This window comes from Piliocolobus tephrosceles, chromosome 20, assembly GCF_002776525.5.
Source record: "Piliocolobus tephrosceles isolate RC106 chromosome 20, ASM277652v3, whole genome shotgun sequence".
In the NCBI taxonomy this organism is placed as follows: Eukaryota; Metazoa; Chordata; class Mammalia; order Primates; family Cercopithecidae; genus Piliocolobus; species Piliocolobus tephrosceles.
Window position 1 is genome coordinate 6,047,596 of NC_045453.1, and position 60,948 is coordinate 6,108,543.

The 60,948-nt window shown below is 48.6% G+C and overlaps 1 protein-coding gene and 1 pseudogene across 2 annotated transcripts in view; both read left to right on the forward strand.

The window, feature by feature from the left end:
- Positions 1-5,695, forward strand: part of LOC111548247 — a 10,841-nt pseudogene extending 5,146 nt beyond the window's left edge. The window contains exon 2 of the transcript XR_002733334.1: positions 3,845-5,695. The product of XR_002733334.1 is annotated as a DNA-directed RNA polymerase II subunit RPB4 pseudogene (transcript). The remainder of the gene's footprint in view (positions 1-3,844) is intronic.
- Positions 5,696-32,426: 26,731 nt separating this feature from the next.
- BPIFB1 (BPI fold containing family B member 1) lies at positions 32,427-59,254 on the forward strand. The gene is made up of 16 exons (XM_026455249.2): positions 32,427-32,522; positions 34,974-35,129; positions 37,684-37,825; positions 38,813-38,920; positions 39,879-40,028; positions 40,844-40,925; positions 46,907-46,970; positions 49,099-49,184; positions 50,464-50,643; positions 51,599-51,652; positions 52,153-52,311; positions 53,199-53,266; positions 54,407-54,452; positions 55,587-55,650; positions 56,496-56,572; positions 59,092-59,254. The coding sequence occupies exons 2-16, from the start codon at positions 35,015-35,017 to the stop codon at positions 59,149-59,151; spliced, it is 1,455 nt and encodes a 484-aa protein (XP_026311034.1). The 5' UTR covers positions 32,427-32,522; positions 34,974-35,014; the 3' UTR covers positions 59,152-59,254.
- The last annotated feature ends 1,694 nt before the right edge of the window (positions 59,255-60,948 follow it).

Here is a 60,948-nt window from a genome sequence, read left to right on the forward strand (position 1 = left end):
GCTGCAGTCCGGTGGATCCCATTTGCCTTTAGTTTTGCAGAGCCATCAGTAAACCAGGTCATACTGTCAGTAGGCACATCTTTGAATCCTGGGTCCCAGTTAGCCACAGGAGAGTTCAGAGCATCCCCCTGTGGGTTGCTTGTTGCTTCTGGGAAGCTGGCTATTTGTTCATGGGGTCTGCTGGTCCTAGTTGACTTGGATGTACCATTCCCAGTTAATGATTGAACTCTGTTGAGCTTGTCCGGTTTTATTGGTGGGATTTGTAAGTACCCAAGTACAGGTCACAGCATCACAGGTGGCACTCCTGCCATAAAATGCTCAGTCTCCTCTAGTGAGTGCCCAATAGCAAGCAAGGAGTTGCCCTTCAAAAGGGGTGTATCTGGTGGCCACCACAGGCAAGTCATGTGTCCAATAGCCAAGAGGCTGGTGCACCCCAGTGGCAGTTTCCCGCTGCCACAGATTCCAATCAGCATGCTTGGCAGTCATGGACACATGCAGTCTCATTGAGCTAGCAGGCGCCAAAGGTCCCAAAGGCAGTACCTGAGCCATGGCTTGTTGAACTGCTTCCAAGTCCTGCTGCTGCAAGGGGGCCCATTCAAAATTGGTGGTTTTGTGGGTCACCTTGACTAAGAAGGCCAAAAGAACACCCAGATAGGGCATATGCTGTCTCCTGTACACAAATAGGCCTATCAGCTATTGGACCTCCTATTTATTAGTGGGTGTCACCAGGGCCAACAATTGTACTGGGGATACTTTTTTGGCTTCCTATACAAGTGACCCCTGAGAAATACATCTATTGTGCTGAGTCCTGGACTGTATCTGGATTTATAGTACAGCCAACACCAACTATTGTATCAACGGTCTGTTTTTCAGTAGGCCCTACTATCAGGATGCCATTTATGCAATGGATGACTAAATCTTCTATGAGGACTTGGGCTTGTTGAGCGTCAAGCACCACCCACCGGTGCATATCGCAGGGGAACTGAGGTATCCCTGCGGAAGAATACTGAAGGTATTATGCAGGCAGTTCCTTGTGAATGCAAATTGATCACAAGGGGATTGAGTAAAAGTACTAACCAAGTTAATAACAGCATGCTAATCTCCAGTAAGGGTTCCCACTCTCTCAGTGACAGTGATGACATCTGACATCTCATGGGCCCAGGGCAAAGCCCAACATTCAGCCTGCATTCTGTCTACCATCAGCCACCATACCCTGGAGGCTTTTCGGTCAGCCAGACTGAGCTGTTACATTGACAGGGCAGTTTGTAACATTCCTGCAGGAGCACATCCCAAATTCAGAGTAGTATCCTGTTCACCACTTGGTATGCAGTACTGTATTTGTGGAATAACCTACTGAGGCTTGGGTAATTTAGGTGGCAGGCAGGAGTGGGCACACCTCACTGTTATGGCTCAAATTCTCAGCTGTGAGGGGGAATACCCTCTCAGACAGTGGTGATGTTCTGTGCTACAAGCAGCCAAAATATCAATGCCTGTAATGCACTCAGCACAAGGAACCGTGGTCACCAGCACTTAAAGTGGCTCAAAGAGCCTCACTCGCAAGCACATAAGTACCACAAGCGGATAAGCACCATGGATCACCATGTTAACCCTCAAACCATCCAATGACATCAGTTTAATTTTTCCCCTAAGGAAATCCAGAAATATTGTCACATGGGCACTAGTATCCAGGAGCCCCAGAAAAGTCTGAATCTCTTTCTTTTCCCATTTATCTTGACAGGGGTATAAGATCACTGGTCTCCAGTGGGAAGCCAGGGGCCTTGGCCCCATTCCTAACTGTGCCATTCAGCCTGAAACATTTGAGTCTGCAATATTCCTTTATCAAACAAACGCACTATCCAGGCCATATGAGACTTTCTGGCTTTTGTCCACATTTTCTCTTTTATTGTCTGATGTCCCCTTCAGAGAATGACCTCATTCCAATCGTCTAGTTTTCAGCAATGCCTTCTGCTGTTCAGCACTTTTTGGAAACAGGCCTTACTTGAGGCCTGCAAGCAACCTGGACCAGGCAGGATTCCCTGCACAGGGCCCCCCATTCTCCCCAGACATCATCTGTGGCCCCTGGGACACCATGGGAGTTGACATTATGTTCCATTTATCCCTGTGCAGCCAGCACCTCAGTCAGTCCATAACCCCTCAGAGGAGCTGGTACCAGCCTTGGGCAATGGGTCTGACAAGCCCTTGCCTTTCCACCATGGTCTATTTCTTTGGCAACCCTGCACACTGTCAAACTGTGAAGCTGAACATCCTGCACCAGTGACCAGTCCCAGGGGAGAGGAACACCTTGCATGGTTACCAACCCCAGGAGAGGGCTCCAAGCACTTCTGCCCATTTCATCTTGTTATGGGAGTCACCAAGGAAAACACAACACTTCACTTATGTAGAGAAGGGACAAAGCAAAATCAGCTTCAATCGTATGCATGTGTCCCCCACGCCAGCCAGCAGATCCCCCCAACAGCCAATGCAAGGCAATTGGCTATGGACAGCCTTCCCATGCCACGGATGGACTCTGACTCCTCTCCTGCGGAGTTGGAAATACCAAAAGCTGGGGGCGTATCTGAGGGCCATTGACATACACACTTAAGCAGAACAAACGGGCACACACTGAGCCTAAAACAGGGAAATAGATTCCCATGCAGGGCCTGGAACAGGCCACACGAGCCCTTTATCTCTTGGTAAGGAAGTGTTCCAAGCCCAAGACACATTCTTTTTTTTTCCTTTGTGCTTTTTTGTTTTATTATACTTTATGTTCTAGGGTACATGTGCACAACGTGCAGGTTTGTTACATGTGTATACATGTGCCATGTTGGTGTGCTGCACCCATTAACTCATCATTTACATTTATTACATTTATATCTCCTGATGATATCCCTCCCCCACCCACCCCACAACAGGCCCCAGTGTGTGATGTTCCCCTTCCTGTGTCCAAGTGTTCTCATTGTTCAATTCCCACCTATGAGTGAGAACATGCCGTGTTTGGTTTTCTGTTCTTGCAATAGTTTGCTGAGAATGATGTGTCCTTACTAAGGACATGAACTCATCCTTTTTTATGGCTGTGTAGTATTCCATGGTGTATGTGTGCCACATTTTCTTAATCCAATCTGTCATTGGTGGACATTTGGGTTGGTTCCAAGTCTTTACTATTGTGAATAGTGCTGCAATAAACATACGTGTGCATATGCCAAGACCCATTCTTATATAGGCTGAGTGGGGGTCGAAAGTCTGCATGCATGAGACTGGCTTTCCCAACACAATCATTAGCTGACCACTAAGGCAACTAAGCAGACACTACAGTAGCCACACATGACAAAGAATACAGACTTTACAGAATTAGTTCACAAAAATCAAGAAACGAGCTACTACAAGAACAAGTAACAGCCAAAAACTGTGGAGAGGAGGTGGAATCCAATTTCTGAAACTGCCTTGTTATATTATTTTAAATACCAGTGTTCAACAACAACAAAAAAATGAGATATGAAAAGAAACAAGGAAGTATGACTTCCCGAGAAGTATGACACCCAAAGATACCTCTGAAGAATCTCAGATATTGAACTTACTAGAAAAAGACTTTAAATCAGCAATTTAAAATATGTTCAAAGAACATATGTCTAAGAAACCATGCCTTAGAACTAAAGGAAAATATCAGAATGAAGTCTCACAAATAGAGAATATCAGTAAAATTACAGAAATTGTTTTAAAGAACCAAATAAAAAAACTGAAGTTTAGAAGCATAATAACAAATAAAAAATTCAATAATGGGGCTAACCAGCAGATTTTAGCAGGCTGAATAAACAGTCAGAAAACTTGTTTTAATTTTTTATTTTAGGACTCAGCGACGGCAGCAGGTGGCAGCGATCCGCGGGCTGGCAACGTAGAGGAGGACGCCTCACAGCTCATCTTTCCTAAAGAGTTTGAAACAGCTGAGACACTTCTAAATTCAGAAGTTCATATGCTTCTGGAACGTCGAAAGCAGAAGAATGAGAGTGCAGAGGATGAACAGGAACTCTCAGAAGTCTTCATGGAAACGTTAAACTACACAGCCCGTTTCAGTCGTTTCAAAAACAGAGAGACCATTGCCCGTGTTCGTAGCTTGCTACTCCCGAAGAAACTTCACAAGTTGGAGTTGGCCTGTGTGGCCAACCTTTGCCCAGAGACTGCTGAGGAGTCCAAGGCTCTAATCCCAAGCTTGGAGGGACGGTTTGAAGATGAGGAGCTGCAGCAGATTCTTGATGATATCCAGACAAAGCGCAGCTTTCAGTATTAATCTCCAAACATCGCTGCTGCTCGGAGAAATCGCGTCCCCAGGGGTAACACCTTCCCAGGCTCTGGGGCTGACTTGCATGGAAATGCTGTTGCGGAGGACAGTTGAGAATTCCTTTGGAGAAAACAGCCCAGCTTGGCGTGGCATTAGGTTGCTGTTTCAAATAACTCATAGGCCCAGGACATGGAATCTTGGAGCAGCCTTGTGCAGTGGCTGCCAGTGGCTTCCTGAACGTGCCTCTGGAAAGTGTGAGATGGGGCCACACTATTGACTACCTCATTCATGGTTTTTGGCCTCCACATCATCTTTTTTCTTAATATTTCATGTTTTAATTTCAGTGCATTTATACTTTTTGAAACTAGACCAGAATATAGTAGACTTTATAGAGAAAGACCAGTTTCACCTAGATGCTAAAGGAAGAATTAAACCACTGTTATTGTTTGAAATGCTTTTTTTTTCTTTTCTTTTCTTTTAAATGGAGATAGGGTCTTAACTCTTACCCAGGCTGGAGGAGTGTAGTCATACAGTCATGGCTCACTGAGCCTGGACCCCCCTGCCTCAGCCTCCCAAATAACTGGGGCCAAAGGTGTGCACCACCACTCTCAGCTAATTTTTAAAATTTTTTATAGAGATGGGGTGTTACTGTGCTGCCTAGACTGGTCTTAAACTCCTAGGCTCAAGTGATCCCCCTGCCTTGGCCTCCCAAACTGGTGCGATTACAGGCATGAGCCACCACACCTGGCCTGAAATTCTGAAGGGATGAGAGTGTCAACAGAGCACGTTGGCATCATTGTGGCTAACCTGGGAGGCGGAAGAAGCATGCCATGGCCATGGGCAGTGTTGACAAGTATTGTGGAACTCATAGTCCCTTGAGGTAGATGGCTACTTTGCCTTTCTTCTTGAACTGTCTTGCAGAATGTGGATGTGGGGTGAGTGGTCTTGAAGGGCTCATTTAGTCACCCTCAAATTAAGATTTTTACTTCATCTTTCTTGGGCCTACACCTCCAAGATAAGAAGCAGTGGTCATGCCAAAGAGGCTCGCAAGTAGGTGTGCGCTGTTCACTGCAGCCTATTTGTTGCATGAACTGTGGTCGTTGTGTGCCCAATGACAAGGCTATTAAGAAGTTCATCATTTGAAATGTAGAGGCCACAGCAGTCAGCGATGGTTCTGAAGTGAGCATCCTTGAAGCCTGTGTACTTCCCAGGCTGGATGTGAAGCTACATTACTGTGTGAGTTGTGCCACTCACAGCACGGTAGTCAGGAATCGAGCTCATGAAGCCCACAAGGACCGAACACCTCCACCCCAGTGTAGACCTGCAGGTACTGCCCCATGCCCCCACCAAAGCCCATATAAGGAGTGGAGTTGTTAAGGACTGAAGAAAAACTATTCTCTGGAGAAAAATAAAATTGCAATTAAAATTTTTTTAAAAAATTTTATTTTAATTTTTGTGGGTACATAGTAGGTACTATATATCTACATATAGTATATATAGTATATACATATATATACTCTACACACACATATATATTTATATGTATATATATGGTACATGAAATGGTTTTTCTTTTTTTTTTTTTTTTTTTTTTTTTTTTTGATATGGAGTCTCTCTCTGTCACCCACGTTGGAGTGCAGTGGTACAATCTCAGTTCACTGCAACCTCCAAGTCCCAGGTTCAAGCAAGTCTCCTGCTTCAGCCTCCCTAGTAGCTGGGACTACAGGTATGCGCCATCACACCTGACTAATTTTTTGCATTTTTAGTAGAGACAAAGTTTCACCATGTTGGCCAGGCTGGTCTCAAACAGCTGACCTCAGGTGATCCACGCACCTCAGCCTCCCAAAGTACTGGGATTACAGGCATGAGTCACCAACCCCAGCCATGGAATGTTTTAATACAGGCATGCAATGCTTAGTAACCACATCATGTAAAATGGAGTATCCATCCCCTCAGGGATTTATCCTTTGTGTTACAAGCAATCTAATTATACCTTTTTAGTTATTTTTAAATGTACAATTAAATTATTATTGACTATAGTCAACCTGTTGTGCTATCAAATGCTGGGTCTTATTCGTTCTTTCTAACTATTTTTTGGTCCTCATTAACCATCCCCACCTGCCCCCATCCTTGCACTACCCTTCCCAGTCTCTGGTAACCATCCTGCTGCTCTCTATGTCCATGAGTTTAATTGTTTTGATTTTTAGATCCCACAAATCAGTGAGAATACACAATGTTTGTCTTTCTGTGCCTGGCTTACTTCACTTGGCATAATGACCTTTAGTTTCATCCATGTTGTTGCAAATGACAGGATCTCATCTTTTTTATGGATGAATAGTATTCCATTGTGAATAAGTACCATTGTGAATAATATCCATTCATCTGTTGATGGACACTTAGGTTGCTTCTAAATTTTGGCTATTATGAACAGTGCTGTAACAAATTTGAGAGTGCAGATGTCTCTCCAATATCCCGAGAATAAGAAAACTTGAAGGTTAGTCAATTGGGGTCATACAGTCTGAGGAACAGAAATTAAAAATTATAACGAAGACAATAAAAACAGAGTGTCAAAAGACTGTGGCCACAATAAGCATGCTAACATACACATTATAGGAATTCCAGAAGAAGAGGAGATAGAGATGGGGATGAAGAGAGAACATTTGGGAAAAAAAAAAAATTACTGGGCCAGATATGGTGACTCATACCTGTAATCCCAGCACTTTGGGAGGCTAAGTGGGTGGATCACGTGAGGTCAGTAGTTCAAGACCAGTCTGGCCAACATGGTGAAACCTTGCCTCTACTAAAAAAATAGCCAGGCATGGTGGTGCACACCCATAGTCCCAGCTACTAGGGAGGGTGAGGCATAAGAATAACTTGAACCCAGGAGGCAGCAGTTGCAGTGAGCCAAGATCACACCACTGTATTCCAGCCTGAGTGACACAGCAAGACTCTGTCTCCAAACAAAAGGAAAGAAATAAAGAAAGAGTGGCTGAAATTTCCCCAAATTTTATGAAAAACATTAATCTACATATCCAAGAAGTTCAATAAAACCCAAGTAGGATAAACTCAAAGAGATCTACATTTAGACACATAATAATCAAACTGTCAAGAGACAAGGACAGAAAGAATCTTAAAAGCAGCAAGAGAGAAGTGACTTGTCAAGTACATTAAAGCCTCAATAAGATTGACAGTTGATTTCTTTTTGGAAACAATGGTGGTAAGAAGGCAGTTAAATAACATTCAAAGTTCCAAAAGAAAAAAAGACTGTCAACAAAGAATTATGTATCCATAAAAACTAATATTCAAAAATGAAGGAAAAATTAAGGGATTCCTACATCAACAAAAACTGAGAGAATCTGACACTAGTAAACATGACTTAAAGGAAGTCCTTCAGGCTGAAATGAAAGAGTATTAGCCAACAATTTAAATCTTAAGGAAGAAGTAAAGAACATCAGTACCAGTAACTAGATAGTTAAACATATATGACAGTATAAATGCATTTTTGTTTGTAACTCTTTTTGTTCATCTGACTAAAAGACAACTATATAAAGCAATACTTAGATGTGTTGATGAGCACAGAAATGTATAAATATGTAATTTGTATGGCAATACCAGCATAAAGAAAAGGGGTAACAGAGCTATATAGGAACACAATTCCTATATACTATTAAAATTAAATTCACATTAATTGAAATAGACTGTTCTATGTTAGTTATAATTCCTAGGGCAACTACTGAGAAAATAACTAAAAATATATGGTGAAAGAAATGACAAGAGAATTAAAATGGTGCACTAGAAAATATCTATTTAGATAACAAGAAGTAATAATTGAGGCATAGAGGTACATATAAGACATAAAACATATAAAAAAACAAATAGCAAAATGCCATGAGTAAATCCTATTCTTTTCTATCAGTAATTTAATTAAATGTAAATGGATTAAACACGCCAATTGAAACCAGAGATTGGCAGAATGGATTTTAAAAACACAATTCAGTTATTTTCTTTCTACAAGAGACACATTTTAGTGTCAAAGATAAAAACAAATTGAAAGTAAAAGAATGAAAAAAATGTATGCCATGCAAACAGTAACCAAAAGAAAGCTGGAGTGGCTATACTAACATCAGATAAAATAGACTTTAAGATGAACACTGTTACGTGATACAAATAACATTTATAATGATAAAGAGGTCAATCCCTCAAGAAGACGTAACAAGTATAAATATGTATGCAACTAACAAGAGGGCCCCAAAATACATGAAATCAAAATTGTCAAAATTGAAGGAACAAATTAAAAATTCAACAAAAATAGCAAGAAACTTAAACACACAATTTTCAATAATAGATAGAACAACTAGACAGAAAATCAGCAGGAAGTAGGTGATTTGAACAGCACTACAGACCACCTAGAGCTAACAGACATCTATAGAACACTTTTTCCAACAATAGCAGAAAGTACATTCTTGCCAAGTACACATGGAGCATTTTCCTATCAGAAGAGAACATATGTTAGACCATAAAACAAGTTTCAATACCTCTAAAAAGATGGGAATCATACAAAGTATGTTATCTGATCACAATGGAATGAAATTAAAAATTAATAACAAAAGGAAAATTGGTAAATTTACAAATATGTGGAGATTAAAAACACTGTTGGCTGAGCCAGATTTAAAGATGGGCTGGATACAATGTGACTATCAGTTTCAGACTTCTGTAATAGAAAGCATCCTAGCTGGGTTGCTAAGCATGAAATGAAATTCTTGGTCAGGTGCAGTGGCTCGTGCCTACAATCCTAGCACTTTGTGAGACCAAGGCAGGGGTTACCTGCAAAAGAAGCAAAACCAGGTTGGCCCCATGTTTTTTTCCTACAGCATATTAGAAGACAACAGAGTTCTCAATGGAGATGGGGAGAAGCCTGAGAGTAAATGATTCAGATCAATAGTGTTTTCATATTGCTTACGAAAGTAATAAACAGGAATAAGCTATCAAGCTAAGGGTTTAAGGGATCAAAAATTATCCTATAGATCTGTCCATTTTTAAAAAGCAAGCAATTGAGAAATGAATCTAACTTAACTTGTGATTGGAAGAGACACAGAACAAAAACAACCAGTGATAGTTTTAGGAACCAGTTAAAAACTAAAATATTTTAAAACTCCCTAAATTTGGGACACTACTACATGCCTATTAGGATGACCAAAAAACAAACAAACAAACCTGACAGTACTGAATGATGGTGAAAATTCAGAGCAAATGAAACTCTCATACATTGCTGGTGGGAATGAAAAACAGTATGGCCCCCCTGAAAGACAGTATGGTAGTTTCTTAAAATGTTAAGCAGATGAAAGATGGACATACCAGTGTCTCCCCTTGGAGGCTGTGGAAAGTGAGTCATGGACTCAGGTCATGGGGCAGCAGCTCCACTATCACCTCACCCACCTCACTATCACCTCACCCAGGTTTCCAAGGGTCAACCCAGGACCCAGCTCCACAGATCACAGGCCCTGCATGGCACTGCAGCCACCACAGGCCTCTGCCCAGTAACCATGGATCCCACAGCCACAGCAAAAACCAAAGAACACCCCAGCCTTCCACCTGGAACCCAGATCTCAACTGGAAGCCTGGATTAGTCTGTTTTATGGTCAGTTAGAAAGGAAAATTTAGGCCAGGTGCAGTGACTCATGCCTGCAATCCCAGCACTTTGGGAGGCTGAGGTGGATGGATCACCAAGGTCAGGAGTTCAAGACCAGCCTGGCCAATATGATGAAACCCCAGCACTTTGGGAGGCTGAGATGGGTTGGTCGCTTTGAGCCCAGGAGCTTGAGACCAGCCTGGACAATGTGATGAAACCTCGTTTCTATTAAAAGTACAAAAATTAGCTGGGCGTGGTCCCAGCTACACAGAAAGCTGAGTAACAAGAATTGTTTGAACCCAGGAGGTGGAGTGTGCGGTGAGCCGAGATCGCACCACTGCATTCCAGCCTAGGTGACAGAGTGAGACCCTGTCTCAAAAACAAAACAAAAACAAAAACAAAAAAACAAGCCATCCATTTGTAAATTGCTGATTTCTTTAGGGCATTGTCTCCATAAACTTTTCATAAGCTATCAATGATTTCACCAGTCACACATCCAAGTTTCACCATAAATTTGATGTGTATTCTTGCTTCAATTTTAGCAGGATTCATGTTGCTTTGATAGGGTTTTGGGTTTTTTTTCGAAATGATATCTTATTCTTCTTAGTGCCTCAAACCAGATCCTGTTCAACATGTTCTAATAAATTAGTTCAAGTTTATTTCGGTGCAAAATATTTGTAAATGCAGGCATAGTTTCTTCATAATATGCATTTTCCATAAACTTTTTGGAGAACTTCATAGACTAAGAGATTGATTGTAGAGATTTGACCTTACACAGCTGTGGGAGTGGGTTAAATGGTCCTTGTTAGGCTGTTGATTTTGCATCTGGTGCTGGAGCCTGAAGCCAGCAGGGCAGGTAGACAGGAAGGGGAGATGGATGTGAAATGAGGAAGAACAAAGAAAACCTGAAACCTGCTTTAGGGTCTCTGCACCTCCAAGTCCACAGATGCAGGGGCGCAAGGAAGATTTCCTGCTCCTTCAGTGAATACATTTGAGAACCTGGGCGTTTGGTAAGGCCGTGGAATAGGAGCCAGAGACCGGGAGCTAGTCCAGACACTGCCCCCACTGTGTGTGACCCTGAATGCAAAGTAGCCAAGACCAGTCACAATCCCACAGCCCTCTCGAGCATGAACAGCAGCGCAACAGCGGAACTCACTGCACATGACATCCTCCTCTTTGGGGCTCAGTCTTCCAAGGTAAGAAATGGGAAGCTTTTAGCTGTTGAGTCTTTGCTTCAGATGAAACTCTGTGCCCAGGAAGATCACCACTTGACGTATGCTAAAGCTAAACTTAGCTCCCTTAGCTTCTCGCTTGTATTAGTTATCTATCACTAATACATAACAAAGTATCCCAGAACTTCGTGACTTAAAATAACATGTATTATCTCACAGTTTCTGTGGGTCAGGAATATAGAAACTGCTTAGCTGGGTGGCTCTGGCTCTTGCGAGGCTGGAGTCAGGATGTTTGCCACGATCATCCAAAGGCTTGACTAGACCCCCAGGGAATACAAGAGGGTTCATACACGTGGCTGTGGCTGGAGACTTCTCAGTTCCTGGCCACCAGAATCTCTGCATTGGGCTGCTTGAGTGTCCTCACAACATGGCAGCTGGCTTCCTCAAAACACGTGATCTAAGAGATAGAAAGAAGGAAGCTGCAGTACCTCTTTTTGACCTCACCTCAGAAGTCACACACCATCACTTTGTGCCATAACCTATTCACTAGAAGTGAGTAAATCCACCCCACATGCAAGGAGAGGAGAATGAGGCTCTCCCTCTTAAGGGGGAGCATCAAAGAATTGTGGATATATTACAAACAACTATACTCCCCTCCATTCTAGATGTTACCCTGGGCATTGCCTTTAATGGCCAAAGTCCCAGGAGCAGGCTTTCTTAAATAAATGAGTCTTTCCTCCTTAGGTAAATTCTTCAATCTCCCTTGAAAGTGCAAATGGCTATAGTCCCGTGTTTTTGTTTTGTATTCTTGTTTTGATTATTCATTTAATGGTAATTTTTCCTTCCTGCTTTTTTCAGACCAGATAAAAGCAGAAATACTCTAGTGGAAGCGGGGGTGAGGGGCACAGTTTCGACATCTCTGCCATCTGTCGTGTCTCCTCCAGTGTTGGCAGGCGTGAGATGACTTTAGATGGTTCCCAGATAGAGCATAAAACAACCTTAAGTCACTAAGGGGAAATGTTCCTGTTCCTTTTATAATTCTTCTTTCCTTCTTCTGATTGCAACAAGGAAAGTGTGTCAGTTGGGAGCTAGCCTGTCTTGAATGCTTTGCGTGATGCAGCCGCAATCTCTTTCTTATGAAAGAGAGAGAGAAAGAGGGAGAGAGAGAGAGACTGAGAGAGCTGAACTCCAGTTCTTCTTCTCACCACATTATCCAGGAAAACTTAATAACCTTTTTCTCTTCCATTTGCATCTACTTAGCAGTTATCTTGTATTTCTGGAAGTTGATAGTGAAACTTAAAATATGTAAAGTTCCCTGTTATAATAGATGTCTTTAAAAATAGGAAGACACCCAAAAGGAAAACATTAAGTAAATAAAGGTAATGGTGGCCTGTAAATGGCACAAGTCATGGAGGTGATATGTGAATGACTGGAATTCGGGGAGCTTAGGGACCATCTCCCCAATGCCTGACCAGCCTGGCTACTGGATTTCCTGAAACCAAGCTCTCCAGGCCCCTAACCTTGCGCCAGCGCTCACACTGTATGTCCTGTGGCCACTAGAGGGAGCTGTTGCACATATACCTACTTCCCAGCTACCACCATGGGGATGAACACTAACGTCTACGTAGCAGTAACTCCGTTAAGGATCGCATCTAATCTTCCCAGAGATGGGGTCTCTAAGGCCCAAAGTCACAGAGCTTCTGAGCAGCGGATCCAGCATCCAAATCCCAGCAGTCAGACTCTGGAGCCCAAGCTATTTGTCATAGGTTGAAAACTCATGAGCTCCAGCCAAATCCAATGCACTGCTATTTTTTTAGGTTTTGCTTTGAACACTTGATTGTTCTCCAGTTGGATGCTAAATATAAATGCACTCATCATATCCCCCAACTAGCACACCAATGTAAGACACCAATGTCTTACATTATTAACTGTTTGCCTTCTAAAGCAGATTTTCAGATTTACCAGTAAAAATACAGGACATCCAGTGAAATTTACGTTTCAAATCAATGACAAATAATTTCTAGTGTAAGTATGTCCCAAATATTCCATGGGACATACTTACACTAAAAAAATTTCACCATTTACCTGAAATTTAAATATAACTGGGCTTTCTATATTTTACCTGGCAACCTTACTGATATGTTTTGGCTGTGTCCCTACCCAAATCTCATCTCTGTAGTTCCCATAATCCCCACAGGTCATGGGAGGCACCAGGTGGGATAATTGAATCATGGGAGCAGTTTCCCCCATCCTGTTCTTGTGATAACAAATCAGTTCTCATGAGATCTGATGTTTTTATAAGGGGCTTCCCCCTTCACTGGGCACTCATTCTCTCTCCTGCTGCCTTGTGAAGAGGTGCCGTCTGCCATGATTGTAAGTTTCCTGAGGCCTCCCCAGCTGTGTGGAACCATGAGTCAATTAAACTTCTTTCTTTATAAATTACCCAGTCTTGGGTATTTCTTCATAGCAACGTGAGAACTTACGCTTACTCTAAAAGCATCTTTGCATTTGAAACTCCTGCTCTGTCCCTTATTCCCCCACAGAGAATCTTCTATATGCTAGTTTTGAGTGGGACCCAGAGAAATAAAAGGCTCTGCATCAGCTCCAGGCTGCAGTTCAAACAGCCCTGATGCTTCAGCTATGTGGTAGTCAGGCAGACCCCCACATGGTACTGAAACTCTCTGGGATCTATGAAGATGCCATGTGGACTTTCTGGCAAGCCCCAGTGAGGGAGTCACAGACTGCTGGGTTTCTGGAGCAAAGCCATACTGTCTTCAGCAGAGAACTGTACGCCATGAGAAAAACAGCTTCTGACAGGGCCCTGGTCAGGAAGGGGCACCTGATCACAGGGCATCAGTAACCATGAGGCCAGAACTGCCCATCAGAAACTGGTCACTGTCATCCACCAAGTCATCAGGTCAGCAGGACCAACAGCAGTCCTTCATCAGGCAGAAGTGGTGTCTGATCTAGTGGCGGCTCAAGAAGGTCCAGGGGGCATAAGTAAGCTACCCAGACCTCCATGTCACCTACTAGTGTTGCACCCAGCTTCTCCCTGGGTGCACACCCATGGTACCATAGATGTTCCCCAGGATCAACTGATAGAGAAGGAAAAATTCTAAGCTTGATTCATGAGTATATCAGCTCAGTACATTGGAAGAAACCAAAAATGGATGATGTTTCACACCCTCAGGAGTGGCCCTGAAAGACAGCAACCTGAGGAAATCCCCCCGGGAGTAAAGCTTCAGGCTGTGCACTTGCTCATCCACTTTGACAAAAGAAACAACTGAAGGCAAGATTTATAGGCCAGGTGCGGTGGCTCACACCTATAATCCCAGCACTTTGGCAGGCCAAGGCAGGAGATCACTTGAGCCCAGGGGTTTGAGACCAACCTGGGCAACATGATAAAACCCTCTCTCTACAAAATATAAAAAATGAGCCAGACGTGGTGGTATATGCTTGTACACCCAACTACTGGGGAGGCTGAGGTGGGAGAATCACTTGAGCCTAGGAAGCTGAAGCTGTAGTGAGTCATGATTATGCCACTGTACTTCAGCCTAGGTGACAGAGAGATGCTGTCTCAAAAAAAAGAAAAAAAATATAGACACGTGGGCTGGGGAAAATGGTTTAATTGTTTAGTCAGGGACCTGGAAGAAACAAGATTGGAAGACTGGGGACACCAAGGCTGATCTAGTAACTGCCAGTGAGTGTGTGACCTGTCAACCACAGATAAACACTGACCTCCTGCTATGCTACCATCCATTCAACAGCTCAACCAGCAGCCAGTGTGTGGCAAGTTGATTACAATAGACTCCTTCAGTCCTGGAAAGGGCATTGATTCACCCTGACTAGGACTGGCGTATATTTTCAGAATGGGTTTGCCTTTCCTACCTGCTAAGCCTAAACAACCATCACTAAACAAGGGCTGGCAGAATATCTGATTCACTGACATCAGGTCCCTCACATCATCTCCTTGGACCAACAGACCTATTTCAGGAAAGGCATTGTGGAGTGGGCACGTGATCATGAGATCCACTGGTTTGACTATGTATCACACCATCCGGAAGCTGCCAGCCTGGTAGAATGATGGGAAGGCTCTTGAAGAGGTGCCATCTTGTGGATGATACACTGCAAGGATGCAGTATGGTACTGTCTACTGCTGTGTGAAAAATTGTCCCAAACTCAGGACTCTAAGATCATAAACATTTGTTATTTAATAGTTTTTTTGAGTCAGGAATTTGGGAGCTGCTGGACTGGGCATTCTGGCTCTGAGTCTGTTATGAGGTTGCAGTTGAGTTGTTGGCTGGCGCTGCAGTTTCATCTGAAGGCTCGACTGACTGAAACTGCTTTCTAGTTTACTTAAGTGGTTGTTGGTCATCCTCAGTTCCTCACCGGCCATTGACCAGAGGCCTCTTTCCTCACCACGTGAGCCTCTCCACAGGTGGCATTGTCCTAATAGTATGGTGGCTGGCTTTCTCTGGAGTATGTGATCCAAGAGCTCAACATGGAACCCACAGTCTTATAACCTAATCTCAGAAATGACATAGCACAACTTCTGCCATATTCTATTGGTCACACAGACCACCCTGGTACAGGGTGAGAGGGGACAACACAAGGGTGTGGATATCAGGAGGTGGGGAATTGGAGGCCAACTTGCAGGCTGGCTGCCATAGGCATTATCCTTTAGGATGTGATATACACCTTGAACCCTGGACTATTTTATGATGCTGGGTACTCAGTACGTAAAATGCATTGGTCTAGAAATCAAGTACAAGTATCTCCCATTCATCATCACTTCCAGTGACACACATGGAGACTTTGAATTTTCCATTCCCAGAACTTTAGTCTCTGTGAGTCTAGAAGTCTTTGGTTCCCAGAGCGGGAAGGATCTTTTCTCTAGGGAACTCAATGAGGATCTCACTCAACTTCAAGCTACAACTGTCATTGGGTTGCTTTGTGCTTTTCATGCCAGTAGACCAGCAGATGAAGAAAGGAGTTTTCATGACTGCAGGGGTAATAAACCCTGAGGACAGAAGTGACTGGGGAAAGGGAGGAATGTGTTTGAAACTCAGGTCATCCATGGGGTGACTCCCATAATCCCATGCCCAGCTTTGACTCTAAAGGGACAAGGAGAATAACCACAGCTTGATAAAGGCTTGATAAAGGCTTGATGACCAGGGTGCTCAGATCCTTCAGACATGAGGTCCGGATCACCCCGGCAAGACCAGCCACCTGGACAACAGGATTGCTGAGGATGCGGGCAATTTGGAACGCATAGCTGAGGAGGGAGACTGTGACTATCTGCTGCAGCCTCATCATCAACTGTAGCGTCAGAGACTCCTGTTGGTCTCTAAAGTCTCCATGAATTATGACTGGATTAGTCCACGTAGGCTGCCATAACAAAATACCACAGACTGAGTGGCTTAGACAACAGAAATTTATTTTCTCACAGTTTTGGAGGCTGGAAGTCCAAGATCAAGGTGCCGGCAGGATTGATGGCCCCCGAGACCTCTCCTCTTTGACTTGCAGATGGCCGCTGCTATGGTTTGAATATGTCCCCCTACCCCACCAAAATTCACGTGTTGAAACTTAATAGCCAATATGGTAGCATTAACAAGTGAGGCTCTTAAGAGGTGATTAAGTTATGAAGGCTCCTCTTTCATGAATGGGATCAAGTGCCCTTATAAAAGAGTCTGATGGAGAAAGCCCCTTTTTGCCTTTCTGCCTTCCTCCACATGAGCACACAGTGTCCCTTCACTCAAGAGGACACAGCACTCAAGGCACCATGCTCGAAGTAGAGACCAGCCCTCAACATATAATGAACCTGCTGGTACCTTGATCTTGGACTTCCCAGTACCCAGAAGTGTGAGAAATGGATTTCTGATCTCGATAAATTACCTAGTCTCTGGTAATGTTATAATGTTATAGCAGCATAAATGATCTAAAGTAACTGCCCTCTTCACATGACCATACCTTGTGGCTCTCTGTGTCTCCTAACCTCCTCTTCTCATAAGGACACTAGTCAGATTAAATTAAGGCCTGCTATAAGGCCAGGCGCAGTGGCTCAGGCCTGTAATCCCAGCACTTTGGGAGGCCAAGGCAGGAGGATCATTTGAGGTCAGGGGCTCAAGACCAGCCTGGGCAACATAGTGAAACCCCCATCTCTACAAAAAGTACAAAAATTAACTGGATGTGGTGTCATGTGTCTGTAGTCCTAGCTACTCGGGAGGCTGAGGTAGGAGAATCTCTTGAGTCCAGGAGGCTGAGGCTGCAATGAGCCATGTTCATGCCACTGCACTTCAGCTTGGGTAACAAAGCGAGACCCTATCTCAAAAAAATAAAACAAAATAAGACCAGCCCTAACGGCCTCATTTTAACTTGATCAGCTCTTTAACAGCCCCTATGTCCAAATACGGTCCCATTCTGAGTTACTAAAAGTTAGGTTTCAACATATGAATTTGGGAGATACATTTCAGTCCATAACAGTGACCAAGCAGAATCCTGGAGCAGCTGTGCCTGAACGGAGTGAATTTGATGTGTAAGGGGTGGTCTGTAGACACTGGCATTGCCCTACAGATCCCCTGCACTGAGCACTAACCCCCAGCTGCTGACAGTGAGGGCTAACAACCCACAGCTTCCTGCCTCTCTAGGGAAGTGCTCTCAATTGACAGGAGGGCACCCCTAAGGGCTCATCCCCTTAAGGGACAGCCCACTGCCAATGACTGCCTGAGAATGAAGAAGGCTGTCTCCCTTGCTGCAAGATGGAGCAACTCTGCTGTGGGCTATCTGCACCAGAGCCCCCAATTCCAGATGTCCCTGAGACCACATGTTGCTCCGCTCCTCTGCCACCCCATTCTGCTTCCTTCCCTCCCTTATAACTTTTCCCCCAATAAATCACATTCCCCAGGATCCTCATTCCAGGCTCCACCTCTCGGGAACATGATTTAAAACAGGTATGAGCAGACAGTTGACAGAAAAGATTGCCCAACCAACACAGGCAAAAGTGCTCAGACACATCTGTAATCTAAGAAATCTGGCTGGGCACGGTGGCTCACACCTGTAATTCCAACACTTTGGGAGGCTGAGGCGGGCGGACCACTTGAGGTCAGGAGTTCAAGACTAGCCTGGCCAACATGGTGAAACCCCTTCTCTACTAAAAATACAAAAATTAGCCAGGTGTGGTGGTACATGCCTGTAATCCCACCTACTCAGGCGGCAGAGGTATGAGAATCGCTTAAACCCGGCAGGCAGAGTTTGCAGTGAGCTGAGATTGTGCCACTGCAACTCTAGCCTGGGTGACAGAGAGAGACAAAGGAAGGGAGGGAGGGAGGAAGGAAGGAAGGAAGGAAGGAAGGAAAGAAGGAAGGAAGGAAGGAAGGAAGGAAGGAAGGAAGGAAGGAAGGGAGGGAAAAGAAAAGAAAAAGAAGGAAAGGAAAGGAAGAAAGAAAAGAAAAGAAGAAAAGAAAAAAAAGAAAAGAAAAGCCCAAAGCAAGGCAGGTGGGTGACTGACACCTGTAACCCCAGCACTTTGGGAGGCCAAGGGAGGAGGGTTACTTGAGCCCGGGAGTTCAAGACCAGCCTGGGCAACATAGTGAGACCCTGTCTCTACTAAAAATTTTATAAAATTAGCTAGGCATGGTGATACATGCCTGTACTCCAGCTGTTCAGGAGGCTGAGGAGAGAGGATCATTTGAGCCCAGCCTAGCCAACATGGTGAAACCCTGTCTCTACTAAAAAAATACTCAAATTGGCCAGGCATAGTGGCTCATGTCTGTAATCCCAGCACTTTGGGAGGCTGAGATGGGCAGATCACCTGAAGTCAGGAGTTAGAGAACAGCCTAACCAACATGTTGAAACCTCCTCTCTACTAAAAATACAAAAATTAGCCGGGCATGGTGGCACACGCCTGTAATCCCAGCTACTCAGGAGGCTGAGGCGGAAGAATTGCCAGCACAACAAGAGTGAAAAAGAGAGTGGGAAAAAAAAGAGAGAGAGAGAGAGAAAAAAAAAAAATATATATATATATATATATATATGTATCAGGATGAATTCCATTAACAAAGGTTTAATATTTTTTATTTTTTAACTTCAACATCAATTTATATGCAATGAAATACACAAATCTTTCAGTGTATCTATTTCTAACTTTTATACTTTATATCTGTTTTGGTTTGGTTTGGTTTGGGTTTCGGTTTGGTTTTAGAAATGAGGTGTCACTCTGTCACCTAGGCTGGGACGCAGTGGTGCAATCATGGCTCACTGCGCTCAAGCGAATCTCCCACCTCAGCTGCTGGAGTAGCTGGGACTACAAGTGCATATCGCCAGGCCCAGCTAATTTAGTTGTTGTTGTTGGAGAGAGGAGGTCTCGCTATGTTGCCCAGGCTTGCCTTGAACTCCTGGCCTCGAGTGATCCTCCTGCCTCGGCCTCCCAAAGCGTTGGGATTGCAAGCGTGAGCCACTGAGCCAGCCTTTAATGTTTTTTTTAAAGACTGCAAGTATAGGTTCATTGCTTCACTTTCCACTAGCACTTATTGAGCTCCTACTATGTGCCACACAGTGTGGCAATGTGCTGGAGCAGCAGAGTGGATATGAATTGACATTTTTGTGAGCTTACTATTCAGGCCAGTGGGCAAGGGACGCAGATGATAAGCACATAAACAAATACATAAATAAGATCATTGCAGGCTGCGATGGGAACTGCAAAGGCCATAAAGTGGGGAGAAGTAAGAGAGAAAGATTGTAGGGCTGGAGGCAGGGAGTGCAGGAAGAAAATGTAAGATCCAGCAGACCCCTGATGGATGAGAAGATCCAGGGTGCATTCCATTGTCAACACAACCTGGCTATTCCTTAGAGAAAGCCTCTTTGTCTCTCTGACCCTCAGTTTCCGCATCTCTGTTTCAGGGATAACATCTCTTCCTCATGGGTTGTGATGGGGATTAAATGAAGGTGTTGATGTGCTTCACAGAGGGCCCAGCACACATGAGCATGCAGTGAACATCAGCAGCCATCACAGTTGCCACTGCTGCCACTGTCCATGCTGTTAAATCCATTGCAAGCTGGAGATGCGAGCATAGATCTGATGGTTGCCTTCCTCATGGAGTTTACAGTCCAGAGGCTGAGACAGTTATAGAAGAAAGTGGTCACATCTGCAGGAGAACTTGCTGGAAAGTGGCACTAAGGAGAGAATGACTTGAGCGAGATATCCAGGAAGACTTCCTGTAGGAGGTGACACCTAAGCTCAGACTAAAAATAAATAAATAAATAACTGGTACATCACCAGATGCACAAGGGCAGGAGCACATCCTAAACTGAAAAACCAGCCCATGTAAAAGCAGAGAAAAATGAACTGACCTGATGCATGCAGGAAAAAAATCACTGGAGTCAATGTAGTAGGAGAATTAAGTGGGAGAAGGTGAGGCTGGAGAGAGAAGGGCCAGACAGTGGAGGGCTTGAATACGAGGCTTTGAGCTGGACTTTCTCCTAAGAGCCGTAGGAAGCCAGCAGACTGAAAAAGATTCACACCACCAAACGCTGGTGATGGAGTGAAGCAACCAGAGCTCCCAGACGCTACAGGTGGGAGTGTAAAGTGGTGCAGCCACTTTGGGGGAAGTTCTGGAAGTTTCTTACAAAACGAGTCATACACCTACCCTAGGAGCCAGCAATCCCACTTCAAGAGAAATGAAAACATATATTCACAAAAAGACTTGTACAAGACTGTTCATAGCAACTGGATTCAAAATAGCCCCAAACTGAAAACAACCCAAGTATGCATCAACAGGAATGAAAATGACTAAACACATCGTGGTATAGCCACACAACGTGTATCTAGAAAAAGGCATAAACTGCCAGAGCTGCAACAATGTAAATCAAAATCAAAATCATTGTGCTGGGTGAAAGAAGGCAGACATAAAAGAGTACATATTGTATATTCCACTTATATGGAATCTTAGACAAAACTAATTCATAATGGGAAAAAAAAAGAGAACGTCACCCTTGCTATGGGGGAAGAGTGGGGATTGGCTGGGAAGGGGTGAAGAGAACTTTCTGGGTCGATGGGGAAATTCCGAATCTTGAATTTAGAGGGTTTAGGTTACACAGGTGCATGCATCTGTCAAAACTCTGCAAATGGACACTTACGATCTGTGCTTTTTGTTGCATATTGAGATATTTTCCTTTGTAGTTCTTAACAACTCCAGAGAGATCTCTGGCTAAAGATTGGTGCCGCCTGTGTCGGCAATGTTGGCAATCTCTTCATCAGTTACGTGCCCACTGTGCTTAATGTGTTTCTGCTTTTCTCTGTCTCCGAACAGTCCTTTGACGGCTTTGATGATCAAGGCAGAGGCAGAAGGTACCGCTTCAGTCTGGGCCTGTCTGTCCCAAATGATCAGTTTCTCTGTAATCCTTAAACCCTTCCTGACACCAATTGCCTTGGTGATATCATCACCAACCATTTTTTAGGAGACAGACCCAGGGTGCCCATCTTGGTGGCCAGGGCAGATGTGGCACAACTTTCCCACCAGTGCACATCAGGTACAAGACTTTGATTTCCTTGGGGTTGAACTTGGGCCACGTCAAGGACGTGGCTGGTGTCACTTGAACCCAGATTCTGAGTGATCAAAGAAAGTTGCCCCTTGGTCTCCTCTGAGCAGAAACCCCAACTGTAAACAAATGTTGAACTTTAGGCTGAAGTACCTGGAAGGGAGGGTACAGACGTCTACAACTTACTTTGAAATGCATCAAATAAGATGGACAAATGGATAGATATTTAAAGAAGTAAGTAAGATGTTAATGGTAGAATTTAGATGTTGGATATAGCGTTCTCTGTAAAACTAACTTTTCTCTATGTTTGAAAATTTTCATTGTAAACTGTTGGAGGGAGGAAAGACGGTGCTGGCTACAGTGATGGAAAATGAATTTGAGGGGCCCAGATGAGATTCAGGGAAGCCAGTGAGGAGACTGCTGCGATTTTCCCAGGTAAAAAATGAGGAGGCCTTGGGGGAGGCCAGGGCAGTGGGGTAGAAAGGAGGGAGGGCCAGGGACATCTTTTGTTGGGAGACTCAGGAGATGAGGGACACGGTGAGAAATGAGTGGAGACAGATCAGAAGTCAGGCCCAGCCTACAAGGAAACCCAGGAGTGGCCTCTCTCAGGAGCAGCAGATACCGAAAGTACAGAAAGGTGAGGGGGGCTGGGGAAGGCAGCGGTCCCAAATGCCCCCTTCCAGTGCTAAGGAAAACAGCAGAAGAGCATCTGTGATGCTCCCACCTTTCAGTGGGCGTCCTCGCTCACCCACTCCACAGGGCTGGGCTCCTAAGTGCCTCTTTCTCCCCTCCTGGGAGACTTGCTGATTAAGTGAGTAAATGTTAGCACAGGAATCTAACTTCTGTGCATGACTTTAAGGGAGGTGCCCTGTGGTTGCCCCATGCTTCCCTCCTGGCCACCAGGAATTAGGACAAGCAAAGAACATGACATTCACAGTCCAGGGAAGTCACACAATTCGGAAAAGGTACAAAGAGTTTGGAGAACTCGCTTCATTTGGTTTGGGAGCCTCCGCTGGTGGACACGGTAAGAGATCTTAATCTGACTCACACACTCAAAAAGAGAGCAAAGGCCTTTCTCGATGCATCCTAGAGAGCTTGATTGAGGGTTGCCTAGAAGTATGGGCTGCTACCACACCATTGGTGGCGGTGAGAAAATGATTCACCTTCCTACTCTCTCTCAGTTGTTCTGAAGATATGACAGAGAAAGGCTCGGCACAGTGCTGACATGTCTTCAACGCCTCTCCAACCACTCGCTACCCTCCCCTTTAGAAAGAAAGCAGGCAACATTTGCTAGCCAGAGTTCAACAACAGGTTTCCACTTGTTTTCGTTGTGACTTTGGAAAGGGCATTTCACCTCTGTGAACAACATCACTTACCATAAACAGTCAGTGATGATGGGCTATAGTGACGATAATAAGGGCGACAAGTTTAATGAGTACTTATCACGTGCCGAGTGCTCTTGGGAGTAAAAGAGAACCTGGCACGTGGTAAATAATCATTAAGCTTAATCGCCACCCTTATTATGGTCACTATAGTCCTGTCATCAGTAGCTATTTATGGCAAGTGATGTTGTTTTTTTCACTTTGGGTAGCATACAGTTTTCTGTTAGAAATAGATCAAATTGGCTGGGCACAGTGGCTCACACCTGTAATCCCAGCACTTTGGGAGGCCGAGGAAGGCAGATCACCTGAGGTCAGGAGTTGGAGACCAGCCTGATCAACATGGAGAAACCCCGTTTCTACTAAAAATACAAAATTAGCCAGGTGTGTTGGCACACGCCTGTAATCCCAGCTACTCGGGAGGCTGAGGCAGGAGAATCGCTTGAACCTGGGAGGTGGAGTTTATGGTGAGCCAAGATCACACCACTGCACTCTAGCCTAGGCAACAAGAGCGAAACTCCATATCAAAAAAAAAAAAAAAAAAAAAAGTGAGAGAGAGAAAGAGAAAGAAAGAAAAAAGAAATAGATCAAATTTATTTGAGTTTTCAAAAGTGATTTCATTTGCCAAGATGCGTGCTGAGTCCATAACAACGCAGGCATTGGCAGATACAGAGAAGCTAAAAGGTGGTTGTCAGGAGTAGGTGAGGACAGTATATAAATGACAGGTGCTTGGGAGACGCTGGCTGAAGATGAAGAGCATGGGCTTTGCAGTCAGATACACCCGAGTTTACATCCTGGCTTTTTGTCACAGTAGCTCTGTGACCTTGAGCAAGTTACCACACCTTACTGCACGTCTATTTCCTTCTCTGTGCCGTAAGGGATAACAGTGAACCTGCAGGCCTGAGGCTCAGCTAGGCCAGTAGTGAGAACTCAGAAATGGGAGGACCATTGGCCGGGCACGGTGGCTCATGCCTGTAATCCCAGCACTTTGGGATGCTGAGGCGGGTGGATCACTTGAGACCAGGCATTCGAGACCAGAATTCCCAACATGGTGAAACCCCATCTCTATTAAAAATATAAAAATTAGCTGGGCGTCATGGCACACTCCTGTAATCTCAGCTACTCAGGAGGCTGAGGCAGGAGAATCACTTGAACCTGGGAAGCAGAGGTTGCAGTGAGCTGAGATCACACCACTGCACTCCAACCTGGGCAACAGAGCAAAATTCTGTCTCAAAAAAAAAAAAAAAGAAAGAAAAGAAAAGAAAAAGAAAAAGGAAATAGTAGGGCTATTTATGTTCTATATTTCATAAAGCTCCCTTCCTTTCATACATTGTTGGCCGCAAAAACTGTGTTCCAAAGTCAAATGTGTGGAAGATGAAAAGAGGGAGGGTCACGTGGTGTGTGTGGGAAGTGGGGGGCAGGGGTGTTGGGTGTTGGTTGGGGGAGGGCATCCAGGGTATTCCCAGGAGGCTGAACCTCTCATGAGCCTCTGATGGTGTCGTTTCAGGATCCTACACATGTTCTTATGGTTTTTCAGCATCCTCATGACTGAGATAATTGCACACTGTGACTGTATATTTATTTGTCTGTTTCTTGCTCTCCCTCTATCTCTGTCTCCCCAGAAGACTGTGAGCCCCAGGAGGGCAGGGGCTGGTCTGTGTAATCCCTGCTATATCCAAGGCACCCAACTCTGTGTCCACGCAGAGGGTATGTAATGTGCATTTGTTGACTGACTGACTGACCTGCTAGCTGACTGCATCTCTCTGATATACCAGTCTCGAATTACTAAAGAAAATGAGAGAGTTGGGAGAGAAATACTGGGGGACTGACCCCTGAAATCATACAAGCCCCGCAACATAGCAGGGCGTCATGGCACACGCCTGTAATCTCAGCTACTCAGGAGGCTGAGGCAGGAGAATCACTTGAACCTGGGAAGCAGAGGTTGCAGTGAGCTGAGATCACACCACTGCACTCCAACCTGGGCAACAGAGCAAACTTCTGTCTCAAAAAAAAAAGAAAAGAAAAGAAAAAGAAAAAAGAAATAGTAGGGCTATTTATGTTCTATATTTCATAAAGCTCCCTTCCTTTCATACATTGTCGGCCCCAAAAACTGTGTTCCAAAGTCAAATGTGTGGAAGATGAAAAGAGGGAGGGTCACATGGTGTGTGTGGGAAGTAGGGGGCAGGGCTCCAGCCTCCCTGGCCCTGCCCTGGGCTGCTAGTGGAAATTGTCTCGCCCTCCTGACCTGGAGAGACTGGAGATGGGGTGGGGGTGGGAGCTGCCCCAAGAATCCATCTCCAAGGATGGCCATCTGAGGGGAGATGAGGCCAAACCTCCGAGCACCCCAAACTGAGGCTCCCAACTTGAGGGACTCAGCTGCCCCCCAGAGGCCTGGTCCAGTGATTCCCCATCTCCCAGGGACCCCTATATCCCAGGGACCTGCCCATTTCCCAAGCCCCCCACTCACATAGCCACACCGTTTTCTTCTTTTTTTTTTTTTTTTGAGACGGAGTCTTGCTCTGTCGCCCAGGCTGGAGTGCAGTGGCCGGATCTCAGCTCACTGCAACCTCTGCCTCCCGGGTTCACGCCATTCTCCTGCCTCAGCCTCCCGAGTAGCTGGGACCACAGGCGCCGGCCACCTCGCCCGGCTAATTTTTTGTATTTTTAGTAGAGACGGGGTTTCACCATGTTAGCCAGGATGGTCTCGATCTCCTGACCTCGTGATCCGCCCGTCTCGGCCTCCCAAAGTGCTGGGATTACAGGCTTGAGCCACCGCGCCCGGCCAGCCACACCGTTTTCAAGGACAGGTAGCCACTGCTATGGGAGAGTTCTCACAACAGCTGAACTTTGTAAGCCACACCTTCCTGTCTTCCTTTATCTAGTTACAGCTGAATAATACGACACAATAACAATCAGAGCAACTGCAATACCAGTCATAGAAATCCCAGTGTCAAGAGCTGCTTCTGGGGTTCCCAGCTCCGCTTTCAGTGAGCGCACTGTGAGTCCAAGTGAGCGCGCTGTGAGTCCCGGCTCCTGTTCCCGGCAGCACCGCTGCTGTGAAGGCAAAGTGAGATAACACCATGCTCAGAGCAGGGCCTGGAAAGAGGACCTGCTCATCTGATTGGGTGGTTTCCACGTCAAGGCCAGGCACAGCATGGGCTGACAGCTGGGCCCCAGAGCCCCTTTTGCCAGGCCCAGACTACAGGCACAGAGAGGTGAGGACATTTGCCTTAGGCCACACAGTAGGGGCGGGTCACCTCGTGGTGTGTCCCGGTGCACTCTCCACAGGACCCATAGCTCCCTCCTGAGCTTCGGAAAGCACCCAAGAGATGGGCAGAGAGAGGAGAGAGAGGGGGTGAGAGACAGGACAGGGACAGGCCGGGGACGAGGGAAGGAGAGACAGAAAGAGAAGGGGATGGTAAGAGCAAGACAGAGACCTCTGGGAAAGCCAGACAGTGAGGACAGCAGGCTACCCCAGGCTGAGGATCTGAGCACACTGTCCCCTGCCTGGCGGGGAGGCTCCATGCAGCCCGCAGCATTCTGGGAGCCACTGAGGGCCTCAGGACCCCAGCCCTGCTTGTGCTCCATTCCCATCCCAATCCCATCTCACCTCCAGCCGCCGGTTCTGGTTCCTGATGAGAACATCCCCAGCCCACCTTCCCTGCCACTCACCCCACTCCCTTCCCCTCCACGCGACTCAGACAAGCTCCCAGACACCTTTCCAACACCCGCCCTCCTTCCTTTGCCCCTGCAAGGCCCCCACTCTGGAATGCCCTCCCCTCCTAACACATCCCTATCCCTTAAGCCCAGATCAAATGTCACCTCCTCCAGGAAGCCTTCTCTGAATGATTCCCCAGGGAAGCATTGTGATGCCATTGCTGATAACAGCAACCAAAGCCCAGTCATGCCAGTCCCAGAACAACCAGGAAAGAAAGAAAGAAATCATTTTTCCCCTCCCCAGTAAGGCAGGGTATCCCCTTCTGGGCCCCACCGAGCTGCCAACAACTGTCACACACGAGGCAGGTGCCAGCCTCCCTCTCTCTCAGCGCTGACCACGCCACCTGTGTGTTTGCCACTGTTCTACTGTTTGACATACTTGACCTGTGCTGACCTTATTAAGCCCAGCCTGTCTGCACCCTGGCATTTGGATTGCTTGTCTGGCCCTAATAACAATCCCGGTGTCACCTCTATCCTGGTGCTTTGCACACTTGGCCAAGGCTCACGGCTGTGAAAGCAGCTGCACATCAGCCTACCTGGGTTCCTGTTCCTAGAGCTCTGAGCCTACACACTTCCTGCCCACATGGATGAAAATCCCAGCACTCAGCATGCTGCCTGCATCCGCCTCTGTTGGGTCACCCGGCACACTTCATCAACTGGACTGTGAGCCCCACAAGGGCAGAGATCTGGTCTTTGTCTCCCGCCCCCTCGCCACCCCGGGACCTAGGACAGCTTCTCGCTTAGCCAGGGTTTGTTTGCACTGAATTTGATCTATTCCTGTCCCACAAAAGAGGGATTATGTTGTGAGGTTCCAGTAATGATTTCTTTATTTCTTTCCTGGTGGTTCCGGGACCGGCATGACTGGGCTTTTGTTGCTGCTATCAGTAATGGCATCGCAGTAATTCCTCAGAGTCCCAGGCTGGTGGGGGCTGTGGGTCGGGCATTGGGAAAGGAATGAGGTTTCCTCCACTCCCTTGTGCTATGCCCAACCTTTATTGACTCATTTTCAAGCCATTTAGTGGGGCTGTTTACATATCTAATACATGTATTTACTGTAAACATTTTTTTTAATTCTGAAAAATGCCAAGAGGATGGTGAAAGTCACCTGTGATCACACCACCAAGAAACATGCACTGTCGATGCATTTCCTTCCAGTATTTTTTTCTAGGAAAAAAAAAAAAAACAATTTTTGTTAAAAAACAGAAGAAACGGTTTCCCTTTTCCCTTACTTCTGTTGGTTTGTCTACATCATTTTGTGATGGCTGCCTGGTGGCCCACTGTTTATTTAATAAATCCCATCACTGGATGTTAAGGCGGGTCCCTATTCCAGGTAATGCTGCAGTGAGCATCCTCACAGTTCTCTGTGCTCAAACCACTAGCCAGTTCCCTTGGCAGAACCTCCACTGACCCTGGGTCAATGGGGATGATCTTCCTAACAACATACTTGACCTCAGAAACAGCCCAGTCCTCACTGCATAAGAACTGAGCCCCCTCCGCTGTAAGCAAAGGTCATCACAACCAGCCTGGCCACAGCGTCATGGAGCCCAACATCTTTATTCTACAGCTGGGGAGACTGAGGCCCAGAGAGAACCGACTTATCCAAAATCATCCCAAAGGTAGTGACAAATTCCATGTCATCTAGGGATTTTCTCACCACTCCATTATCTTTAATATTTTGCAAGAAAATCCATAATCTCTAACAAGGATGCTGGGGGGATGTAGCAAGGATGAAGCATCTGTGTCTGCTCACGGCCAACATTGTTATCAATCACCACACTGTCTTCTGCTGAGCCCAGACCCTTGAGAGCTTCAAGAGCCGTCACCAGGCAGCTGAAATTGGCACAAGAGAAAATTCTTCTACCATGCTGGTGGAGCATCTTTGGTGCCAACAACTGAGGACCTCAGTTTCTTCAGGAGTGGCTTGAATTCTTGCTTTCCTTGTTTCTTTCGAGCCAGTGACAGTTGGCAAGGCCTCTGATTTCCATCTGTCCGTGTCATCAGAAACCCTCTCTGGTTTTCCGCATGACTGCAGTCTTCCCAGGAGAGCTTGGCCCTCATTCCGGCTGGAGATGGTCGGGCAGGCTGGGCCAGTGCGCAGGGCATGGGCTCTCACTTCAGACCGAAACGGGTCCCAGTCCTGGCCCTCTGCTTTATGGTTGTGGGACCTTAGGCAAGTCAAGTCCCTTCTCCAAGACCTACTTCATCTGGAAAATGGGAGGATAAAACCCCTATTCTCTCCTCTCTTGGCCTCAGTTTGGTGATCTGTAGAATGGAGATGATCTTTTCCACTCTACCATCTTGCTGTGTCTGAGCACCCAGCTTTGATTTAACATCAAATTATCTCCCCACCCCTAACCGAGGCTTCTGTGGATCGGCTTAGTGGGAATGGGGAGAGGAGGTGTGTGTTCTCTCCCTGCACTTCCCTCTCCTTCCTGCGCTCGCTCTCTCTCTCTCTCTCTCCCCCCCACCCCATCCAGAAGGAAGAAAAGGGGCAGGAGAATTTTCCTTTGACAGATATCGTTGCCAAGTAGCTCCCAACTCTCTGGGGAGCCCAAAAACTGTTGACAGCCAAGTCTTATCAGCACCTTCAAGGAGGTATTCTTACCTCCCTGTGGGGCTTCTTGAGCTGCACCTCCCACACCAGGGCAGAGCCCCTTCAATGTAACTGCCCAGCAGGCCACCCCAGCTACTCCCAGCCCCTGGTTGCCTAGCATCCTCTCCAGGTGGTGATACTAGGAAGGACTTCAAGCAGCCGTCGACTGAACTCCGTATTGCAGGATCCACACCTGGCCCTGAGAAAACACACACACACACACACACACACACGCGTGCGCGCGCTTTGACCCTGCCCACAGGAAACAGATAGCAGTAATTTTTCACTTACAGAAGTCACTTTGCCCAACATGACTTCAGCTCATCAGAAGACACAACCCAGTCCATTGCAAGCCCCAACTCCAGGGGACACAACCCTCAAGCCCCCAAGTGGTCCTCAAAAGGGTCCCTCCTGCTAGGCCTGCAATGAGGCCCAAACACCTCCTGCCCTTCTCCCTGGGAGAGAAGGAGGGACCACAGCTGTCTTCCAAGAAATACTTCTGCGATCTTCCTGTCCCTTCTTGGCCCTTTTGTTTCCTTAATGTGGGTCAGGGCCCCCTGCATGAGAGACCCAGGAGCTCTGCAACTGGTTTTCAGCCACTGCTTGAGCTGTGGCCCAGGCCCTCTCCTTGGTATACAGCATCTGGGAAATCATGGTGCCTAGAACAACACTCCAGTTTTCAGACCCAGTTCCAGTAAATGCTAGTAAGGACACCCTCAGTGTGCAGCAAAAAGAGTCCTGCCTTAGACAGGGTGGCCCCCTTGTCCCCCCAAGGAGGCAACACTGAAGCTGAGACTTGGTGAATAAGAAGAAGCCAGAACGAGAGCTGGAAGGAGAGCACACCTGGGAGAAGGCCAGCACATGCACAGGCCCTGGGGTGGGCGTGAGAGGAGGGAGGGATGAAGTAGAGAGAGATGAGGACTGAAAGGTGGCCAGCAGCCAAACATGCTGGGAAGAGGACATCCGGGCCAGGTGGAGCAGCAGTCAGGCAGCTTTATGCAGATGTTGCCTTCTTTTTTGTGTGTGTGAGACAGAGTCTTGCTCTGTCACTCGGGCGGGAGTGCAGCGGCGCGATCTCGGCTTACTGCAAGCTCGCCCTCCTGGGTTCGGTGATTCTCCTGCCTCAGCCTTCCGAGTAGCTGGGTCTACAGGCGCATGCCACCATGCCCGTCTAATTTTTCTTTTTTAAATATTTTTAGTAGAGACAGCGTTTCACCATGTTGACCAGGCTGATCTCAAACTCCTGACCTCAGGTGATCCACCAGTATCGGCCTCCCAAAGTGCCAGGATTACAGGCGTGGATTTACCACTTGCTGAATTCTCTGATGTTCCAAGCATTTCTCATGACCTTATGAGACCCTCAGAATAGTCCCATTTTACAGTGGAGGAGACAGTCTCATAGAGAAGCAGCAATTTTCCCAAGGCTGATGGCTGTCAGTACAGGAGCAGGAATCTGAGCCGTGTCTGTCAGCCGCCACAGGCTTCCTCCTGCCCTCCTGCGCTTCTTCCCAGACAGGGCACGATTCAGTTTTCAGGGGGGTGAAGACAGTACTCCAGAAAGAGGACACGGCACAAGCAAAGACCTGGGAGCTGAAGAGAGGTGGAGCCAAGGCCAAGAGACCCCAGCAGCCTGAGGAGGGGCCACGCGGTACTGAGGGCAGGGGTGGGGTCTGGGGCCCATGGGCCTGCGGAGATGCTTGCTGTCCCAGCACGTGGCAGGAAGCAGGAGCTGATATGGTCCCAGACCCTGGCACTGGGCCCCAGCACCCCACAGAGGGGCATTGTCCACGGGCAGTGGGCATGGCCAGCTGGGAAGCCAAGCAGGGGCATTTGTCTCTCTGGAGATGTGCCCAAGGGATTGGCAGGGTCCTCCCGGGAGCTCTCTCGAAACACTTCACCTTTAGGTATTCAGGGCTTTTGGTGTGTTTGCAAACATGGCCGGACAGCAAACGCTCTTCACCTTGTTCTTCTTGTCAAAAAGCAGGAAGAGGAGACCAGCCAGGGCCTGGCCGCATACTTTGTGACCTCAGGACACTTTCTTTCCCTGTCTTGTCCACTACAGATGGAGACAGGATTCAACAATGGCCATCCTAGCTCTAAACCACAATTCCATGCTTCTAGACCAAAACCAGGTAGCAAGGATAATTCCCCAGATGACATCAAGAACCATGTTGGTGTCGCCACCGCCTCCAGTGCTAAGTTGAAGTCTCTGGGGAGGGATAGTGTGGCCATGAAGAGGGTCCGGTCTGGACTAGATGATCGGGCTCAGGTCCCAAAGCTGGAATCCCCGGTCATGTGACCTTGAGCAAGTCAGTCGCCTCTCCCAGCCTCAGGTGCCCTCTGTAACATTAAGGCTGCTGACGTCCACCTCTGGGTGACTGTGCAGGCTGCATGAGGCCAAGGTCTGGGCCCAGGTGGTGGATGACAGGGTCCTGCTGGGCTCTGACATTTGTCCTTTGGGTTCATGGTCATCCCTCCTTATTCTTTTGGTCCACAGGTGCTCACGGAGGTTCCTAAAGATGCAGAAAAGGTAGAGCAATTCCAATTGCTGTGGAATGAATGAATGAATGAACGAATGAATGAATGAAATGAAAGCCCATGCTAAGCGCTGCGTAGGCATTCACTTCAGCTCGTGCTCTTAGCAACCTATAAGGAGGAGCTACTATTATCCCCATGCTACAGATGAGGTCACTGGGGCCCAGAGAAGTGAAGTACCTTGCCCAAGGGCACACAGCAAAGCAGTGGCAAAAATAGGATTCAAATCTATTCTCCTGGGTGAATTAATGGATGGAAATGTGTATCCCTGATGCATTTAGGAGTAAGGGGTGGGTAAGGCTACTCCTTCCTTTTCCCAGTTTGATTATCTGGACTAAACAATTGTTGTAATCCCTCTACAAAGGCTCATCCTATTATAAGCAATAATAATATTAACAGCAATGGCCACTCACATTTACGGAGTGCTTATTCTGCTATATGTACTGTGCTTCTCTCAGCCTGGCCCTTCCTTTCTCCAAACCTCAGGAAGCTGGAGTCCCAAGGCTGCCTCCGGGCGGGGCTGTGGTTCACCAGAAGCCACAAATATTTACCTTGGAGACCTTGGCCCAGTCTGAGGCCTCTGCCCAAAGACAAAGCCTGTGCTGGGGTGTGCAGGATATAAGGTTGGACTTCCAGACCCAACTCCTGGGAGAGGAGAGGAGCGGGCCGAGGACTCCAGCGTGCCCAGGTAAAAGTAGGGAAGGGGTTGAAAGCCGAAGTTGCCAGGAAGGTTCTGAGCTAGAGATACCTGTTGGGGTCAGGTCAGGAGCACAGGGGAGGCTCGCCCTCAGTGAAGGGCCCTCGGTGAGTCAGGATCTGCTGAGGGTCAGGGCCAGGTGTAGAGAGATGCCCAGCTCCCTCGCCCAGAGGACCAAAGGGCAGTGACGAAGGGATGGGGCTGGCTGAGTCTTTTCCTGACCTCGTCCTAGTGACATAAACCCACCCTGCACATACCTGTTGCTCTGTGCCCAGTTGTGCTGCAGTGGTGCTGGGACAAAAGAAGCATGAGACGCAGACTCTGTCCCTCAAAGAACTCTCAGTGTAGGACAATGTGGTGCCCAAGGAAGACCCAGCGACATGGGAGTGGAGGACAGTCAAAGAAGGGTTCCTGGAAGAGGTGATGTGTTGGTTGCAAAGCCGAGTAGAAGGTGATTGGGCAAAGGAAGAGAGTGAGATATTCCATGAAGGGGAACTAGCAGAAGCAAAGGCCGGGAGAGCGGGTGCCATATGACAGGGGCGTGTGTGGTGCCTGGATCTGGGGGAGGAGAGACTTTTCCACAGGAGGGAAACGGGGATGCTACCATCCTCGTAGGTCCCTGGGTTCCTCTGATCCGAAGAGGACTGAGCAGTGTGTACAGATAATGCAGGACAGACAGAGTCAAGGTATTTGCGAGAAAAATATAGAGTGGGGCCACAGGGGTGCCTGGATGCGGGGGTTCAGCTCTGTCTTCTGGCTCTGGCTGCAAGATGTCTCCTTCTGACTCCAACATTGGTCATAATACCTGTCATCATCATCGTGGAAGCTACCATTTACTGAACACTTGGCCACGCCAGGCCACAAATAGATTGTCTCATTTAATCTTCCCAAAAAGCCTGTGACATAAGTACTGTAATTATTCCCCATTTTACAGAAAGGGTAAGTCACTCGTTGAAGATCACAGAGCAAGTGTTAGAGGCCGGCCTCCAACTAGGGTTCATATGGCTGCCAAGCCAATAATATTTTCCTCTCCACCCTCAGGCCTCCTAACACTAACCTTTTCAGCTTAGCAGGCTCAGATTTCCAATTCTTTCGGGACTTCCAGAGGCTGTGTATTTATTCAGCAGCCATTTATTAAGCACCTGCTCTATGACAAATATTATACTGGATGCCAGGGGCACAGCAGGGAGCAGGCAGACCCAGCCCTCCCTCCCAGAGCTCACAGCTTGGTCAGGGAGGCAGAAGCTGAATCATTATTGCAAGGGTCTCAGAAGAGCTCACGCTGCTCCAGGGCACAGGAGACACATGTCATCCAGATGCCACGTTTGTCTTTGGCAACGAGAAACCCACATGCTAAACCAAGCGAGGGCCTCATATCTCTGCAGTGTCTCCCCTCCCACCAAGCAGACAGTCCACAGGGGCAGGCGCTTCCTTCCATGGGGGGCTGGCAGGCCGAGCCATGGTGCGAGCTGGAGAACTTGGGACTGGGTTACAGGTGTTGATGCCCCACCCCTGTGGAGGGAGGGGACAGAGCAGCCAAGGGGCCAGAATACCCCCAAGCTCCTCTCCCTGGCATGAGCCACACGGCCCTTTCTCTCTCTTTCTCTGTCTCTCTCTCTCTCTCTGACTTTCTTTCCCTGGCTCGAGGAAGCCATCCAGTCCCTCTCCAACCCCCTTAGTATTGCAGATTAAGCAAACAGCTTTTTCACAACTTTGAGTCCTACCTGGCTCCTCATTTCCTTCCTACCTCCAACCTTCATGTCCTGGGCCCCGGGACAACATTTCTCCAAGTGTGGTCCAGAGCCCCTGTCTGCAGGACAGGGGAAGCTTTATAGGGAAAGTGAAAAATCTTGGCAGGGTTTTAAAGGATGAATAGGAGTTCATCAGGGAGATATGGGAGGAGAAAAGCATTCCAGGAAGCAAGGAACAGCAAGAGCAAAGGCACAGACGCAGGAGAGAACAGAGTATGTTCTGAGACCTTCCAACTGCTTGGAACTTGCTAGAACAAGGGGAGAGAAAGCAGGAGGTGAGGTCAGCGGAGGGTGAACCATAAAGGGTTTTAAGTGTCAGACTGAGGTGTGGTGGACACAGGAAGCAGAAGTTCTTTGTTCTGAGTATTGTTGCTGGATTTTCTGTAAGAAAATGGCTAATACATTCCAAGTGCTTACCATGTGAAAGACACTGTGCTAAATGTTTTCCAGATATTAACTCATTTAATCCCTCAACTCTGTGAAGTTGGGGTCATTATCCCCATTTTTCCGATAAGAAAACTGAGGCACAAAGAGGTTATGTTGATTGCCTAAGGCCACACAACTAGCCCAGGCAGTTAAACACTGCACTAAACCACTAAACAGCCTCTCCTGGACACTGTGCCCCAGGTCACTGGGCATCATGGGCCTGCCCTTGGTCTCTCTGCCTCAGGGTTCTCTGTGCTCACCCCAGGTCTGGCATCCAGCACTTGCTGCTCTCTGACACCTGGGAAGATGGCCGGCCCGTGGACCTTCACCCTTCTCTGTGGTTTGCTGGCAACCACCTTGATTCAAGCCACCCTCAGCCGCACTGCAGTTCTCATCCTCGGACCAAAAGTCATCAAAGAAAGTAAGTTTTGTCCCTTCGGACCTGGCTGCCATAACACAAGGGGGTAGGCGGGGCCGCTTCCCAAAGGAGGGAGAGAGTTCCTCATCATGGGGGATGTGCAAGGTGTGGCTGAGATCCCAGAACGTGGGTGAACATGAGTGGTGAGTTGTAAAGGTCTGAAGAGTCTGTGATCTCAAGAATTCATGATTCCAAGAACCCCTTCTTAAATTCCACAATCCCAAAACCCTGAGTTTCCGCAGCCTGCAGAAGGGGTGTGCGGCCACTGTGTGCAGTGATGCAGCTGCCTCTCCCGCTGCCCTCGCCTGAAATCTCAACCTCAGAGCACCCCCTCTTAGTTAGACCCAGCGTGCTCCTCCTCCCCAGAGCAGAGACCCTTGACTGCAAGTGTGGCAGCCTGGGTCCCAGGCACAGTGTATCACTCTCCAGCTCTGGGGCACCGGGCCGGTCCCTGAGTCTCAGCTTCCTCCTGGGGACACAAATAAGAGGGCCTTCCTCACTGGGTCATTGGAATTGACTAGAGCTTTATGAATGCTATGGCCATGCTTCTCAACCTCAGCACTTCTGACGTTGTGGGCCAAACAACTATTTATGATGGGGGTGTCCTGGTCACTTTAGGATATTTAACAGCATCCCTAACCCAACTGTGACAACCAAAAAGGTCTCCAGACATTGACAAATGTCTCTTAGGGGACAAAATTATCCCAGTGGAGAACCACTGCTCTAAAGTCTCATCTGTCACCTGTCAGCTCTGGAGGCCACCTGAGCACTTAGAGGACCAGACCCCTGGATTCAGGGGTACTAGAGGCCTGGGTCATGGCCAGAGGGGCAGAGGCAGGGGCAGGTCCTGTGGGACCAACAGGCTCTGTAACCAGAAGATGGATTCCCAAGTAAGGACAGGAAGCAGAGAGCTCTGAGAGGTTGGAGGGAGGCAGAGGTGGCCTGAATCCACACCATGAAGCTCAAGCGTGTGGAATTTCAGCCAGAAGGAACTTAGAGAGGAACAACCATGCTTTAGGCTCTCCTAAAAGGAGTTGTGTACAAGTGGTTGGTTTTGAAGGTGATCCCAGAAACACCTACAGGAGTGTGGGGAGGCAAGGCAGGGAAGGGAAGGCATCCCATGAGGGGGTGCATGTCCAAGCCAGTTACCACTGTGGTGACTGGAGCTCAGTCTTGCCTAGCAACCGCATCTGTTAGGGCCAATCATGAGACAGAAACCACACAGTAATCCCAACAGGTAAGTTTAATGTAAAGAAGTATTACCAGGCGATTGGAGGAATGGGGAATTGGCTAAGAGGGAAAAGAGAGCTCTAAAGGATAACCTAGGGATGGAGGGGGTAGCCAAGGACAGAGCAAGCTCAAAGGTAGACAGTCCTCCCCAGCCCTCATTGTAGAGGGTGTGGTTAAAGTCCACTGTGTGGTGGAGAAGTTTGCTGCCTTGTCCCAGGCCAGAGCTAGTCCACAGTTGGCAAACTGAGGCTAGTGGGTGGAGAACTATCTGCCAGGGAGCCGATAAAATTCTCTGGGAAGCTGCCCCTGGAGGAAGGGGAATGCTGTTAACTCACAGGGAAGCTATCTCTGGGGAATCGCCTAGAAGCTAGCCAGGGTGCCTGCAGAAGTCACTCAGCAAAAGCCACTGGGCAGTGACACCATAGGAACCTGGCAAGAGGAGCACACCAGGGCCATGAAGGGAATCCCCTTCCTCCCCCATTCCCCTCCAGAGTCTCCACTGAAAGGGCTTAACACTGTGCCAAATGGCAAAAAAGAAATATTCATAGGGCCCAGTTCCATTATCACAGAGCAGGCAAAGTGGGTGGATTTGCAGCTAAGAGGCTATAACACAGGAGCTCTGAAACACAATGAGGGACACACATCTGAGCCATCCTGCCTGAGGGGTGTGGGAGCTGAGGTATTGATACACCAACTCTCACCAATCCCTGGCTGAAGTCTGCTCCTGGGGCATCAGCTCTCCAGCACTTCTGACCTGCTCTGCACAGGAGCCAGATGGGTTCCAGCTGCTCACAAAAAGTTGGCTGGGACAAGAATCCAGGGCTCCTGACCCCCTATGCCTCTGTCCTGGCTCCTCCTTCCTCTGCTCAGCATGTGAGCCTTTTTGGACCACATATCCATAGGATATGGATGCCAGACAATTGTTAACAAGTGTGCTTTGGCAGCAAAACAGCCCCAAACAGGGTTTTGAGGGTTCCCTGCCTCTTGGCCCTAGAAGTGCTTGCAACTGGCTAAGGGGATGAGTGTAGGTCCAGGTGCTGGGTGTAGTGGCCAACAATCCCCACAGAGGCTGGCAATGCTCAGCGGTGTGAATGGTCCCAGCCTCACTCCTGATGTGAAAATGACCCATCTGGGCTACTGTCCTCAAGGCTACATCTACACAGTGGGGACTGACAGGCTGGTCCTGACCTCTACCATAGTAGAGATGGCTACACCCTCGCCTTACCTCAGGCAGCCTCAAGTGATACCCCTTCCCAGCCTGGAGCCTCCACCAAGCCTTCCTTCTTGCCCCTCCTCCTGAGCCCTAATCCCTGGGGTCTGCTTCCAGAGCTGACACAGGAGCTGAAGGACCACAATGCCACCAGCATCCTGCAGCAGCTGCCGCTGCTGGGTGCCATACGGGAACAGCCAGCCGGAGGCATCCCTGTGCTGGGCAGCCTGGTGAACACCGTCCTGAAGTACATCATCTGGTGAGTGAAGCAGGACCACACCAGGAGCTAGCCCCTTTCTGCCTGGGACACACTCTGCACGCTCAATCAACCAGTCTGCAAGCATTGGCCTGTGTCAGATCACAAAGAATAGATCAAACAAAGCCCCTCCTTCAAGAAGCTCCCAGAATAGTTAACAAGAACCATAGGACAGTGACGCAGGAACCCTAATGCAACAACCCCAGAGCAAAGCCGGGGACGGTGGCTCAAGCCTATAATCCCAGCACTTTGGGAGGCCAAGGTGGGCAGATCACCTGAGGTTAGGAGTTCGAGACCAGCCTGGCCAATGTGGCAAAACCCCAATTCTACTAAAAATACAAAAATTAGCCGGACATGGTGGCAGAAGCCTGTAATCCTAGCTACTCAGGAGGTTGAGGCAGAACAATCGCTTGAACCTGGGAAGTGGAAGTTGCAGTGAGTCAAGATGGCAGCATTGCACTCCAACCTGGACGACAAGAGTGAGACTCTGTCTCAAAAAAAAAAAAAAAAAAAAAAACCCAGAGCAAGGTTTTCTGGGGTGGCACAGGGAAGGGATGAGGTGATGTTTCTCACTGGAGGTGACAGTTGAGCCGATGACTCAACACTCACCAGGAGACAAGAAGCAAATGGCATCCAGGTAGAGGAATCAGCCTGGGCAAAGGCATGGAGAAGTGACAGTCGGTCAGAATGGCTAGAGCTCAAACCTCAAGGCTAGGAGTAAGGGATCAGCAGGGTCAGGTCACAGAGGGTCTTATGAGTCAGCTCAAGGAGCTGGGAGTCACCACCTAGAAGAGAAGGCACCACGATAGCATTGTGAGCAGGACTGGAGGGGAGGGATGGAGGCAAGACCATCTGGAGAGGAGTCAGTGGGCAGGACTAGCGTCTCGCTGCTGTCTAGGCACCCCAGGAAGACAGGAAAGATAGAGAGGGAGTGAGTTTGGGAACAATGAGTGGGAGGCATGATTCTGATCTCTCCTAAACCCTATCCAGGCTCAAGATCACCACAGCTAACATCCTCCAGCTGCAGGTGAAGCCCTCGGCCAATGACCAGGAGCTGCTAGTCAAGATCCCCCTGGACATGGTGGCCGGATTCAACACGTGAGTGACCCCCCCATCAAGTACAGTAGGCTTGATAGGCTCATCTGCTCGTTCCCCCTCCCCCACCATGCAGATGTCTGAAAAAGAGAGCTCCCAACAGAGAGAAGAGCAAGTGCAGAGGCCCTGTGGCAGCAATGTACTTGCCTTGCTCAAATAAAGGCAAAGACAGGGGAAAGAGAGAGGGGGCATGGTGGGAGATGAGGCCCGCAGGCAGCCAAGGCCAGATCATGCAAGGCCTCTTGGAAGAAGATAAGGACTTGGCTTTTGCTCAGTAAGATGGGAGCCAGGGAGGATACTGAGCAGAGGAGGAATATGCTGTGCTTTAACATTTTTAAAGACTCCTGTCTGCTGTGAGGAAAAAAGACTTTCTGGGGGCAAGAGTGGAGACACAAAGACTATCCCAAAGCTACTGCAACAATTCAGGAGAGACAATGATGGCTTAGACCAGGGTTTGTGGCAGAGAGGTGCTGAGAAGTTGATTGGATTCTGGATATGTTTTGGAGGTAGGTGGGGACACCAGGATATCCCGGGAAACTGAATATGTGTGTGTGTGCGGGGGGAGAGAGAGGGAAGTCAAGGATGACTCCAAGAGTTCTGCCTACCCCCCTGGCACGATGGAGTGGTCAGTAACCAAGACAGGCAAGGCCATGAGAGGAGCAAGTCTGGGGAAGAGCCAGTCCAGTGTTGCATGCGCTAAACTTGAGAAGCCCATGAGACATCGGAGTAGGGGCCTGGGGGTAAGTTTGGAAGTTGTCAGCAGATGAAAGAGGTTTCAACCAAAGAGGAATCTGAAAACTGAGCCTGGGACATGCTGGGGGTGAAGCTGGGTGGAGATGAGGAGAAACCAGCAAAGGAGACTGAGGAAGGAGGTGAGGGCTGGAAGACAGAGATGGACAGCAGGGTTGCTCCTGCCCGAGCTTGCCTGGTGCACACATGGTCAGGTGCCTCCACCCACCAGGCCCCTGGTCAAGACCATCGTGGAATTCCACATGGAGACTGAGGCCCAAGCCATCATCCGCATGGACACCAGTGCAAGTGGCCCCACCCGCCTGGTCCTCAGTGACTGTGCCACCAGCCATAAGAGCCTGCGCATCCAACTGCTGCATAAGTGAGTGTCACTGACCGCCAGCTGGGCTCCCATTCTGGGTTCCCATTCCTGGAAGGAACGCCAGGCAGTGGATTTCCCCATTTTTACAAATGGAGAACACTGAGGCCTAGAGAAAGAAAGGGGCTTATCCCCTCCTGATTCCTGATCTGGGGCTCCTTCCAGGGAATCTGTGATGCCAAGGGAAGTTCAGGACCTCAAGGTCGGAAGCAGCAATGGTGGGTTTCAGGCATGACACCAGAAGGTGGGGCAAATCTTTGAATGTGGAGGCCTAGAAGCCACTCCAAACACCCAGGGCAGGTGTAGGTGGAGCCAGGGGCAAAAACAAAGTCACTGGATCAGGCCAACGCATTCTCTTCATTTGCTCTCCGGGTGATGGTGGCCAAGTGGCAGCCCTGTGTCTCACTTTCCTCACCTGTAAAGTGCAGGTAATGACACCTTCCAGGCAGTGGTGAGAAAACTGATCAGGCAACAGCCATCAAGCACTCAGAACAGTGCACGGGCATGGTGGTGCCCAAAAACATGGCGCCCCCCCTTCCCTTCTTAGCAGGAGGACAGCGAGCAGTGCCAGCCCCCATCATCCCAGTGCCCAGTATAAAGTTCCAATGACAACACCCAGCCGCTGCTTTCTGATAACTCTTTGCCGCTGCCTACACCTGGCTTAGGGGCTACTCCCAGCCCAGCCCCATCTCTAACACGTCTTGTGACCTTGGGCAGGTTCCTTCCTCACCTAGACTCAGCTTCCCCCTCTGTAAAATAGGGGAGGGGGTGATCATCTCTCACCTTCCTAATGTCTCTTGTGCTCTCTTCCCTGAAAGGTTCTCCTTCCTGGTGAACGCCTTAGCTAAGGAGTTGATGAACCTCCTAGTGCCAGCCCTGCCGAATCTAGTGAAAAACCAGGTGAGTGGAATCAGGGCCTCTCTGGCCGGTGGACATTGCGCCCCCTGTGGGGCTTGGGTGGAACTGCAAGCTGGTGCTAATTGACGGGAGTCTTCTTGGGTGGGCTTTGCTGAAAGAATTATATGGGACAGGATAGCAAAGAGTCATGGAGTGGGGTGGGCCATTGACCCAGGCAGACAGTTGAGGTCAAGGTCATGGGACTGCTAAAAGTCAGCCAGGAGCCCTTGAACAGTGACGTGCTGATAAATTTTTAATAATTGTCTCTGGAGGGGTTGTTGAGGGAAGGCAACCCCGATTTGTAGCTTTTGCGGATTTCCCTGGTGGAAATACTCCCTTCCGAGCCAATTTTAGGCGACCAGTGTGATGTCACTGAACAGAGTTGGCAAAAGATGTACAACAGCACACAGCCATATATTTCCACTAAACAGATACATAAACATGACCTCAGGAGTAATAGATAGTAGTAAAATACAGCAAAATAATTAGGAAGCAATGCATTTTAAGCTTTATTAAATTTGTTTTAACATAATTTATTTAATTGTAAGTTTATATATTTAATTTGTAACAATGTCTGGGCTTAGCACCCAGCTCAGAAATTTGTGGAAATTTAACAGTTGGTTCTCAAAAGCTAGTACGAGCTGGCTCTAGCATGGCGCAGTCACACATCAATCTGGCTATGGTCTTCAGGGCTGCACCACCCACCAGGTCCTTTTGGATTTTTTTTCTGAGTCAGTAAACACAGGTGACTCTCACTTTAGTTACCCCTATTTGTCACAGGTATACTAAAACTTTGTAAATTGAATTCATCCACATTGACCAGTGATTTCCACTGTAAATTCCAATATGTGATCCTAACAATGGGCCACCCCATCTAGGGTCAAAACACCTTGTCAAATAGCTAATATTTCTTGTAATAAGACTTTTTTGTTTGATTTTTGTTTTTGTTTGTTCTGAGATAGGCTCTTGCTCTGTTGCCCAGGCAGGAGTGCAGTGGTGCAATCTCAGCTCACTGCAACCTCCGCCTCCTGGGTTCAAGCAATTCTCACGCCTCAGCCTCCCAAGTGGCTGCGATAACAGACGAGCATCACCAGGCATGGCTAATTTTTACATTTTTAGTAGAGACAGCGTTTTCGCCATGTTGGCCAGGCTGGTCTCAAACTCCTGACCTCAGGTGATCCACCTGCCTCAGCCTCCCAAAGTGCTGGGATTATAGGCATGAGCCACAGTGCCTGGTGTCTTTTTTCTTTGAAAAGATGATGTAATAACTGAAAAAATTTGGGGAAAAAAATATCCATAATCCTTTTACTTTCATCCAGGAGCGCTTTGATCTTTTGCAGATTACCTTCCCACCTCCATCCACATGCACTAGTATTTTTAAGAGGCTGCTCTTGGTGTCAGCCTTTAAATCAGATCTATGTTTCGAAGTCATTATACAATACTTGTAATTATCAAATAGGTACATTGCATTTAATGATTTACAAAAACATTCCAGGAAATCCTTTTTAAAATAATGTGATTTTATTAAGAGTACTTTAAAAAGACAGTAGCCATATTTAAAACAGTATTTTAGGCCAGGGCCAGAGGCTCACGCCTGTTATCTCAGCACTTTGGGAGGTCGAGGCAGGAGGATCACTTGAGCCCAGGAATTTGAGACTTACCTGGAAAACATAGAGAAACTCCATCTCTACAAAAAATAAAACATTAGAATAGCTGGGCATGACGGTGTGTCCCTGTGGTCCCAGCTACTCGGGAGGCTGAGGCAGGAGGATCGCTTGAGCCTAGGAAGTTGAGGCTGCAGTGAGTCACAATTGTGCCACTGCACTCCAGCCTGGGCAACACAGCAAGACCCTGTCTCAAAAACTAAATAAATAGATAACACAATGCTTTATACAATGTGATTTTATTAAGAGTACTTTAAAAAAATGGAGATTTGGCCGGGCGCGGTGGCTCAAGCCTGTAATCCCAGTACTTTGGGAGGCCGAGACGGGCGGATCACGAGGTCAGGAGATCGAGACCATCCTGGCTAACACGGTGAAACCCCATCTCTAATAGAAAATACAAAAAACTAGCCGGGCGACGAGGCGGGCGCCTGTAGTCCCAGCTACTCGGGAGGCTGAGACAGGAGAATGGCGTGAACCCACGAGGCGGAGCTTGCAGTGAGCTGAGATCGGGCCACTGCACTCCAGCCTGGGCAACAGAGCAAGACTCCGTCTCAAAAAAAAAAAAAGGAGATTTTTATTTTTCTCCAAATTGGTTTCCATGTCCTTACCTTCAAGAAAAATACAGTAAATCATTTAATCTCCATTCTGTGAAATATACATCAACTGTACAATATACAATTACGTTTGTTTCTCTATTAAGCTGGAGTTATGATTTTCAACTTCTGCTTCTGCACTACCAAAGCTTAAGAGTAGCATGTATAGTCAAAGGAAGATCCATTATTTTAATAGTCGAAATAGCTACATATTAAAGAGGCCAGGGAAAAATAGGTGAATAATCAAAAACTAAATAAAGCTCAAATAAGATCTTAAAAGGTTAATTTCAGAAGCAATGTTGATTCAGCCCAATTCAAGCTACCTTTCTCCAGTACTTTTTTGGAAGAGAATGGGGAGACACAGAGAGAGAAGAGATAAGAAGGGAGGAAGTGAATATAATGAATTAATGAATTGTGTGATATAATGAATATAATGAACAATGAATATAATGAATTGTGTGATATCAGAATGCAAGACAATGGCTTGTTAGAGTTAGAATGTTGAGACTCTGACCTGTTAGCAAAGGTACATATCCAGGGAGTTTTTTAAAGGGAATCCAAAAGTGAAAAATTTCATAAAATTGGAATTTTCTTATGTAAGAAAGAAAATTTTGTTTTTTCTTCGAATAATGTTATTTATCTGTTTTAAGGTGGGAATTTCATAAAGTAGGACCCAGCTGTAAATTTTCTTCCCAGCCTCCAGCAAAATCATATTTTATCTGGCATCCCACTTTAATAGTTAAAAATATATTTTCCACTAGAAAAGATGACAAAAACTTAGAATTATACAATGCTCCTTGCACAGTATCTGTCTTTAATGGTGAACAGCTCAGCAGGAAGAACAGAGTGAGAAAGCCGGCATCCCATTTATCATCAGCAAATCCACTGCGCTCACTGGATTTGATATGATGGTCTTAGGAATGTTTTATTTGGCATGAAGAGAAAAGGCACAGTACATTTAAGAGGTGAACGTCGGCCGGGCGCGGTGGCTCAAGCCTGTAATCCCAGCACTTTGGGAGGCTGAGACGGGCGGATCACGAGGTCAGGAAATCGAGATCATCCTGGCTAACACGGTGAAACCCCATCTCTACTAAAAAAAAAAAAATACAAAAAACTAGCCGGGCAAGGTGGCGGGCGCCTGTAGTCCCAGCTACTCGGGAGGCTGAGGCAGGAGAATGGTGTAAACCCAGGAGGCGGAGCTTGCAGTGAGCTGAGATCCAGCCACTGCACTCCAGCCTGGGCGACAGAGCGAGACTCCATCTCAAAAAAAAAAAAAAAAAAAAAAAAGAGGTGAACGTCTGGTAGAAGCTCATTTAGAAAATGTTGAGACCAGACTCAGTGGCTCACATCTGTAATCCCAGCACTTTGGGAGGCCAAGGCCAGTAGATCAACTGAGGTCAGGAATTTGAGACCAGCCTGACCAACATGGAGAAACCCCATTTCTACTAAAAATACAAAAATTAGCTAGGCACGGTGGCGCGTGCCTGTAATTCCAACTACTTGGGAGGCTGAGGCAGAAGAATCACTTGAACCCAGGAGGCAGAGGTTGCAGTGAGCTGAGATAACGCCACTGCACTCCAGCCTGGGCAACAGAGAGAAACTCTATCTCAAAAAATAATAATAGTAATTAAAAATAAATAAATAAAATGGGGATGATGTAATGACTTGCTTTATATAATTATGAGTATTCCATAAGATGCATGAAAAAAATTTGGCTAGGCTGGTCCTGGTGGCTCACTCCTGTAATCCCAGCACTTTGGGAGGCCAAGGCAGGAGGATCACCTGAGATCAGGAGCTCGAGACCAGCCTGGCCAACATGGTGAAACCCCATCTCTACTAAAAATACAAAAATTAGGTGGACATGGTGGTGGGCACCTGTAATCCTAGTTACTTGGGAGGATGAGGCAGGAGAATTGGGGAGGATGAGGCAGGAGAATCGCTTAAACCCATGAGGTGGAGGTTGCAGTGAGCAGAGATTGCGCCACGGCACTCCAGCCTGGGTGATGGAGTGAGACTCAAAGAAAGAAAGAAAGAAAGAAAGAAAGAAAGAAAGAAAGAAAGAAAGAGAAGGAGGAAGGGAAGAAGGGAGGGAGGGAGGGAAAGAAGGAAGGAAGGAGAAAGAGGGGAGGAAGGAAAGAAAGAAAGAAGGGAAGGAAGGAAAGAAAGAAGGGAAGGGAGGGAGGGAGGGAGGGAGGGAGGGAAAATGTTGAAATATTTTTCAGTGTAAATCCATGGATCTCAACCCTGGTTGTACATCAGAGCCATCACAACCTCAGAAGCCTTTAAAAAATACTAATGGCTAGGCCCTACCCCAGATTCGGAAGTAACTGGTCTGTGTGGGTCCTAGTATCCCAGAGGACTCTACTGTGCAGCCAGGGTTGAGACCTGCTGATAGAAATGAAGGATGGGGAATTGTGGGATAAAATGCAGAGGTTCCTGGGGACACCTTTCCAGTGAGAAATGGGCTCCGCTGGCGGTGCCTGCTGGGAGTCTCTGAGCCGAGTCTTCCATCATCTCTGGGCTCCAGATTGGCAATGCAGCCAGGAGCAGGTAACGGTTATTCATAGGAGTTAACATTTCTCAAATGCATTGTCATTCCTTGAGAGTATTAAGGGGTGGTCAACAAGACAAAAAATGTCCTCAATAATCTTGGAGCACTGCCCTGAAAAGTGAGGCAAATATTTGACCTTCACCCTAAGCAGAACAGCTCAGGTCAGGGTTAGGTTAGGTCAGAGTTTCTCAACCTTGGCACTACTGACATTTTGGGCTGGAGAATTCTTTGTCGGGGCTGTCCTGTGCACAGTAGGATGTTTAGCGGCATCCCTGGCCTCCACCCACTAGATGCCAGTAACACCCTCATCCCTTCCAAGCTGTGACAACTAAAAATGTCTCTAGAAATTTCCAAATGTCTCCTTGGGGACAACATCGCCCCCTGTTGAGGACTGCTGGCAATTTTAGGAAGAGAAGTGCCCGGTGAGCAAAGGGATGTGTTGGGCTAGAAAGCCACAAAGGGCACAAAGAGATTGCCCAGGAGTCTGCTCAGGTCTGCCTTGCTGGCCTCTGTTCTAGAGTTTGACATGTGGAAAGAACTCAGTAGCAACTTGCTGTACGAATAAACAAATTCTCCATTTAACTCTTTTTTTTTTTTCTTTTAAAGCAGAGTTTTGCTCTGTCACCCAGGCTGGAGTGCAGTGACGCGATCCCAGCTCACTGCAACCTCCACCTCCCAGGTTCAAGCAATTCTCGTGCTTCAGCCAACCAAGTAGCTGGGATTACAGGAGTGCATCGCCATGCCTGGCTTTTTGTATCATTAGTAGAGATGAAGTTTCGCCATGTTGGCCAGGCTGGTCTCAAACTCCTGGCCTCAAGCGATCCACCCACCTTGGCCTCCCAAAGTGCTGGATTACAGGCATGAGCCATTGCACCCGGCCTCCATTTCACTCTCATGGAAAACAGACTCTTGTGAGCAAGACAAGGAGTCAGAGAGGGAGGGCTTCTGGCAGGCCAAGCTCACCCTGGGCGCAGGGCAAGGGATGAACCACTGTGAAAGGTCCCAGCTGGCCCTGCAGGCTGGGGTGAACATACGAATGAGTCCTCAACCCATGGATGGAAACTGGCTGGCCGTGGGCACAGCAGGAGGACTCAGGCCAGGTGGGCCGGGCACAGGTTCCTGTGGGGCTGCATTCTGGCCCCTCCCTGATGGAGCCCCTCGCTTATGCTGTTGCAGCTGTGTCCCGTGATCGAGGCTTCCTTCAATGACATGTATGCAGACCTCCTGCAGCTGGTGAAGGGTAGGTGCTCTGCTCTCTCTCCCACTTTTTCCTTTACTATGGAGCTGGCCTCCAGACCCTGACTCCACCAAGGGAAGGCCTCCTCAAGTCAGGCCTGAGCTGCAACTCGGGCCCAGCAGCAGGTGAGACAAGCACCAGTTGACCCCTGCCCAAGATGTGCAGACAGAAATTCGCCATGACTAGGACTTCATGAGCTCCTACTATGTGTGGGATTGTCAGGCCAGCGGATGCCCCAGGTTCAATTCCCAGCTCTGCCCCGACTTTCTCCATGACTTTGGGAAAGCTACTTTACCTCCTCATCCTCGGTTTCCTCATCCATAAAATGGGGCTTAACCATCCCTACATCATAGGATTGTTAGTGAGGAATGAAAGTCCAAAAGAAAGTTCCAGGCACATAGCAGGTGTTCCTCCTGGCACAGAGAAGCACTTACAAATGCATGCTAAATGGATGGATGGATGGATGGATGGATGGATGGATGGATGGATGGATGGACTGATGGATGGACAGATAAAAGATGCTAAGACTACAAGCATGAGCCATCACATGCAACCCTGGACTAGTTTTTACAGATCCTTTGGAAAACTGCAGCATCAAATAATAGCTCTATCCATCTCGTTGCAGTTTTAAATTTTCCCTCCATCCAAAGGGTTTGAGGTATCTGAGAAGTTAAAGCATGGGTTAAAAACTGAGATATCTGGTTTAAAAAATAAAAATCAGAGATGATTCGAAGGGTGAAGAGGGAAGGAAGTCATTTCTCACTCCCCCAGCGTAGCAGATATGGGAGGACACAGGCTCCTGCCCCCACATCAGAACTCTGTCTTGCTCAGGCCCCCAGAGTGGAAACTGGCAGGAAGAAGAAAAGTCTACCGACTGCTGTTTGGGATCAGAAGAGGCTCATTCCAAGGGCGACCACAGAGGAGAAGGGAGAGGAGCGTGCACTGAGCACCACAGGGCATCTGCCATGGGCCACGCCCTCCCGCTGGCTGTTTTGTAGTCACATTTCACTGACTCCACAGACAACTCCACGAGGTAGCAGTCATGACTCCCCTTCACTGTGATTAAACAGGCTCTGAGCAATTAAGTCACTGTCCAAGCTCACAAAGGCAGTTTGTGATAGGGGAAGTGATAGGGGAAGACTCGAGTTCCGAGCAGGTGTCATTCAGATTGAGCCGTTACTAGGTGCCAGTTCTATACATGAGGCAGGAATTACTATTCTACCGCCGTTTCTTTCCTTTTTTCTTTTTTAAAAATAATTTTTACAGGAGTCATGCTCATCTTCTCTGTGTCCTTCCGATTTTAGTACATGGGCTGCCCTGGCGGGCGCTATATCCTCATTTTAAGACGAGGAAACAGATTCAGAGGCAAGAAGAGACCAACCAAGGTCGCTAGGGCTCAAACCGAAGTCCAGCTGGCTCCTCCGCTGTCCCGAGGACGGGCCCGGAGCTCTCCCTGGAGCAGTAGGCGGCGGGTCCCTGGCTCCTCCAGCACTCGCTGTCCTCGGCCATACACCGGGGCAGGTGACTCGCCACTGCCACCTGGCGGCCAAGTGGGGAATTCTGACGCGAACACGAGATCTTTGGGGGAGCAGAGGAGCCAGTTGGATTTCGGAGTAGATGTTACCAGGCCTCTGACTTCCAGCCTAAGCTTCCTTGAGATCCAGGTGCTCACAGGGTGTCCAGACCCAGAACCTCCTGCGCGGGGGAACGCGGCTTTTAGTCTGGTAGGGGCAATGGATTTACAAACAATAGTTCAGTGTCGTTCCAATCCGGGACTTTGGCATAAAACCGACTGGGTTCCCATGCTCCCATAGTATGGCTTTAAACAGGTCATTTCACTTTCCTCAGCCTTGGTTTCCGCATCTGTAAAAGGGGGTAATAATAAGACCTACTTCCTAAGGTTATCATGCAGATGAACCAGCTGACATACAGAGGCCTGGCACTTGGTGGATGCTCGATAAATGTCAGTCAATGTCATCACTGTTTGCATCATATTATCAACATCATTATTACCTACTCCTCCCTACCTGCCCCCCATGCAACAGTACGCTCCACCTAGAAGTAGCCCCCCAACTTCCCCCTCCAGTACTGCCCTCCGCCCTCACAGAACTTTCTTCTTGTCCCTGAGCAGTGCCCATTTCCCTCAGCACTGACCGTCTGGAGTTTGACCTTCTGTCTCCTGCCATCAAGGGCGACACCATTCAGCTCTACCTGGGGGTGAGTGTCCCAGGACCTTGAGGGTGAAGCGGGGACATCGCTGCCCTTCTCTGACCACCAGGAGTCAGATAGCATGGGCCTGTATTAGGAGAGAAAATCCTGGTCACCGTTACGACACATGGGCTGACCTAGAAAAATCACTGCAGGCTGAATACGTCCCATGCAAGCCATTCTAAGGGAGAAAAGCCACCCAGTAGAGCCCCAAAGCCAAAGAACCTCCACCCGGGAGATCTGCCCTCACCCGCAGTTTCCCCACTCAGGGGCCCGAGTGGGGACACTGGATCCTCAGCCTTTCTCTCAGGCAAGTCCCTGCCAATCCCCAAACCTCTGACAACCTTGAAACAAAAGCCAAGGACCAAGAAACACAGACCTAAGTTTCTCTCCCAGCTCTGTGACTCCCTGGCTGTGTGACTTTGGGCAAGTTCCTTCACCTCCCTGAGCCTCAGTTTCCTTGTCTGCAAAATGTCAGCAATAATGGCCACTGAGGAGAGGATGAAATGAGACCACAGCGTGCCTGGCAGATGGGCAGTGCCCAGTAACAGCTCCCTGTCCCATGTGGGGGCTGCATAGCCATGTTGTGGCTGGATGCCCCGAAGGGCCAGACCATCCTGGTAGCATAAATCCCAGACCAGGTTTGTTTTGTTTTGTTTTTTTGAGACTGAGTCTCACTCTGTCACCCAGGCTGGAGTGCAGTGGTGCCATCACAGCTCACTGCAGCCTTGACCTCCTGGGCTCAAGCAATCCTCTCACCTCAGCCTCCTGAGTAGCTGGAACTGTAGGCACTTGCCACCACGCCCGGCTAATTTTTTGTGTTTTTTGTAGAGATGGGGTTCCACCATGTTGCCCAGGCTGGTCTCCTACTCCTGGGTACAAATGATCCTCCCACTTCGGCCTCCCAAAGTGCTAAGATTACAAGCATGAGCCACCACACCTGGCCCCTGGACTAGTTTCTGTGGATCCTTTGGAAAACTGCAGCATCAAATAGTTTCATCCGTTTTGTTACAGTTTTTAATTTTCCCTCCATCCAAAGGGTTGGAGGTGTCTGAGAAGTTGAAGCATGGGAAAAACTAAGAGGTCTACTATAAAAAATAAAAGTCACAGATTATCCGAGGGGCAAAGATGGAGTAGATGTTGCCAGGCACCTGAGTTCCAGGCTAAGCTTCCTGGCAACAAATGCAAAAAAAGGAAACAGGCTAAACGGTGTCATTTCCTTCTAGGTTGTTACTGGGTAAGCTGCAGAATTAAAATTATCAGGCCACTCCCTGCTCTGTCTCCTCAGGCCAAGTTGTTGGACTCACAGGGAAAGGTGACCAAGTGGTTCAATAACTCTGCAGCTTCGCTGGCAGGGCCCTCCCTGGACAACACCCAGTTCAGCTTCATCGTGAGTCAGGATGTGGTGAAAGCTGCAGTGGCTGCTATGCTCCCTCCAGAAGAATTCATAGTCCTGCTGGACTCTGTGGTAAGCCTCAGCACAAGACAGAGAAGAGGGCTGCCCAGGCTGCATCATAGGAATTTCCTGCACAGGGTGCCCCTAAGCAGGAATCCCCCATCAGGCTCAGTTTAAATCCTTCCAGTAGTGGAGAGCTCACTCCCTCCCCTAACAGACCCTGCCTCTGACATAGCTCTAAACCGAAAATCCTCCCCATAACATCCAGCCCCAGTCATGGTTCTGCCCTCTGGAATCTGATGCACCTGTTTCCTCTACCAAACAACAGTCCTGTGGAATCAAAAGGCATCTGAGATACGCAGTAGTCCAGGGATGATAAATACATCTCAGAGAGTGAGTAGTCCAGGGATGGCGACTCTGCCACTGCTCACCACTATGGCACTCATGACAGACATCACTAATCGATCAGGGCTGTCCTTCCTACTGAGTCTGGATGCTGACACAACCTTGGAATCCTTATTAACAGGGCACAGCACATAACCACCACCAGTCAACTATGTTGTGCCACCTCCTCCCGGGTGACTGATAGGGAAATTGAGGTCCAGAGGGGGAAAGGGTTGGTCCAATGTTATGGGAGGATGGCAGGACTTCAGGGCAGCTGATAGACAACTGATAACCTAGCTCTTGGGGGACTGGGATGGCGGGAAATAGGGAGTGTAACCAGCTAGCCCATTCATGGTTGCAGTGATAATGAAATCACCTCTCTGTGTCCTCTGAGATCAGCAAGCTTCCCACAGCCCCACAGCCATCACCAGCCCACAGTAGAAGTCCAGCCCAGCGGGACCCCGTGGCCCATAGAAGCTGACCTAGGGGCTGTTTTTCCACCAATGACAGACACATGGCTTGGGTCACTGGGCCCACTCAGCTTTTCTGGGGTCCTGGGAAACCTTCCTCCCAGCAGTGGGGTGCAGGAGATGTGCCTCCCTGTGCCCTCCAGCTGACCTTCTCTGGTTCCTCTCACCCTCAGTTTCCTGAGATAGCCCGTCGGCTGAAGTCAAGCATCGGGCTGATCAATGAAAAGGTTGGTGCGTTTGCCATCCGCAGCTTGATGGGTGTTTGCTGTGGTCTGGACACAGGCCTCTGGGGAGGAGAATCTGGTGGGACTAGCGTTTCATTCCAGCACTGGGACGCTCAAACCGCATCCCTGTCCGCACAGAGATTTCAGTCTAGCAGGCCAGTTTGACCTGAAGCAAATCATCACATGGATAGTGTTTCCATGACAGGTGCAGTAACACAGGACAGGTTCTAGGGGCCATGAGAACACTCTGGGCCCCTGGCATAGTCTGGGACGTCAGGGAGGCCTCCCTGAAGGGAAGGGTATTCCAGACAGAGGGAAGAGGAGACCAAAGGCTGCCAGGAAGGGAGAACAACACAACATTCAAGGATCTGCAAGAAGGACAGAGTGGCTGGAGCATGAGAGGGAGCAGGGAGCCCACGAAGGCAGGCAGGGCCAGGCCACACAGGGCCTGTGGGCCGTGGTGGGCACTTGGGAGGCCACGTGTGGCTCTGATCTCCTTCCAGGCTGCAGATAAGCTGGGGTCTACCCAGATCGTGAAGATCCTAACTCAGGACACTCCCGAGTTTTTCACGGACCGAGGCCACGCCAGGGTGGCCCAGCTGATCGTGCTGGAAGTGTTTGCCTCCAGTGAAGCCCTCCGCCCTTTGTTCACCCTGGGCATCGTGAGTTCAGCTGTCTGCCATATTGGCAGCAGCCAGGGGGACCCTTCTGTCCACTTTTCCTGTTCACCCTCCTGCTTTGTGAAACATTTCCACCACTCTCATCACTCAGCAGGGACAGAGGAAAGGGAGCTCTGAACCAAGAGCCAGGAGCTTTGTGGGCCCAATTCTAACCCTGTGACTTTATTAGTCAGGGATCTCTGGGCAGAAACTCAACTCATATGCATAAAAGGAATTGTATTAGCTCCTGTAACTAAAAAGTCTAGATGTGATTGGCTTCAGGAATAGCTGGACCCGGGTGCTCAAACAATATCCTCTTCATTCCCCTCTCTTCCACCTAGCAGCCTTGTTTTCCTCTGTGCTGCCTTCATCCTCAGGCAAGCTATTCCCTCATCGAAGTGCCCCAGGCTGCATTAGGCTCATATCCTATCAGCTTGGCAATCGTAGCAGGAAGAATCTACCTTTCCAATAGTTCCAGCATCTCAGGGCTGACTCTCATCGAATGAGCCTGAGTCAGTTGCCCATTCTTCAGCCAATCAGTGTGTCCAGAAAAATGGAATATGAAAACTTCTTGAGCTGGGCGACCTACACACTAGGGTAAGGGAGTGCAGGCTCCATGCATAGTGGCTGCTGTCGTCGTCATCGTCATCATCATCATCATTATTATCATTCCTACAGCAAGCCTAGATTGTCATCTGTGAAATGGGGAGTGGGTACAAGTACTATCTCATTTAACAGATGAGGAAAGTGAGGCCCAGAAAGGTCAAACCCTTTGCCAAGGTCAAAGAGCCAGGAACTGAGATTCAGATCCCAGAGCCTCCCGGCATAACCCCTAACTCCACACTTGGATCCTATTAAGAGCCATGGGGCCTGATCTTCTCTTGTTGCAGGAAGCCAGCTCGGAAGCTCAGTTTTACACCAAAGGTGACGAGCTTATACTCAACTTGAATAACATCAGGTAAACACACAAATCATCATGAAGATTCTGCTGATGGAAATGAGTCCCGCCCAGTGACCGTGGGTTTCTTTAAACACCAACTGTGTGGCTGTCAGGTGAAGGCGGCTCCAGGGTGGGCAGGGAGGCCCTTCCCGGATGCTCCTGCTGACAAGGACTGCATGTGAGGGAATGGGGAGGAAAATGAAGCAGGCTTTGCAGCAGCCACAGCACAGGCAAACCCTGGCCACGGGCAGCCCACTGTGGACACCTCCCAGGCCGTGGCAGTGACAGTCAGCCGGCACAGAAGTGCAGGGCTCCAGCTGCCTCCTGTACCGCCCCTGTTCTCCCACCTCACCACTTTCCTGTGACCCCAGAGTGAGTGCAGGGACTGCCAGCTGGAGCCTCTGGGGACAAGTCAGGCCCAGGGCTGTTTTGAGCAGCCCACACAGGGCTGGACTGTTTAATATAAATGAGTTGTGAACATATCAAATCAGACTATCTGGCTGCCCTGTGCCCACAATCCTACATAGCAACAAACTGTGGAGCCAGGAATTGGGGCACCCTTTGAAGGGGTTTGGGCTTCCTTGTCCACCACAGCCTTGACTCCTGAGGTTGATTTTTTTTTTTTTTTTTTTTTTTTTTGAGACGGAGTCTCACTTAGTCACCCAGGCTGGAGTGCAGTGGCACAATCTCTGCTCACTGCAAGCTCCGCCTCCCAGGTTCACGCCATTCTCCTGCCTCAGCCTCCCAAGTAGCTGGGACTACAGGCGCCCACCACCTCGCCTGGCTAATTTTTTGCATTTTTAGTAGAGAGGGGGTTTCACCGTGTTAGCCAGGATGGTCTCCATCTCCTGACCTCGTGATCCACCCGCCTCGGCCTCCCAGAGTGCTGGGATTACAGGCGTGAGCCACCGCGCCCGGCCCCTGAGGTTGATTTTTCTGCTCATTGGACTGTTATTTGTTTTCTGTGTCCCCCACCATGCCCCCCACCCCACCGCTGCCATTAGAATGCAAGCTCCACAAGGCAAGGACTTTATGTGGTTCACTAGAGCCCGCACTGTGCCTGGCACACAATAGGTGCTCAGTAAATCGCTGTTGAATAAGTGGATGGTGAATGAGTGGGACTCCAGGGGCCGCTCTCACAGGCATCTTCCATTGCAGTTCTGATCGGATCCAGCTGATGAACTCTGGGATTGGCTGGTTCCAAGTAAGTGTTAACAGGTGGTGCCTGAGGGCACAGGGGATGGCCTGGAACGGTCCACTCTCAAAAGAGACATTGCCCAGGATTTGCTTCAAACAAGGTCCCCACAGAAGCACCAGGGGGTGCTGGTCGGTCTCCACCAAAGTCCAACTTCCCGGCTCAAGTTTTCTGTTGACAGTTCTCTGTTTACAGAGAACCCATTGTGTGTCAGACACAGTTGAGAACACACACATGCACACACAAATACACTCACAGATACACACTTTCTTTCAGTGAAGTTTTGATCCTGAATTAGAACATAAGTGCCCTTGACTCACAATCTAATTCTGCGTACATAGACACGCCTCAGTGCCCTAGACAGCCCCTTCCTGCTGGGAGTTAGACCAAACCAGAGACCTCAGTCTAGCATGTTTTCTCTGGTTTTTATGACTTGTTTTTCACTATTGTTTACTTTTTTTTATTTTTATTTTTTTGAGATGGAGTCTCACTCTGTCGCCAGGCTGGAGTGCAGTGGCGTGATCTTGGCTCACTGCAACCTCCACCTCCTGGGTTCAAGCAATTCTCCTGCCTCAGCCTCCCAAGCAGCTGGGATTACAGGCACCCACCACCACACCCGGCTAATTTTTTGTATTTTTAGTAGAGATGGGGTTTCACTGTGTTAGTCAGGATGGTCTCAATCTCCTGACCTCGTGATTCGCCCGCCTTAGCCTCCCAAAGTGCTGGGATTACAGGCGTGAACCGCTGTGCCCGGAGACTAGTATTTTAAAATAGGGAGAGTTCCACATGCAAATCAGGACTTCAGGCTTCCCTCCAGAAGTCAGAAGCTCAGGCAATGCAGGGCAAAATTCCCTCAGGGCAAATTTGGCTGCAACAGAGTGGTAGGGCCTCTGAGGATGGCGCATCCTCCAATGCACCCCAATCCCCTCATCTACCAGGCCCCAGGGGCAGCTGAGTTCATGCCCACCCCAGCCCATCTGGTCCCTGGGAGCCTCCACAACTCTGATCAGCAGGGGACCTGGAATTCCTACATCTCCACCAGCCGCCTTCGCCCGTGGGGAGGAGCCATACCCACACAGAATGACGGAGGGGGGGACTTCGGATTCTCAGCCAGGGTGACAGTCCGCCTTCTCTCTCTCACAGCCTGATGTTCTGAAAAACGTCATCACTGAGATCATCCTCTCTGTTCTGCTGCCAAACCAGAATGGTGCGTACCTCTGCCATCTGTGCCCCCTCTCTCCCCAGGGCCTGGCTTTACTTCCCCTGCCCTCATCTCTATGAATGGGGCCCCTTTCATTCATCTCCCAGCCATCCCCCAGAGCCTGCTTCAAAAGCCACCTCCTCCCAAGAATCTTCTCAGCCCAATTCCTTTGCTAGTGCCAGAGGCTGGGCTTGTAAAGATGAACCAAGCAGTGGGCCAGCCTTGCGGGGCTGGAAGGAGACAGAGGTGTAAGCAGACAATGAGAGCAACCAGAGAGGTGTAAGAGACAACTGGAGGTGCCTCAGCAGACCCTGTTCCCCGTCTTGCTAGTGCCTGGCCTTGGTCAAGCTGCACGATCCTTCTGAGCCTCAGTTTCTCCATCCGTAAAATGGGGACACAGAAGTACCTTCTTCAGACGCACAAATCAGGAGGTGCCTGGCACAGTCAGTGCCCAACACTCTAATTCAGCCCCAGGTTGAATGAGGGGTGGGAAGAGTTTGTAACCTATACCAGCTCCATCTTTTTAATTTCTTTATTTTATTAGACTGGAAAATCTCAACGTATAGAAACCTCTGCTGGTGATAATGGGAGCCCCTGATGGTTCTTGAGCAAGAGTGTAAGAGAATGTGAGGATTGCATTTTGTGAGGAGCCAGAAGCCAGTGCCAGAGGCAAAGGGAGGGTAGATGAGGCTGGGTCGATGCTGGGGCCAGAGAACACGCGAACAGAGGCATAGAGGGCTGTCTGATCAGGCCTGCCAGGCCGGGGCTTCCCTTCAGGAGCTCTGAGCCTGCCCCTGGCTGCCCAGTCTCACCCCAGGCCCATCAGTTTCTGATCATGTTTGTTATTTCAGGCAAATTAAGATCTGGGGTCCCAGTGTCAGTGGTGAAGGCCTTGGGATTCGAGGCAGCTGAGTCCTCACTGACCAAGGTGAGTGGGTGTGGGCCTAAACATCCTGCCCCAGGGAGGACACAGCCGCTGAGAGCCCTGTCTGGGAGGTGGGGCCTGCACGCCAATCCCAACCTGCAGGTGACCCCGGGCAAGTCCCTTCCCCTCTCAGGGCCTCACCTTCTCATCTGCAAGTGAGAAGGTTGGCTGTGCTGAGGATGGGACCCTCCTAGCCTGTGGTCAGTATACTTTTTCCACCTCCTTGTCATTCATTCATTCAGTAAATATTTTTCGAAGGTCTTCCATACACAGGGCATGCCTCTGAGTGCTTGAGGCCACTGAAATGAACAATTGAAAAACACTCCCATCTTTTTCAAGCCTACCTTCTAGCAGAACAGGCAGATATATAAGCCCTAAAGATATGACATCAGGCTGAGTGGAGGAAGGCTGAGAAGAAAAATAAAGCAGGTTCAGGAGGAGAGAGTGATGTCAGGCGAGGGGTGCTGTTTCAGATAGGGTGGTCAGGGAGGGCCTCTCTGAGGAGGTGACATTTGAGCCAATGCCTGAGGAGGTGAAGGGTGAGCCCTGTGGGTAGCTGGGAGAAGTGTCCTGTCAGAAGGACAGAGTATTAGGCCGTTCTCGCACTGCTATAAGGAAATACCGGAGGCCAGGCTCAGTGGCTCATGCCTGTAATCCCAGCACTTCAGGAGGCCAAGGTGGGTGGATCGCCTGAGGTCAAGCGTTAGAGACCAGCCTGGCCAATATGGCGAAACCCAGTCTCTCCTAAAAATACAAAAATTAGCTGGGCATGATGGCAGGCACCTGTAATCCCAGCTACTTAGGAGGCTGAGGCAGGAGAGTTGCTTGAACCCAGGAGGCAGAGGTTGCAGTGAGCCGAGATCGTGCCATTGCACACCAGTCTGGGCAACAAGAGCGAAACTCCATCTCAAAAGAAAAGAAAAGAAAAGAAATACCTGAGACTGGGTAATTCATAAAGAAAAGAGGTTTAATTGGCTCACAGTTCTGCAGGCTGTACAGGAAGCATGATGCTGGCATCTGCTCAGCTTCTGGGGAGGCCTCAGGAAACTTCCAATCACGGCGGAAGGCGAAGGGGAAGCACACACATCACATGGCCCAAGCAGGAGTAAGGGGTGGGAGACGCTACACACTTTTAAACAACCAGATCTCACGAGAACACACTCGCCATCACGAGAACAGCACCAAGGGGATGGCGCTAAACCATTCACGAGAAACCAGCCTCATGATCCAGTCAGCTTAGGCCCCACCTCCAACATCAGGTGCCACAGTTCTACATGAGATTTGGGCAGGGACACAGATCCAAACCGTATCAGATGTCAAGTGCAAAGGCCTTGAGGTAGGGATTGTTGGTGTTCCAGGAAAGATGAGGAAGGAGGCCCAGGATCTGAGGCAGCATCCAGGGCAGGTACCTCATAGGCCTGAGATGCACTTGCACACACATACACATACACACACACGCACACCTTTACACACCTATACACATACATACACACATGTATACATTACACAGACACACACACCTTTATACACCTATACATATACATACACACATATACACTGCACACACACACACACATACACACACCTTTATACACCTATACACATACATACACACATATACACTGCACACATACACATACGCATACACACTACACACACATACACATATACACACACACACATACACACACCACACATATACTACACACATACACATATACACACACATACACACCACACACACACATACACATACACACACTACACACACATATACATATACATACGCACACACACACACCATGTGGCCAGATGGTCTCAGCTCAAGACCAGGATCATGTCCATCTTGTCCATGCCTCTGTCCCCGGTGCTCAGCATGGCCTGGCACACAGTAGGTGTTCAATAAATGCTTGGTGAGCAAATGACTCTCCATGGCATCTGCTGGTGGGGAAAGGAACTATGGCAGTGTCACCCTCGCTCCCAAATACTGTCCTTGAAAAGAACAGCCCACAGTCACTGTGTGCCAGGCTCTGGGGCATCTCTCCCCCGCTAGAGTAGAGCCGAAACTCCAGGAAGGCAGGGGTTTCTGTCTCCTTTGTTCTCCGTTGTGGTCAGTGGCTGCACACAGTAGGTGTGTAGTAAATGCCTGCTAACTGAGATGGGCACCTTACTGTCATTAGGTCATGCAGAGGAGGGGCCCAAAGCAGGGGGTGATCAAGGCAGGTGATGAGTGCAAATCCCACTTCTGCCACCTACTGAGTGCGTGACTTTGGAAAGGGGATTGCCACCTTCAAGTCTCAGTGCCCCCATCTGCAAAATGGAGATGACATGAGGACCCGGTGTGGCATTAATGTTCACACACAGACCCTCCACCCTTGACCCTTCCAAGAATTCTGTATTTGTGGGTTCAGGGTCATGGTCCCCCAGTGACAGCAGTCACCTTACGGAGGACAAAACCAGCATAAACCACAAGACAAGAAGCTAAAGAAATCTGTTTTCTGACTTTTCCCCTCTAATTCCAGGATGGCCTTGTGCTTACCCCAGCCTCTTTGTGGAAACCCAGCTCTACTGTCTCCCCGTGAAGACTTGGATGGCGGCCATCAGGGAAGGCTGGGTCCCAGCTGGGGGTGTGGGTGTGAGCTCTACAGACCATCCCACTCTGCAGTCAATAAACACTTGCCTGTGATGCCTGCAGTCTGGAGTCTTTTTGTCCTGGCACAGGAGTCATTTTGCCCCTGGCAGGCTTAGGGACTGGATAGCCGAGCCACACCTGGGTCACATTCAGGCACATCTGAGCCAATCTGGGTGATGTCTGAGCTGCCTGGACCACAGCGGGCCACATGTGGATGATGTCCACGGTCTTGACCACTCCCCGTGCTTCAGGAATCAGAAAGCCAGCTATTCCCACCTGCCTTCATGTCAGCCTCAAGACCATCTTCGGTGGGATGTCTTTTAGGGTAGGGGACATATATTTTGTTTATCTTGGCAGTGTGGTGGACAGAGGACTCTCTGATCAATGTGGATCTGGGGGCAGATGAACTAGGCTTGGAGCTCTGGCCTGGCCTCTTAATGCTTCTTTGACTCTGGGATGTAGTTTCCCCTCTGTGGGCCTCAGTTTCCTCCTCTGTAAAATAGGAATAGTCATTGTCCCCACCTTGGAGGGCTCTGGTGAGGAGTAAATTTTGAGAGAACAGTTCCAGGTACATGGTAGGTACTCAGATAATGTCGTCTGTGGGTGAAGTCATCACCGCTGTTGCCTGGCCTCTGGAGTGTTCAGCCTTATCACCAAAGTGCCATCCTGCTCAGACAGTGGGTGACCGCCTTGCCTTTCTGACCTCCCTGATGTCAGGATGCTTGGGACAGACAACAGGGCCTGTGTTCTCCAGACCTCAGGCCTGCCCAGTACCCAGAGCCCTTCAGTTACACGAGGGGCCTTGTAGGAAGAGATGGGGTAGGCATTCCAGGAAAATGCATTGCTCATCATGAGAGCACAAACAGGCATAAGAACAGTTCGCAGCCCAGAAGGGCAGCCAGGGAAATCGGACAGGCCAAGAGGGACACAGAAGGGCCAGGCCACGATCTTGCACAAGGTGCTTACGCCATTGTCAGTGACTACTTACCTAACAGCTGCCGAGTGCCAGGGCTGTGTGGAAGCTCCCCACCCATCCCAGCTCCAGCCGAACAGCTGCCCAGTGCCAGGGCTGTGTGGAAGCTCCCTACCCATCCCAGCTCCCAGCCACACTTTGGGCCGGATTTTGTTCCCCACACATCACATTGCATTATTTTTCTAAATCATATTAAATCTGCATTTGAACTCCCACTCACAAAGAAGGTGAGAAAGTCTATCTCCATCTTACCCAGGGTCGGTCTCTTCTGGCTCCCTGGGGTCATAGAAGGATCTACTGGAGGCTTCCAGGGAGCCTGGAGAGTGGGGCAGCCCTCTCGGCTGGGTTCCACCTGGTCCCGATGAAGGGATCCCTGTCCCAGTCCACGTGACCCTGTCAGAGGCAAGCAACTCCTCCACCCCAGCCAAGCCGGGCAGAGGCATCCTTCTCCAAAAGAGCCCTAGACGTGTATCCTCCAGGTCCCACCACCCACACCTCTGGGGCTTCCTAGGGGTCGGTGGGTAAATAACCCTGGCTTCCTCACCCTTTGGGGCAGGGAATCTAGGGTATCTGCTATAGATGGGCTCCCAGCTCCCCAGCGGGACTGGGCCCCAATTGTTCATGCTGGTAACCAGCTTGCTGACACAGTTTTTTGTTTGTTTGTTTTTTGTTTTTGTTTTTGAGACAAGATCTTACTCTGTTGCCCAGGCTGGAATGCAGTGACACAATCTCAATTTACTGCAGCCTCAAACTCCTGGATTCAAGTTATCCTCC

What these genes read in the sequence shown, in the direction of transcription:
- BPIFB1 (XM_026455249.2), top strand. Translation starts at nt 35,015, where the DNA reads ATGGCCGGCCCGTGGACCTTCACCCTTCTCTGTGGTTTGCTGGCAACC. An exon ending in CCTCCTGCAGCTGGTGAAGG is followed by an intron (nt 46,971 to 49,098) that starts GTAGGTGCTCTG and finishes GTCCCTGAGCAG; the next exon opens with TGCCCATTTCCCTCAGCACT. An exon ending in CTTTGTTCACCCTGGGCATC is followed by an intron (nt 52,312 to 53,198) that starts GTGAGTTCAGCT and finishes CTCTTGTTGCAG; the next exon opens with GAAGCCAGCTCGGAAGCTCA.